General features: G+C 39.1%; 2 protein-coding genes across 4 annotated transcripts; one reads left to right on the top strand and one right to left on the bottom strand.

Moving 5' to 3' along the window:
• Window positions 1-29,847: 29,847 nt before the first annotated feature.
• Window positions 29,848-57,998, bottom strand: FBXO15 (F-box protein 15). Of its 2 annotated transcripts, XM_051611597.1 has the most exons (10): window positions 57,877-57,998; window positions 54,838-54,951; window positions 52,906-53,010; window positions 48,431-48,673; window positions 47,949-48,158; window positions 45,215-45,344; window positions 42,836-42,918; window positions 41,479-41,624; window positions 34,489-34,613; window positions 29,848-30,921 (listed from the first exon to the last, which is right to left on the bottom strand). In XM_051611597.1, exons 3-10 carry the CDS (start codon window positions 53,007-53,009, stop codon window positions 30,652-30,654), a joined length of 1,311 nt encoding a protein of 436 aa, XP_051467557.1. In that variant the 5' UTR covers window position 53,010; window positions 54,838-54,951; window positions 57,877-57,998; the 3' UTR covers window positions 29,848-30,651. The 2 variants fall into 2 exon arrangements, with proteins under 2 accessions (XP_051467557.1, XP_051467556.1); XM_051611596.1 differs by lacking the exons at window positions 54,838-54,951; window positions 57,877-57,998 and adding an exon at window positions 54,418-54,450.
• Window positions 57,999-61,572: 3,574 nt separating this feature from the next.
• Window positions 61,573-67,655, top strand: TIMM21 (translocase of inner mitochondrial membrane 21). Of its 2 annotated transcripts, none has more exons than XM_051611598.1 (6): window positions 61,573-62,096; window positions 63,340-63,402; window positions 63,500-63,597; window positions 64,893-64,966; window positions 66,963-67,068; window positions 67,163-67,655. In XM_051611598.1, the coding sequence occupies exons 1-6, from the start codon at window positions 61,790-61,792 to the stop codon at window positions 67,253-67,255; spliced, it is 741 nt and encodes a 246-aa protein (XP_051467558.1). In that variant the 5' UTR covers window positions 61,573-61,789; the 3' UTR covers window positions 67,256-67,655. The 2 variants fall into 2 exon arrangements, with proteins under 2 accessions (XP_051467558.1, XP_051467559.1); XM_051611599.1 differs by having other exon boundaries at window positions 67,141-67,256.
• Window positions 67,656-72,089: the final 4,434 nt, after the last annotated feature.

Raw genomic sequence — 72,089 nt, 5'->3', positions numbered from 1 at the left:
TTTTTCTGACAAAACCTGATATACAGTCAACAGAAGCTACATAAAAAGAGGGCTGAAATATTCCATAAGTCTGCTACAGATTTTTCCACAGTATCAAATACAGAACTCTATTGTCAAGCAGTCAATTAATGACTAAATCTCTGCAAGAAGGGAACAAGGAAAAGTAATACTGCCCAAGAAGGCATCCCAAGGCTGATTCAAACTAGCGTGGACTTCAAGGCTTAAGTCTGCAACAATGGATGTTGCACTGTGGAGAAATACATTAGAATACACAGAATATTATTCACCAATGAAATGATGTGCCATCTTTTCGAGCTGGACTCGATTAGCATTCTGCTACATTAACTTTCCTACAAGGAAGCAGATGAACCATGATTACATCCTGTCTCACTGGCTGTTATCACCCAAAACATCCCAGATGGATTCATCAGTATGTGCAGCACAGCAGCAAATTCTGTTATTTATAAGCTAAGTAGAAGCTTTTCTGAAGTCTTTCTTTCTCTAAAAGGAGGAAATTAATTTGAATTTATACTTGAGAAGAGCAAAAAGTACTGTGGAAGGACTGGATATGGTTGGAGTAGTCTGTGGTGTCCATCCTATAATTTTTTATTTTGAATGCTCTATGGAGCTCCTACAAATTGAGCTGAAACACCACAAGCTCTTAAATTAGAGCGTTAGTCAGAGCCCTAAGGTCAGACTGACAGAATCTGTCTGTATTGGAGTTTTGTTTTAATTGTAACTGTCACATCTCTAATGTTAAAATGGAATTGCTTAAATCATTTACAATATGGTAAGTGTGTGAAGTCTGTGATTAAGGAACTGATGCCAGAACATGAATGTAACTATTACTTACTGAAAAATCAATTTTTTTTCTTTTTAAAGTTGAAATCTCTGCGTATGTAGATTCAGCTATTACTTGAGCCAAATTAATGCCTGTATTCTACAGTTACAGTTAACAACCAAGAAAGACCAGCTCTAGTGACCAAATTATAATTGCAGAGAGCCCTACACTGAACCAGCTTCCATGGACTTCTACTAGCATACAGACACCTAGAGTCTTCTATCTAAAACAGAACACTGGAGTCCTTCTAAGATATTAACAGAGGACAGCATGTCCACTGGATTTGTGAATGGAAATGATGTGGCCTCAGAAAGGCTAGCATAACATTCATAACATTCCCTGGCAATTCTGTATATTAATAAGAAAGTAATATCAAGGATAAACCATTTGTGACCTGATCCCCCAAAGGCCATGAGGTGATATTGTATGTTTGATATATACATGAAGATAGGATCAGCTAGGCATATATCAATAATTCCTGGCTCTCTTTAGATTGTCAATAAAATTGGGATAAATAGCTGCTCCTTCTATTTTTGCTGAGTAAAATATACCAAAGCAAAGAGCAGCACACCCCACTGCTGTGCTGCCCTCATGGGGAGAGATGTACTCCTCACATACATTCTGAACCTCTTATTTGAAGTTTTTGCAAGTTGCCTTTCACCTTCTGCCTTTGCATGGCTGGTTGTTCTCGAAAACCTCCCTGCAAGCACAGAGGGCTGCTGCTAGGTGCCCCTGAAGCTGTCCCTGCTCCAGGCTGAAGCAGCCCTGGTCCCTCAGCCCCTCCACACAGGGCAAGAGCTCCCACCCTGACCATCCTGGGGACCTCTGCTGAATGTCTTTCATGCGTTGGGAAGGAGGGAGCTGTCCAAAGCTGTATGCAGTAGTCTATATATGGTCAAAGAAGTGATGAATAAAGAGGTATAATCACTGCCCTTGTTCTGCTGTTAATGCAGCTCGAGTGTACGTTTTGTGACCACAAGCACAGTTACTGTTCCTCCTGTTGTACTTTTTATACAGGTGTCTTTTGCCTGTTTCAACATTTCTGAGGTTTCTCTTCTAGCTGCCATTTTTTTCCTCATCTACAGTATCCTTACTTCCCATGTTGCTCCTTATTTAAGCTCTCCTCACCAGACTGGCTAGCCTGTTGGCAAAGATGCTCTTAACCCATTTAGTCAGGTAGATTCTCCTCTCTCTAGCAATCCTTTATTTTCAAAGAGGTTCCTGTAGCTGTAAAAACCAGTTTTCTTGTCTACAACACTAGCTCTATCTGGGTGTCTACAAAGGAATGTCAATCTATTTTCTATCTTTCCTGGTCCTACACAGATTGTACACAGGCCACCACATCTCCCTCCCCTGCCCCATTCCCAGCCCAACCACCAGGGCTCTGCTGAAGGCCCACATTCTGCCAGGGGAGATGCTGGAGCAGAGACCTTACCCTTCAGAGCAGCACTGCCCAACAAAAACCACTGAGCAGACCTGTACCATCTTCCACAGAGTTTGGCCAGTCTCTAACTGCTTAAAGGTTTACACTATTTTCTTAAAACAGATTCTTCCTCTAGAAATTACGAATATTTTTGCCCTCATATAGACAGACCCTGGAATAGATGGAGTTCACCCTGATCCAGCACAACAATCCCAAACACATTTTTTGTTATACCAAGGCTAATAACTAAATTAGAAAGGTCTCACCCCTTTATACTCTTGCGTCTTCAATAAATGTTCACTATTCAGGTTGTATTCTGCCCCTCACCATAACACCTTCTGTCCCTACCACTTTATGGCTTTTCAGTCTAAAAATACCTAATAAAAAGGGAAGCCCAAACAACTTGCAGGAGGCTTAGAACAGCCTCATGAGCAAGGAGACATAAACAGGGAACAGGTGTACAACAGTTGCACTTGTCATAACCACTGAGAGTAACCACTACATAAAATTATTGAAGAAGATCAAGCAAAAAATAGACTTCTTATAAAGTGAAATTTTTCACTCCTGGTGGTGACCATAAATACTGTTACAAGAGTTGTAACAGCCCCCAAGAGACAACAAATTTATAAAGGCATTTCTAATCATTGCAAAATGCTTATACTTTTTTCTGTCCCAAATCCTATTGAAAGGCCTTTTTCAGACATTGACTCTAACAGTCACATTCTCATATATTTTAGGCACAAACTGTTATTACATATTGACGCTAATACAATGACTGTTTGCTATCAAGAGGTTTTTTAGACAAAGCTTCCTGCAAAGTATTTCAAATTGAACTTGAATAAGCACTTCTCCACAGAAAAGTGCTCTACTGAGACTTTAAAAGCACCTTTGAATTCAATTTCTCTCATAACAAATCTGATGTTCTCTGCTCTCTGACTTTGCTCAGCTCACTTGTAGACATTTTGATTATTCTTGTTCCTGCACCTTTCACAAGCCCTACCAAAATCCATTCAAAATATCAGCATTGGGCAGAACTTGTAACAGAAAAACTGTTACCATTTTGGAGTTGTCAGTGCAAGGAAAAACAAGCTGCAGCCTTAATCTAAAGGAGTTTATTTTCCAGGTAAAACCTTTACTTGGTAATCCTGGCTGGAGAGTCTCTCCATGACCCAAAGTAGAAGCTCTCTCCCAGGTGCCTTCTGTGTTACCCAGGAAACTGAGAAGCCAGGCTGGGGGCCAGTAAGTGTGATCACAAGGACTGGCATGCTTGAATTTTTCCTTGAGGTTTCATGCTTTAGAACATCCAGGTAAAACTGACTTTATCTGGCTTTTATATGAAATCAAAACCTAGGATTCCTCAAAGCCAAAACTGAATTAATAAAAATAATTTGCGAATTGGAAAACCTTGCTATATGTAGCTTAAAATGAGAGACTATGAGACAAGGCCTTCTGCAATAAGGGAGTCCTGCCAGCAAGAAGAGGCAGGTGGTTCTTCCCCTCTACTCAGCATTGGTGAGGCTACACTTGAAGTGCTGAATCCAGTTCTGAGATCTCCTGTGCAAGAGAGGCAGGGACATACTGGAGAGGGTGCAGGAAAAGGCCACAGAGATGATGAAGAGACAGGAGCACCTCTCCTATGACGAAGGGCTGAGAGACCTGGGACTGTTCAGCCTGGAGAAGAGAAGGCTCAAGGGGGACCCAATCAATGTGTACAAATACCTGAAGAGAGGATGCAAAGAGGATGGAGCCACGGTCTTCTCAGAGGTACCCAGTGAGAAGTCAAGAGGCAATGGGCATGAAGTGAAACAGGTGCTGAGGCTTAGGAAACATTACTTTGCTGTGAGGGTGACTGGGCACTGGCATAGATTGCCCAGAGAAGTTGCAAGTCTCCATCTTTGAAGATATTCAAAAGCCATCTGGACACAGTCCTGAACAACTGGCTCTAGGTGGCCCTGCTTGAGCACGGTTAGTTGGACCAGATGACCTCCAGAGGTGCTTTCTTACCTCAACCGTTCTGTGACTCTGTACTTAAATGATGTTATCAAATAAAATCCTAACCCAGTAGGCATGTAAGGGAAGGGGGGGACAGTGAACGTTACCCACTTTTCTGCTCTATACAGCGGAAAGGCAGGCTTAGTCTTTGCAAGCAGTTTTTTGCCATTTTGTTTGCAGCATTGCCTTACTTAAAACAACAGAAGTCACATTAGCCTTTTCTATCTCATGATCTGCAAGAGCTCCACATTCCCACTCTATCTCTCCCCTCTAAAGAGAAAAAAAAATAAAAATGCAGGCTTTTACCTCTCTGACAAGATAGTGTACCTGATCTCTCCTGTGCTGTGCTGCACAGCAATGTTAGTTACTGATGGCCACAGAAAAACCTTTACAGATTCTCAGCACGAAGTCTCAGGTATTTGTCATGAAAATGACATTTTGAAAAGCCTAAAAAGGTACTCAGAACATAGGAAATCTCCCTTAAATTAAAAGTATTATTTAATTTTGCCCTTAAATCCTCAGTTCTGGCAGCTCTCCAAGAGCAGAAACCAAGCTAGCAGTTTGCAAGAGTGGGAATCATTCTGAATGATCATGGGTGAATTTCACATACAGACCTAACAAATCCCATTACAACTCAGTAAATGAGACTTATAGTTGATTCTTCCTAGAAAGTGAAAATTTGGTATTTCCAGAAATCATATTAGAATTTTCCATACTCATAAAATAATATTTACACCTAATTCCACTGATAAACACTATATAATCAAAGAAAATATGGATCCATTTTATTAGCCATGAAAAGCATTTAATTTTATGCTGGATACAAGAGCAAATGTAAACATTTTGAAACAGTGGGTTTTTTAATATTTACTCTAAACAAAGAACAGTAGCAAGCTGTGAAGATGTAATTCAATCAAAGTAACAGTATTCTATCCTGCTAATCTGGAAATAAAATTCACGTCCATAAAAAAAAAATAAATAAAAATAAAAATCTTTCCTTTAAAATACTTGCACTATGTATAATTTTCCTGGTACCTTTTTCCTTCATGATCCCACTGTTTTTCTATTTTAAGTCAAATTGGGTTTTTATGTCACAAAGAATGCAAAACCAAAAGCAAACAAAGAAAATCAAGAACAACATAAAAACCTACCAACAGTTCAGTGAGGTTTCTGAAGGATTTAAATTAAAGGACTGACAGAGATGAGTGTCATTTTTCAGCTGCTAATAATCCTTTAAAATTATGATGATCAGTCACACAGGATTTAAGAAGTCTGATACTTGATAGAAAAAAAACAAACAAACAACAACACAACACTGCAAGAGTGAATGTATTTTTTAAAAGGTGCCAAACAAAGAAAAGCAATGAAATATTCTGATACTTAAATTCATGCACTCAAGTTTGGATTTGAAGCTACAGAGAACAGTGTACCAAGAACAATAAATATTATATATTCCACCTGGGTATTTGTGGAAAAGCAGTCAAAACGAGTAAGAAAATCATACACATATCTGAAGATACAGACTACAGATAACAGTGTTTGGGAAACCTAATCTTACAGAAAGCTGAATTCCTAAAGCGTTTTCCCGATTTACTAGAAAAAAAAGTTTTTCCAACACATTCAATATGGAAACAGAAAAAAATAAAAATGGGGCTGCATCAATAAATCTTAGAGGCACATAAGGACACTAATTTGATATAGGCATGCTACAGTCAATGAAGACAAGCTCAATCTGAAGGCTATTAAGAGCTATGAGCCAGATTTTCAGCTCCTCTGTGCTGAGGATCTCGGTCATATACTTGCACAACCACTGTGTATAGGTGTTGCCTAACTGTGATGGTGCTATGTAGGAGTAATAAACATGGCTACTTGGAACTCTTAATTACAAACTATAAATCACTAGCTTGTTGCAGCATCAAAAGCCTCAAGATGTGATCCATCATGTCTACATCCTAAGAAATAAAACAATCCCTCTGTTCAGTTTAGCAGAAGACACAGATTTATTACATTTATTTATTAGCATGATACTATTGCAAGAAACCATTAGGGCCACGCTTGTCTTGAATATTGGTTTTGTCCGTTCTTCTGACATTGCCTATACTATTTTCCACTACTATTTGATACACATCCTATGTAAGCATAAAACAATACAAGGTGCAAGGCAATGGAGAAGCAAGTATTGTACCTTAATACAGTGAATTCCATAGGATATCTACTCACACAAAGAACCATCCTATTCATGAATTTTCACAAACTAAAAAAAAAATAAAGTCACAATATAATCCAGACATAGAAGATTGTTAAATGTTCACTGAAAAGCATCAACTACTTTTAGCTGTATCTGCAAATGTGCACAAATTCATTTTGTCCAAATGAGTAGCTACTGCAATCTAGGCAGAAGTAATTCATTAGGTGCTTGTTGTTGGGTGTTACAAACAATATAAAACACAAGCCTGGAAAGTTAACAGCCTCAAATGAAGAGTGACAATAACTCTTCTGTGTCAAATAAGAAGACAATCAGAATTTGACAGGGAAGAGCTATTGACAGTTGAAACCTGTCTAAATCCTGGGGTACTGAATAAGGGTCTCCCACAATTATTATATTTCATTGTCCTCTGGGGTCACCCATGTTGTTTTACAATATAAGTTTTAAAATTCAGTCATGCAGGTAGGGGATATTTAATGTAAGGAAAAACTGGCTGGGCTTTGGGGACTCTCTGCCAGTAACAACAGCAAGTGAACGTATTAGTAATCACCAACATGAAGCTATATGCTGTTACTGATGATACAAAAAAATAGACATTTGTAGTCCAGCTGAGCAGAAAAAGTTCATATTTTAGATGAAGACTACGCATATTAAAAAGGCAATTAAAAATGTTTTGCTCTTTTCTATGAAAAAGGTGTCCAATGCAAAGAATATTTGGGGGCAATATTGTCTCTCCGATTTCAGAAGGTTTTAATTGACAGTTATGTGTGCTGTTATTCCCAACAGCAGAGAGCTGTGGGTTCATGATAGGCCAAAAACCCTGCAAACAGAAGTAAGGATGTATTCTGGGTATTCTGGCATGTTAGCATTTTGACCAAAAGTAATCCTGCTTTTGACATAAAAACCCCACAAGTATTACATATCTGAACAAAGCTATCATAGCACATGACTACTGAGAAAAAAAGTCAATAATAACACAACAGCTGCTTAAAAACCAACCGACCAGAAACCATTCCAGTTTGTAACATGATGCATGTTCTTGCAAGAAACCTGATATTGCTACTAGTAATAGAGGATTTTCACTGAAAAGGATCAGTAGGATTATGCAATTTAGAAAAGTAATCCTCCATAAGGTTCCAGGAAGGGGTTGTGGTTTCTCATACATTTTGTGAAGAAATAAACTGATTAAAATGAGTTTATAATCACACACTAACTAAATTCTAAGGTGTAAATTAAGCTTTACAGCAATAAATTAAAAATTTCCAACACAAGGCTCAGGTCACTGCTGTCTTAAATCCAAGGCTGATGACAAAACTAAAACCAATTACAACAGTAGTAGCACTTACCCTCCCTCTCATCTCTCAGAGAACCTACTGGGAAGCTCAAAGGATAAATACTCACAGTGCTGCCCTAGCCACAATCCAGTTGCAGTAGACTTGCATTACCAGTTAAGGCTTGCCCCGTCCTGCATGAGGGCAGCAGCAGACCCACTCCCTCCCTTACTCACGTTCTTCCAGTTCTAAGTTGAGTGTTACAGAAGACACAAACACCTTTGTGTTGATCCTTGCAGTAAGGCAAGGAAGACTGGGGTGGATACAAGGCCTAATGCAATCTGCAAAAGTCATCAACAGCTTATCCACTGCATTAAACTCTGTGTAAGCAGCCAACATACTAAAAGCTGTTTTAAGTTTCCTCAAATTCTCTGCACAATTGATCCATAATCATCCGAGTGCTCACTGAAGCTTAGTATCCTACTTTTTTCTGTTTACTACAAATTGCCTGTTCAGTTCCCTAACCTGTGTTTCAGCCAGAATTGTGCTCAGTGGTAAAGGCTCTTTGGAGTGTCTAGCTATTCTAGAAACAATAATGAAATCACACACAGTGTGCTGGTTCTCTATTTTATTCCTTTGAGAGCTATCTTTGTTGTTTTCTCTCAACCCTTAGGGGGATATATAAATGGAAAGTTTAAATTGAGCCCATGTCATAGGTTCCCAAACATCTGTATGAGTTAGCAGGAGAGCTCAAAAACCTATTTGAAGCAAGATTGCTAAACTCACTACAATGAAATCCCCATGTAAAAGTGCTACCATCACAAAAATCATCACCAAACTCGGAAATAATTGGCAAATCAGCTGGCAAACTTGCTAAAGAATCTATAAACAAGAAGGACAAAGACATTTTTTCCTCCAGACAGTGGTAAGGCCAAAGACAGAGGTGGGTCATTGTGGAGAAATATATAACGGCCACCATGACCAAAGTCTGTGCTCCATTAATTCATTTCTAGGACTAATTAATTAATTCAATTTCTAGGCCTGCAAAACAGTTTTTCTCTAAAGGGCAAGAAAAATAGTCAGTGCAAGTTACTAATTCAAGTTCTGATGAAGAGCATATCCATGTAGAAAATAACAGAAGTCCTTTAAATTCATATTTAATCACAACTAATTTGCAAATATAAAGCTATGTTATCCTCTTAATGGTAATCAAGGAAAGAAACAATTGAGGTAAATATCAGATCTGTCTGAACTAAAATACTCATTTGAAACATTTAAACCGTGTTCTAAACAGAAAACAATAGTTCAAAATATACTTCTTTAAACAATCACAACAGTTTCAAGAAATATTTAATATCCATTCCATTGTCATTTCTTCCCCCAAATCAGTAAGCAAGTAAGCAGCTGTGTAGCCCTTGAGGTAGGGTTTTTAGTTGTTTTAGACAAAAAAAATCTAGTAACCATTAATTCTTCACAAGTAAGAGGTTTCAGGACACAGGGGTGATTACTTATTACTTTATATATGGGCCTAAACAAAAACTGGCCAGAATTCACTATGATGAACGCTGTTCTTTGGACTATTTGAACTCAAACTACTTTAAGTAAAATTTGCATGTTAATTTAAACAAATAAACACAGCCCTCTAACATGCCACCGATAATGAGAAAATCAACAAAGCCTAGTCTAAAAAAATAACTGATTCAGAAGGGGTTTTTGGCAGTTAGAAAGTGCATTGGTGCCTTGTATGTTCCCTACCAATTGCACTGATCTGCAGGATAATGAATTCAAGTGGAAAATGGCTCATTTATTTCTTGACTAGAAAATGCACGATTGTCTTGAGATCACACAAAATGGTTCTCAAAGGAAACCCCATTAAACTAGACCATATGTTAGTTGTTCTTATATTGTTTCTAGCAGAACAACAACATGAAATTCTGAGTTAAATTAAGCTTAAAAATACAATGCCATCTTTAAAACAATGTGCCTATATTCCTCATGCTTCTTTCCTCCATCTCTCACAGTTTGTTTTTAAGGCTCAGAAAACCCTATCCTCAGAGAAACCAGGAAACTTGTAAATTATTGCTAACTTATAAGTGAGGTTAACTACAACTGCTTTCAAAAGTTGCTAAGTACTTTTAAAATTCTCTCTCCTTCTACTTTAAACTTCTTGCAAGGAAGATTTCTTTTTTTGTTTAACCCTAATGATGCATAAGGCCTGCATCTGGCTGTACACAGATGCCAGATTGTGGCTGTCCCTCTCACCCCACAACACTTTCCTGGTTTCACTGAGGATTTAGGCTAGCATCTAACCCCCCTGCAAGAGCGTGCATGTAATTTCAGAGAATGAGAAGTGCCAGTAACTTTGAACAGACAGCCTGTGTCCTTAGACATAAACACACACATTTTAAAATCAGATCAGTAGTTATTATTATCACTTAAAAGTTTACAAGCATCCTCACAGAGTGAAGAATAAAATAATAAAAACTCACTGCAGTAGCAAACATGCTAATAGCACTTATTACTTAGAAAAAGCAATAGACTTCAGTATCCATGAAATTCATGTACCCATTCATCTTCTTAAAATAAAGCATTTTTGTCATTCTTTTACCTCCAGAAACAGATTTAAGTTCAGTAACTCAAGACAGGTTTCGTTCTCCTTGAAGATACGTACACTCTGTGCACCTAGTATTTCAACCTTGCTCTGTTTGCACATGCACATAATTACCTACTACAATAAAGAATGACAGAACATGAGCAGGATAGTCTACTGTGCTGCACACACTGCATAATTTGTTTCACTGTTCATTCACTGGAAAGATGCTTTTGAGCATGTTTATTGTTATCTCTTTCTTCTATTCCATTCATTGGTGCATGTACTGGTATCAGAGGACTTACAAGAGAGGCTTTAAATACCAGAAGAATTCAGGTCAGTGTCTTTTTCCTCAGACAAGCCCTGAAACCAGAGGTTGTGGGAAGTACCGCTTGAGCAATTACTCCCAGCAGAGACTCAAAGAAATCTGCAACAGAAGGCACAATGACAGTAGAATCTCCAGAGACATTTCCCTGACAACAAGATGATCCATTAAATGAATAAAAACCAAATTCAGCTTTAGAAGTCCTTCAGTGAAAGCTGTTCATGGGTGGGAGAACATTCTGTCAAATAACCATTACAGCCTTGTTCTAGCCTTCTGCTCTCCCCAAAGCTCACTCTCTTAGCCACTGTTGTTGGTTGAGGGGGGGAAGATTTCTCAAAGGCAGCCTGCTGAAAAAGACTTGAACTGTTGTCAAACAATTCCCCCCATGACCACCACCCTAACGTCTTTAAATTCACAATTAATTGTTATCATTTTTTTATTACCAGAAATCTTAACTTTTTTCTGGAATAAATGCTGTGCAGGAGTACAAATTCTGCTCTTTGTTGCCACCATCTAAGTAATTAGACTTGTGCCTTAAGTATAGTGGAACAAGTTTATTAAAAGAGAGAATGATACATTAGCTCAAAGAGTTTGCTACTACAATTTAACAGGTATCATAGTTAAAGCTGAGTAAACAAGTTACACTAGAACAGGATACATAACTGAACAGGAAAGGAATAAACCAAGAATGCAGTTCATGCAGATCTGACAGAAACCAGCAAACAGAAAGCATTTACAGGCTCCAAGTAGTACAAGCTCTAAACCTATTTATGGGCTCCAAGATCAGGTCAGACTCAGGCTAAACTAAGGTTTTGCAACCAGGTTCTGCAATCCCAAAGCCTGCTTTTATTAGTGAGAGAAGCTGACAGAGTCTCACTGACAACTGCATAAGTGACACTTCTGCAGTCCTCTTCCACCTCTGAAGGAAGTTCTACCATACTGTAAAACAAACTTCAGTGCTATCTGTCTGTCTACTTACACATCCCTTTCACTTTGATATTCTCTTCTATTTGAGCAGTACTTGAGGACTCTAAACGCAGCAGAAGTTCTGCCATCACAGACAGTATTTTACAAGGGTTGCAAGGAGGTAATGATTCAGGATATACAGAGCCATTAATTAATTATTTTACATTTGGCTCCAGTAGGCAATTGTAGCTACATGCTGAGCTATGGCAATTACTTTCCAAGCAAACACTTTCTGAACTGAATGCTCCGATCCTTTCAAAACAGCCTTGCTTCTTTTTAATAATCTTTACAAAGAAAAACAACTTAGCCTGCAGAAAATTGTTTCTTCTTTCAAACACTACTTCAAGCTGTGAGGATTTGACAGGAATTATAACTTCACTAGTACAGCCACGGCACACAAACCATCCCATTTATATTCTTTTCTTTTGTGTTATAAAATCTCTATTACTGGCTTCTCCCTAATTGCCTTACAACTTATCGCCTGCTCTCCTGTTTCCTAATACTAAAACAGATTCTTAAAAGAAATATTTTGTGCTATAAGAAAAACTTCACCTTGCTGGTACATCTAAGTCCAGCCTTCCCTTTGCAGGTCAGTAAGAGATAATTGCAGCAGGTGAGAATTTTTCAGAAGTTTTAATCAAAAAGCCCACATCCTGTAGGCTATTATTTTGTCTTTAAATCTAGCTTGATAATTTTGAAAATATTTCCCCAAGAAATCCCATTACTGACTTCTCATGAGAACTTGTGACAGATTTGCATTTTGAGACTTTGGAATCAACAAAGGATATAAATATTACATTTCCACCACCTCTTTATCTCCAGAATCCTGTCAAGCCCAAGTAAATTATAACTCAGAATGTCTTCACTTTTAATTCATTTTATTCTGAGGAAAAAAAAAAAAAAAAAAAAGGCAAGCAAAGCCAACTGAAAATCAACTGTTTAAGTTCACAGAAGAAAAACATGCAAGTCTAAGCACCCAGCATGTTGCTGGGCATGTAGAATTTTTTTTACATTTTTAAGGTTTCAAATAAACTTTTGTAACACTGGCCTTCACCTCATACAGAAAATTACAGAATTGTTGTACCTCTTAATTTTGTCAAATAGGTCTGGAAAGTTTCACCATTTTCTAATGCTCAAAAATGGGGACCTTCCCAATTACTGAGGAAAAATCAAAGTTTGTCATGTTCTTGTTACAAAGTATGAGCATAGTACAAGCCAAGTAATAAATTTAGGGCAACAAAGATGATTGAGGGATTGGAGCATCTCTCTTATGAGAAAAGACTGACAGAGCTGGGACTGTTTAGCCTGGAGAAGAGAAGGCTGAGGGGAGACCTTATTAATGCCTGTAAGTATCTCAAGGGTACAAGCAGGATGGAGCCAGACTCTTTCCAGTAGTTCACAGTGACAGGACAAGGAGCAATGGGCATAAGCTGGAACATAGGAAGTTCCATTTAAATATGAAGAAAATCTTCTTTACAGTGAAGGTGACAGAACCCTGGAACAGGTTGCCCAGGGGGGTTGTAGAGTCTCCTTCTCTGGAGATATTCAAGACCCACCTGGATGCAGTCCTGAGTAATGTGCTCTAGGGGATCCTGCTTTAGCAGGGGAGTTAGACTAGGTGATCTCCAGAGGTCCCTTCCAACTCTGACAATTCCACGATTCTGTGAACCCCTAGTTGCAACTACAGTGTATTGCTTTGATCAAAATTTCGTATAAAACAGGAAGTCTGTAAGAAAGCCTACATCTGGTATTTTTCCCATTAAAAAAAATTGAAGTTATTTCCAGTTTACTCAGAGTTAATCTTTGCATTTTCTTGAGGGTGCACAATGTTTGTTTCCTGCTCTAACTTTGTTAATTAACCTTACCTAGTAAGTCCAGAGAAGACAACTGTAGCTTCTATAGTATCAGCTGTGAATGGACCCTATTTTTTAAAGACCCTAATTCAGTAGGAATGTTGCAAGGACCACGGCATTGCAGAGCTAGGCTTCAGTACAGCTTTTTAAAAAATTCCACATAAGTGTTATTTGTGAGATTTCACATCAGCTCTTCTCTAAACTACAAAATCATCCTTCAAATGAGATCAAACACATTGTATTAGCAACCAAGAATAAAAGCAAGTACATGGACAAGCAGGTCTCCACACAAGGAGACACTTTGAAATGTGTTGTAACTGCAGATTAGAAGTAATGAACAGCAAATTAAGAAGGGTGGCAATATTCTTTCTATTCCAGCATTTTAATTAGGGAAGAAGGCAGGATATTGGAAAAGCGGTGTGGTTTTAACATTCAGTTTTAACTGAGTCTGTAGCTGAGCATTACCAGAAGAGGGCCTGGTCCAGAAGTGAGCTCACAATAAATGCTTACCTGACATTTCAGAAGCTATTTTGGTATTGCCTCCATGAGTCACTGAGTCAATAATGAATTAATCAGATTTTCTAAAAAGTGGATTTTCTATTTGTTCATGAGAATGGGAAGTTTTCTTATCTTCCCCTAAGCAAGCTGGGAAATACAAGCACTAAGGCCCTTGTTTCACTCACAGTGTAGCACCCACCACTTCGCTCTCCAACAACATAAACAACCCAAGAGGTAATAATTGTAGCATATAGTTCTCAAACTTTAATGCCTTGTCAAACTGTCTCTGTACCAGAAGAAAAGATTGAAATCATGCTCCAAATTTAAAAATGTCTTCCAAGCAAGATTCAGGAACTACAGACAAATAAACCTAACACCCGCAGTTTTTCAGAACAGCATTAGTGAGCAAATTAATCAGTATGACCTACTGAAGAAGAATCAGCACCTCACAGATTTCTACATTTGAGGAAATAATCAGGAAGCAGGTGGACAAAGAAGATCCATTTGGTACAGTCTACTCAGATCGCTGAAGGCCTTTCAGAAGAATCTGTAAAGAAAATGAACAGCCATGGGAAGAATTTCACATGGTTTAAATAAAGCTATTCACAAATAATCAACCTTCTCCACCACAAAGGCATGCTACTGACATGGTGAACTTACTCAACATTAAATGAGGAACATATAAAAAAAATTTTGCATACATAGTTATGAACTGCGAATCAATTATCACTCAGAAATAAAACAGTTTGTGGGAGGATCTGGGAGATGTTTATGAAATTGCAAGCAGAATGGACAGACTTTCTCCAACACAGCAATTATGGGCATTAAATGAAACTAGCAGAAGGTAACTGCAAAAACAAATAAAGGAGATACCACTTCACACATTGTGCAATTCAGCTGTGGAGAGCCTTGCCTTGAGCTATTATGAAAACTAAAAATTTTCAGTCAAAACCAAAGTAGACAAACTCATGAAGGAAGGGAAAAAGTATATCCAGATTGGACTACTAAGTACAAAGACATACACATTTGTCTCAAGATACCCGTAAGATAAAATCACTGGAGCTTAGAAGACTGCTGGGCAAAGAGTATCTTAATGTATTTTCCTTAGACTTACAAATCTTACATAGGTATCTGCAGTAAACTGTCTAAGATAGAACAGGACAGATGAAACTCTGGACTCATCTACAACATCTTACAAATAGATCTACCAGAGGTATCTTATGTAGGATCTTACACGATTTCTTAACCCAAATAGATCCTAGGAGAACCATATACAACTGGGATATGTTCCAGTTTTGTCAAATTTCATCCAGTTATTTATTAACACCTGAATTCTGAATAAGAAAGAACATGGAAAAATTGGGAAGGGACATTGTGAGGGGAGGACACAGACAAGAAAAAAAATATTCCAAATGTTCAGTGAAAAAAGCAGCTATAAAAGAAAGGTCTGAAACTGGGATTGGGAAACACTAACCTGTCCTCAGAGAGACCTTTTCAGTGCTAGAACAAAAACAGAGAAGGAAGCCAGGAAAGAAGGATGGGAGAGCCACCAAACAAGAGACAGAAAACTTGACATCAGACTAAAAGGAACAAAAATATGATAATGCTTTCCTTAGCTATCACATTTCTTAACTGAAATTGCAACAGTCCTGATTCAAATCCCTATTTGCATCCAAGAAAGCAACCAAGAAAGACAAGCCAAGCTGTTATAGCTGAGAGATATAAGACTGTGGGAAACAGTGCTCTCAGGAGAGAGATGTGTAGAGGGCTGAGGAAAGAGAGAGAAATCAAGCAGGGATAAGAGCAGCACAATACAAGGATCGTCACAGCATTTTTCTTCATTCTCTAGGTTCATGATTAACACGTCATTTTTCACAGACTGGGGCTTTGGTGAACTTTGAGTCCCACTTAAAGCCTTCAAATACTTACACAGAAGTGGCTGCAAAGAGAAGAACACAACATAGACAAACAGCTGTTTGAAGCACTCTTTCTATGAATGGTACAGGTTGTAGCTGTAACTTAAATCTGAAGGATAATTTAGTACACATACCATCAGCACCTTGATGCAGTATATGAACTCAAGAACTCAGTGATCTAAGCACTTCATTTCACTGATGCAGTGAGACAGCAGCAGATAGCATAACCTAAGACTTACTGATGGGAAAAGTCATGTTGCATAAATAACAAACCTGACCAGAAATCGCAGCTTCTAGAATTAGAGTAACAGATTTTGAGACTAAAATTCTGCTTTTATACTGGAAGAATTTGTGTCCTGAAGTATGGCAAGTTTATTTTTGTTTGCCTTGTTAAAGAGGTAACTTCAAGCAGACCTTCATGTCTCTGATACTTACCAAGAAACTTTGTTTGTTAAACATCAAAGCTTCTGTAGCTCTTGGTGGTATAAGTGAGCACGGTAGCATTATCAGAAATTGAAAGAACTGCAAAAAAACCAAACCAAGAACACAACAAACCCCAGTCCCTACTAAAAATACTGAAGGAAACTCAATTTGTATGTAGCAAGATAACACAGGGACACATTTCAATATTGAGAACAGACTTGTAATTCTGCAGGAAGGTTCTCCTGAAAACAATAACATGACAGAAAAGGTCAGAGAGCTAATGAAATAATAAGGCCTCAAGATGGAAATAATAAATAATACACAGTTTTATATTTTATTATGCAGTTTTGTACAATAAGGTACTTTGTAGTGTCATAATCAATCCTCCTACATGAGAAAGTGATAACCCATCAATCAAGCATCAAAATGACAGATTGTGATTTATTTTGAGAATATTCAGATATCAGCAACATAAACGTTCTGGGAAATGTAGTATAAAACATCCCTCAGCTAAAGTATTAATGCAGAGGTGAAAGTAATGGAAGTCATTCTGAAAATGTGAGTAATTGTCATAAAGAGCAAGAGCATTTGTACAACCTTTGCAGTTACTTCTAATATCTTTCCATTCTAAAAGGCATGACACACAAAACTGGTCTGAAACAAATAACTCTTAACAATGAGCTTTTCCACAAGTTCTTTCTTTCTCCTCAACAACTACAACATGAGAATGACAAACAGAATACATCTGCCACTTGCCTCTGTCAGTGTACCACTCCTGCAATCAGGTTCTAACTGCACGAGGTACTAAGAGAATCAATTTCAATTCAAAGACTTCACTCCCTGTCTCTGCTAAAATACTCATTTTAACTGGAGGGAAATATTGGCAATGCAAATAGAGGGTAACTAATACAAGCAGTAAGAAAAGATTTGTTGTGTTGATGTCATGTACACTGTGCTAGACACACATATGTCCTAGATTATTTTTTCCCCTCCAAGTCAGACTCAGAATCAGTTCATCTTACACTGGCAGTTTTTAACAGCTGAGCTATTTGAAAGCCTTAATTAAGTTGATCTACCTATATAAAGGTATTTTTCTGTTCTGTCTACCCACACTTTATGGCTTTATATGCTACAGATTTTCAAAAAGTCAGAAGTACCTGCTTGACAATGGCTTTCTTTTTTTGGATGGGTGAGGGAACTATTATTTTAGTCATTTTCTTTTAAAGCACCTTGCAAAACCAAAAAGGCAGGATAAAAATGTTAAATGAAATTCTGCAAGATAAACTTCTGTCTTGACATTTCAGAACATGGTAAATTTACAAAAGTGGCAACCACCACCAACTACTACTCTTTACAAAGCTACCCATTTGAAAGATTTATGATAACTTGGTATTTTATGTGAGAACACCAGAACATCTTGAAGGCATCAGCATCAGAAGCACTTTAATGCAGGAAGAGTTAAGCCTACAACAGACCTCGGCCTCTTGACACAGAGATCAGATCTAATCAGTGCAGTTATCAGAGCCTTGAACCAGCTGCTTTCCATAACCATGGATAACTACCTTCTTATATGTTGACTTCAGATCGGCTATCACAAAATAATTTTCAGGCATCTCCAGCTTCATCATTCCTTTTAAAGAGATCCTTTCTTCCCATGGGTTCCAGAACAGACATAGAACACAGGCAAGGGGCAAAAAGAGGTATTACCTGTATTCAACATGGACATAACAGTACTCTCCACTACTCTCTTAGAGGTAAACATTACTAAACACAGCTACTTACAGAAAGAAAGCCTTCCAAGAAGTGGGAATGGGATATTATTAGACTAAATAAGAAAGCAGTTCCTCTTCCCCTCCCTAGTTTTTTGCCAGGTGAGGGAAAGACAACAAAGGACACAGAGGAACACACACGATGCATTCACATTCTAAAGAAACACAGAGACTGCAGAAGAGATTTACATTAAATTACCTCCTCTATAGCAGTCTTTTTGATTGACAGACTATTATATTTCCATTGAGTCATCCCCCTGTCTCTGATGCAATTTTTTTGTTCTCTGCAAATACTCCTTTTCCCTGTTGGACAAAGACAGTCTGCTTTGTGCTGCAGTTTTACCTTTTACCTTTCCCATGTGCTACAATGCCTGACAACAGGGTTCTGAGACAATATCATTCCCGTTATCTCATGTAGGGCAGATAATTCTGAATTTGCATAAGCCTCAGTTGGCCATAGCTATCTGTTTATTCAAATACAGACCAAAACCAGTAGGGTGCACTAAAGATAGCCAACTGAGTCCACAATAAAAACATTATTCTACCTCTCCTAGAAGGAACATCTACTGCTGTGAACAATTTAAAGCCTTTAAATACCATCAGCATGTAAGAAAATGGAAAATTACATATCAATGTATACCACAAACTCAAGTGCATTTCCCAGCTGCTTAAATAAATTACTCTCACATGCACAACAGAAAACATTTGAAACAAATCATGTAATGCAAATTCCTGATTAAAACCATCTCCACTGAGTGTAGCACACAGCATGCAATGAGTCCCTAACTGTAGAACATCAAATGTGTCATCCTTTGGCAACCATTGATGTCAAAGAATTACCATAATTTCTAATAGTGAAGTTTAGAAGCTGTTCAGCAACCACATTTCCCGTAGCACCATAATGAGTTATCCACCGTTTCCATCTTATTAGAAGCTTGCTCGTATGATGAACATCTTGCTTCTTGTCTCAGAAAAGTATGCATTTCTTGCTACCTGCTAGAATCATCTTTCAGCTGTCACTGTGGCAGTGCACACTACTTACAATCAATCTATTTACTGAAAAAAACACCCACTTGCCATATGATTTGGCTTCAACACAAGCTGAACTATCCTTGTCTATCAGGTATAAGAAAAATTGTACAGTTGTGTCTCATTTAACTTCATCATATACATAATAGACTGGCTCCTGGCTACCTTCAGATGCTGCACATCAATTCCAGAAGCAGGGCAGCTGGTAGATTTTCTAATTTTATTTTTTTTCTTTATTTTTATTTTAATCAGGAGAGTAACTAATAACTGAGAATGCTTACAGTTTCTCAGCCTCAGGAGTGCTTTTCTAAAAAAAAACAAAAATCAAATCATTTAACTTTTTGTTGCATGTTGTGCAGAAAAATTCAGAAAAATACCCAAACTAATACTGTTCTTCCTGTTCCAGAAGTCTATCACCACAGTCCTATATGAACACATTAACCCACAGCTATACTATTCTTTGAACCTGCACAGAGATCTAAAAATGTCTTTGAGCAGTGGAGTTTCACTGTCTCAGAGTCATCTTTTGCATCCTACAAGCAGCAGTGCATCACACGCTTCTAGCACATCTTAGGTCAGATATCTTTATCCGCTGCATTGTTACAACACAGAAATGGTGAATAAAGAATGCAACTATGATGAAAGATGTAGACCAGAGTTATTCATATTAAACACCTAAATACCACTTTACCAATGTTTTTACATTTTTGCACAAGCAGGAAACAGAACAATTGCATGGATGGAAGCACCAACCTCGGACTCTGTCATTCCTTAGGGTACTATTTCTTCTTGCAAAGACCTGTGTGGGGTAGTTTTGGTTTGTTTTACCAACTGCCTGATGAACAAATGCAGTCAAGTAAGAACACATTGAATGCTGGGGTTTTTTTCAGTTTTTAAAGCTTGACACTTCAGTAGCTTCTACCCATTACTTCATCATCATTAATAAGAAATCATGGTAGATTTTTCTAAGATGGTCCTATTTGTAGTACCAGCCTTCTGACTTTTAATAGGTAACAGAAATTCCAGGTCAATTTTTAGGTATAAAAGAAACAACATAATCAACCCAAAATTTAAGCACACAAATTGACTCTAACACTGATACCACAGTATCTCAATAAGGTGTAATAGGGTTTGGAAATTAACTGGGAAAACAGAACAAAACTGCAACAGCCACTTTTAAATAGGATCATACAGCTGTATTAACACACTGACACTACTACTATTTATGACTTAGCTATATTCTTCACATTTAACAACAGATAAACAGTATAAAAACTCCTCAAATACGCACTGTCACTTATTTCCATGTGAGAGCTTAGGATATGGGGGAATGTTGCTTGTCTGGTGTATGCTAGCTGATGACCCATGTCCTGATTTAGTTGCAAATCAAATTTTGCCACTCAGGAATAGGCAATTCAACATAAAGCCCTGGCTCAATATAACAGTCTTCAATAATGTATTATTTCACACACTTGGTAATTTTTCTGTGATATGCAAGTCTTCAAGATTCAAGTCTTACTCTCATGCCTGCTTTCACTGTCATGCAGTCAGACATGTGGGCAAGGCAAGGGGACAGTAAGGAACCACATTGTCAGAAGTTGCACTGCCAAAGGCATAATAGAAATGGCAAGATCTTCCAAACCCTATATAAGAAATAAATAAATAAATAAATAACAACAACAAAAAAATACATAGGATTACTCCTTAAAAAGGTCGCTTTTTGAGGTTTTAAGAAAAATGGAACATTTTATTAATCTATCCAACTTCATGCTGTAAACAGAGCAGTTCTAAGTGAGCACTAGACAAAAAACATTATTATGATACCAAAGACAAATACAGGAATCATTTACAGAGCATGGGCAGTGAGAGATTGTAAATTTATACAAGCTGTTGATTCTTGGTTCACAGATCAAAGATATGCTAGCATAAAAAACATTTCAAAGCAATCCCTTGTTTCAGCTTAGATGATTACTTATGTTTTAACCATACAAAATAACTAAAAAGAAGTGAAAGATCACCCATTTTCATGCAAACCTTAGTTGCAAAGTCCAACTCTAACCCCCTTTTCACATTTCACAAAGGAACAATCCTGACTCTTCCAACCAAGGAGAGTGACCGTACATGTACTATAGACATTAATGCAGCAGGATATAGAAATACTGGGATTGACCCAGGCATAATTAAAAAAAGGAGCCTGGAACAGAATTCACTGAGGAGACAGGAACTGCTAGATGGTAGCTAGAATGCTACTGAAAAAAAAAAAAAAATGTAAGACAAAGTGTGCAGAAGTCCAAAGGTCACAATGAGTATGAACAAGAACTGCACACTCAGTAACTAGCTCTTCAATGAATGACTCTAGGGCAGTGATAAACAAGCACATATAACCAAATTAATCCTGACCTACAAACTAAAGATTGCTCATCAGTGTAACCCCAAGAGGAGAGGAGCTACTTGGAAAGGATATTTGCATGACCACCCCTGGATTTACAGCTGCAGTTTACGATACTCTGGCTGGAAGGGGAGAAAGGTAAAGGACATGAACTTCACTTTGCTCAGAAAGCCCAGCAAAACTGCCCCCAGCTACTTCTATAAATCTTTTCAAGCATTCATCTCCAATCATTGGCCTTCACTCCCCAGAAAGAAAATTGGGGTTTTTGAAGAGAGACCTTACAAAAGTATCTTTCTCACAGTAACCTGATCAGGAACCATTACAAGGAGACACATTGTACCATTACGTTATGTGACTGCAGATCTTTCAACACAGGAACAGTTCTTCCTATGTAATGCTGGAAAGACAGAAAGAAATTTTCCAATGAGCGTGGGAATAAATCTCATAAAGGCAACTAGGGAAATGTGAATTCAAAAAGGAAACTACGTACTGACAGAACATTAGATTTGTCAAATATAGGCTCATACGTTTAACTATGCTTATCACATAAGACCTACCCTTTCGTACAGATATGTTTCTGTCAATATTCTCACTGAAAAAAATCTGGGACTATGGGAGAAACAGGTGGTGATTTTATTCCCCCAAACCAAACTAGATGTCTGCACAGATACTCAAACTGAGATTTTGTAGTAGATGGTACCTTTCAAGTCACCAGTTAAAATCCAGTTAAAGAAATTCCACATAGCTTTCTTTCATTTTCAGATAGGATGTTTTATCTTATAGTTATTTCAAGGCAGTATAATAAGATCAGCTTCATAACTGAAGAGCATGTAACACAGATCCTCATACAGAAATTCCATCTTGCAATAGTATAAACCTGCAGTTCGCTTACAGTCTTCAGTTAGCTGTGTTAAATCGCTGCATGACCTTTAGTAGCTATAGAGGTAGCAAAGCTGAAAGGACAAGACTGCTAAGTTACTTACATATGTCCAGAGGCAAAATTCCCAAGGTGAAGTTGCTGATGAACCCTAGTGCCATGTATACTGTACCATTTTTGATCCACTTAAGAACATTTCTGCCTGAAGGAAGCACTTTCCACAGCCTTAAATTCACTTAAAATGCAAACTAGGGAAAGCCTAGTCTATAATATCAACAGGAGATTTTTTTAAAACCAACTAATAGGATTAACCAATTTCAGTGGAAATTACAAATTTTTTTTCAGTTTAAACTAACTCATCAAACTCCCTTACATGGTAACTTTCTTAAGGCTAAATTTCTTCTACTGAATCAGTAAGCTGGAACAGAAGTTAAGCTAAACATTTTCACAAAGGGACCCTCTCTTTACCCGACTCCTTATTTCCCAGCTTGAAAAATCTACTAGCTGAGGCAAATCTCACATGCCTGTGTGACTTCTCTTGCTGTCTGTCACAAAGTTATAGGAGTGAAAAGAAACATTAGTGGAAGTAGAAGGGAAAAGTGCTGGTTTATGATTTATGTCCTTTACAGAACAGATAGCTAGAAAGTTCACCAAGTCCCTGTTGCCAGATTGCAGCTACTATACATATTGAATCCATGCTTCAGTTCACATTTTCCTTTCAAATGGCTGAAATCTGTTCTATAAACAGTGCAATTCTGCCACTAGCAGTAAGCAGCTGCTACCAATGTGACATATTCAGTATGAACTTTGCTGTTTTACAAGTATATACTATACTGGAATCTTCTGTCTCTCAATCACTTTAATCCACTGGGCACTGGGCACTGCCGTTTTCATCAAGGGCATCAGGAATCGCCCCACACCTTTATAAGATATTCAGTTCCATACTTCTAGGAGGAGATCAAACAAGATTTTTTGTAGTCACTTTGTGACTATTTGCCTAGCACTGAGGAAATTAAAAAAGGTCCTGGCAGCTCTCAGCAGCAAATCTGCCAAATATTCAGCACATGAAGGAACAAGAGACATCCCCCTGATACCCTCTGTGGATACCACCTGGATTAAGATAAGACAGAGGCAGTATCTGATGTAAAAAGTATGGGAATAAACAGATAAAGAAGCATATGTAGTAAGGAAAAAAAAAAAAAAAAAAGGTAGAGGTCAAAGCTTGAAGTACATAACTTTTTTCAACCTTCAGCTGCAACTCTTATACATGCCATTACATACAGTGACCTTTTTCTTGAAGTCTCTTACTGCAGTTTTCCAGGAGAAGCTGCAAAGATTACATTTTGTTGGATATATTTGGTACACCAACCTTACTTTGCACTTCCTGCATCCTCAACAGTGATTCATAGCACAGGAGACTGGTATCATCAGTAACGCAATTAAATCTACATTGACTTTCTGCCTTCACCCAAGTTCCATCTCTCTTTTAGGACTCATCTCATGATAAGCTCTTTGTTCTGCCTTGGTGCAGGACAGTTCATGTACTCAAATGTCTTAGATTTATCTCACCTGCCTCTATGCACCTTAGCAAGTTACTCAGAGTAGGAAACCTGTAGCTGTAGTCTTTCACTACCTTCATGAAAAGGAAAGAGGTACCTGGGGGGACCTGAGGTGAGAAAGCATGCATTTTCCTCCAAGACAGCAGAACTCGGTGCTGCTCTCCAGTTCAAGTCCTAGGTTGCTACAAGGGAAACACTGGGTAGCAATGAGTGCCTTAAAGTTTTAAGTCATTGCCTGTCCTATATCTCTTAGTAGTAAATAAGTTCCTTGCTTCCACATACAAACACCTTTACAAGAAAGACATACAGCAGGAAAGCGAAGGAGAAAGCTGCTAAGTTATATGAAAGAGAATCAGTGAAAACAGATGAAAGAGAGACCACCAGCTATTTTGATGCCTTGAGAAGAAGCACCTCAATGGTACAAAAAATGAATGCTTAACTGCAGATGGCCTTGCACAGATGCCAGCTGCTGCCCATGTGAAAAACAGAGTGAACTGTCATGGGCCATTCTCTATGAACAAGTTACTGCGTGTTTTTTTATATATCACATTGAAACAAGAAAAGGAAATGAAAGAAATGAGATTGCTCCACACAGGAGCTGCCTGGAATGCCAAATGTGCAACAGGGTTTGTAAAAGGTGGTGGGTTCTTCCAAAGGGCTAGGAAAAAAAACAGTAAAAAGTAAAATGAGACAGTGGCCTGTCCAAAATCTGCTGCAGTGAAAAACAAACAAACAAAAACCAAACAATAAGGAAAAAAAACCCAAAACAACAACAAACAAAACACAAAAACACAAACAAACAAAAACACAAAAAAACCACCAAAAACACCACAACACGAAAAAAAAAAAAAAAACAAAACACGAGAATAAAAAAGAGGAGGGAGGAGGGGAGAAACCAGAGAGAGATATCCAGTGTCTTAAAACCATCTCTGGGTCTTGAAAAACCACTTTCCAAAACCTCAGTCCGTGGAAAAAGATTGAAATTGCAGTTTTACAGGAGGCAGGAAATTATTAAGAGCTAGAAAATGTATTATGATTACCTGGAGTTATAAATAAGTTTTCACACATAGAAACAAGTGTATTCTATAACTAAGTATGAGAACATAAATGCAATGAAAGCTCAGCAAAAAACATTAATGAAGGACAAAAGGGATAAAACAATTTCTGTTATTCTTGTCTCTAAAAAAGAAGTTACTTTTTCAGAGAAGAGTCTCAGAGGAACAAGTAGCTGATACAACACTCAAACAGTGTGCATTATTTTCAGTTGGATCAAGCAGTCAGCAGATCCAATTTGGGGCAGTCAGCTACTATCTGAGAATTAGTTTCTACATAGATTCTGGAGGGGAAAAAAAACCACAAGAATTGAGACTGGTTTTGTTCTAATACCAAAGTATTAGATGGAAATGGGTCATTTACTTAAATCAGACTTCTAATAGTCAAGGCAAACTATCAACATAAATCAGAAAACTTAAATCTTCTTCCTCTTACTGAATGTAATTCTGTCCAGTTTCACTGCTAGTTAATTTTGGCTCTCACAGAGAGAGATTATAAAGGACATCTACACTGGAAAACCTTACTGCTGAATGAGGAGGAATAAACATAAAGAGCTGAGCTAAAGTACTGAAACTTCAAATTTAATAAATCCTGGAATAAATCAATTACTTCTACTGCTTACTAAAGATAGTTCTGTCTTTCCTCACACGCAAATATTCCACCCTTACAAACCTACTTCTACAACTGAATTAGCATTAATACAAAGTAACATTACTCCTTTTTCATGGACATTTCAAAAGACGCACAGAATGAGGAAGACTCCTAAATAGTTTAAAATCTGAAGTAAAACCAGAATAAGCAACACTGATATTCAGTACAATCAACCTTCCTCACCACACACAACTCAGTAGTTATCCTCGTTGTCACCATTTCACATTTTGATTTATGGTGGAAGAAAGAGACAGGAAACGATGAGAGAATTTAACTTTTCACATTAAGGGCCTTCCAACCTACTACCCACAAACTGGGATTAAAACCCATTGCTTGTTCTCATTTTAGTGTCACAAAACTCTGTTTTATCTCTGCAGTTTCTAATGCAATTACACTTGAGCTCAGATTCATTTATCACAACTTAGTGAGCAACTGTGTATCAGCTAAGCTGTTGTAATATGCCAGATAGGCAGAAGAGCAAATGCTTCTTCCTAAATCTTCTTGTTGTTTGAATGTGTTGGAACACCTAGAAAACACAAGGTAGGCTACTACATGTATGTTGCTCGACAGTAACTCCTTAAGATATACTTAAGATACACAACTTGATCACTTGTCTAGATTCTTAATCTGAAATCTATTTCAGCTCATGGCATCATTATTATATTACAAATATATTTTTGCATTTTGTATTGTTACCAGCATCAGATAGCCATGTAGTTGAATTTATTAAAAAAAAAACAACAAACAGACAACGCTTGTCTAAACCAACTCTATACCTAAATATCTAACAGATGAATGCATATCAAAAAAAATCAAAACATGCCTGCTAAATAGGGAGCAAGAGGCCAGGCAGGGAAAAAAAATATCTGTGATGAGGCCATCCACCATGTAACAGATTTCTGTATTCAATCACGTGTAAGAAAAGTGCATGAACAGAAATGCAATATGAAACCTGAGCTGGTTCACTAACAGCAATTGCAAAGAGATGGGAGGAAAAACCAAAGCAATTGAAAAGCCAGTTTGAAGAAAAATACCACGGTTGCTAGTTTACAGTACCAAGACTTTGGAAATACATAACTGCTATTAGTTCTTCACTCAAAGGAGTCAACTGCAGTAAAGAGAAATGACTCCAGAGTGACAGTGTTAAAATTAAAGCAAATTCTTCAGGTTATATAAACCAACACAGTTCCAGCTTGTATCAACTGAAGATTACATTTAGTTGCCAAGAATATTACTGAATTGTTCATTGAAGACGTTTTCCATTTACAACTACCTCTTCCAAAAAATAAAAATAAAAAATCAAGAACATAGAACATGGCAGAATTTAGGTATGCAGCAGACGTCTAGTAAAGCAATGACAAATGGTAGGATTAACATTTATATGTAGTTCTATTAAAAAGACAATTCCTTCACTGTTGGAATAATCTCATAAAAGCCCTCTCATTAAATCACTCTTTCATACTGATTCCTTTTCAATCCAATTTAAACTCATTATGTTAAATGATCACTACTATATTTGCAATAAAAAACTGTAAGTACTGTTTTTATGCTTGCCTACCAGGTAAATTGCCCTTTTAAAAATATTACTTTTGTAGAGTACTTAAACATTTAAAGGTCTTTGGTGGTTACTCTCTTTCTCATGCAATCAGAATGGTTTGGGTTGGAAAGCACCTTAAGATCATCTAGTTCCAACCGTCCTGCCACAGGGCAGGGACACCTCCCACTCGACCAGGTTGCGCAGAGCCCCATCCAACCTGGCCTTCAACACTTCCAGGGAATGGGCAGCCACAGCTTCCCTGGGCAACCTGCTTCAGTGTCTCATACCACCTTCACAGGAATTTCTTCCTAATCTAATCTACCCTCTTTCAGCTTGAAACCATTCCTCCTCTTCCTCTCACTACATGCCCTTGTAAGAAGTCCCCTCCCAGCTTTCCTGAAGGTCCCCTTCAGGTACTGGAAGGCCACACTTAGGTCTTCCTGGAGTCTATTCTTTTCCAGATTGAACAACCCCCAAGTCTCATCCTGTCTTTGCAGGAGACATGCTCTAGCCCTCTGTCATTTTTGTGGCTCTTCTCTGGACTTGCTTCTACAGCTCCATATCCTTCTTCTGATGGAGGCTGCAGAACTGGACACAGTCACAGTACAGGTGGGCTCTCATGAAAATGGAGTAGAGGGGCAGAATCACTTCCCTTCTCCTGCTGCCCATGTTTACTTTGATGCAATCCCAGATACAGTCAGCTTTCTGGACTGCGAGTGCACATTGCCAGCTCACATTGAGCTTTTCAGCAACCCTCAAGCCCTTCTCCTCAGGGCTGTTCTCAAACCATTCTCCCCACAGCCTATAATTGTGCTTGGGATTGTCCCAACCCATGTGCAGAACTTTGTACTTGGCCTTGTTGAGCTTCATCTGGCTTGCACAGGCCAATCCTCTCAAGTGTGTCGGAGTCCCTCTGGATGGTATCCCTTCCTTCCAGTGTGTCAACCACACCACTCAGCATGATGTCATTGGCAAACTTGATGAAGGTGCACTCAATCCCACTGTCCATGTTGCTAAAATGGACAAATGCTAAACAGCGCTAGTCCCAATACCAGTCCCTGAGGAATGCCTTTCATCAATGCTCCCCACTTGGACATTGAGCCATTTACTGCAATGCTTTGGGCGCAACCATCCAGCCAATTCCTTATCAACTGAGTGGTCCACTCATCAAGTCCATGGCTCTCCAATTTAGAAAAAAGGATGTCATGCGGGACGGTGTCAAATGCTTTGAACAAGTCCAGGCAAAATGCATCAGTTGCTCTTCCCTTATCCACCAGTGCTGTAACCCCATCACAAGTCACCAACCTTGTCAGGCATGATTTGCTCCTGGTGAAGTCTTGCTGTCTGTCACCAATCACCCCCTTATTTTCCATATGCCTTAGCACAGTTTCCAGAAGAATCATCTCCGTGATCTCGCCAGGCACAGATGTGAGACTGATGGGACTTCCTTGCTAAAGATGGTGCTTATAAGTCTAACTTCAGGCAAAATAAAATCTTTACTGGACACTTGTCTGTGCAGCATGAAATTCAATTTTTGTTGTTCTGGTGCCACGGTTCAACTCAGGATCAGCAATTAAACCAGTGACAACAATGCTCACGATCCCCTCCCTCTCCCACACAGGTAGGGAAAGGAGAGAGAGAATAAGGAGAGAGACTGCAGATTGAAAACTAGACAGCATTAAATACTAATAATGAAAGAAAATACATACAAATATATACAAGTATGTCCAGGAATGTGCAAAACCCTTATCACTTCCCCCCACCCCCAGCAACTCCCCTGGCATCTCCTGAGCTGTGAGCAGTTCTGAAACACCCCGGAGCTGCTGGAGAGAGTGGCAGAGCAGACAGGAGCTGGGGGAAGAGTTGTGAGGGTCAGGAATGCACAGGCCCAGGGATCAACAGTGATGGATAATGGAGTCCTCCCTGGATGCCAGGCACGGACATAAAAAAAGCAAAAGAAGAAGAAGAGAGTTGACTTCCGTGATTCCTGGATTTATATGGAGACCTACAGAGATATATGGATGGAATACTTTGGTTTGCTGATTTTGCCATCTGTCTAGTCTGCTTCTCCCTTTAAGAGGGTTGTAGATAAGACTCTTCTGCTCCTTTAGTGTCCGAAGTGACAAATCCAACAAGCAGAGAAAAGTGTCCTTGGTCTCTTGACAGTATCTATAAACATTTGGCCATTATCTGTCCACTATTTGGAAAACTTGCTGCTAGTTTCAGTAAGTGTGCTGCTTAAAAGAGAGTTCACTGAAGAAAAAAACAAAACAGTAAAAAGAAAATTGGCTTCAACCTGGCTCAAACCAGGACATCTGGCATCCAGTCCACTCGTTAAAACAATTATATTATTGTTTCAAGTGATCCCAGTCATCAGCAGCAGTCAAAAAGAGACTGAATGCAGCTGACCATGGCTGTTACACTGGCTAACCACCAAACACACTACCTACCATAAAGTCACAGAACTCAAAAATTGTGTTTTTTTCTTAACAGAGTAGGACTACATAAATTTGCTGTGGTTTGTAACACACAATGTAATAACACCGGAGTCCAAATATCACAATTATTATTATTTTTTTTATATACAGGGAGTAAAAGACTTGGTCTTAAAGTAACTTCAAGGAATCTGAAGGATTAGGCACTTACATAAATATTTTTTTTATTATTACTTTTTGTTAGATAAATGGTACCAGATATGCATTGTTTCCAAATGAATTGAATGTTACATACATTCAATAAGAGCATACACAGGCTCAGATATGTTGATAATTAGGACATTTATTCATAGGACCACACATGAGGCAAGGATCTAGCCTCAAATCAGACAGAAGGTTAGAACACAGGAAAACAGAACAAAGAGGAATTTAAAGAAATTTCAGTATGGGTATTATATGCAACTTTCTTAATAAATACATTAACTGCCATACTGCGATTTACTGTTTACCTTTTAAATCCTCTACTTGAGTACATTTAACTGAAGTATTTTTCTGGGGAAAAAAAGAATATTTGCCTTCAACAAAACTGTCAAAACCTGTTATTTATCAATGACACTCAAGAATCTGAAGGAAACAGCACACATGCTGTTTTACTATTAGGCATAAAAGTCAATGTTCTCAAGAACAGTGTAGCTCATGTAAGGTAAGGCATCTTCACAGTATGGCTCTCACCAGAAGCAAGTAATTAACAACAGTAACAGCTATCTATAAAGAAAAAAATATTTCTAAAAATATACCCAGTACCAGAAACAGACTAAACATGTAATGTTCAACAGAGAAGTAAAACATTCATTTACATCAACATGTCTCTGTAATCCCTCCAACGCCAATTTAAAAAAATTATGCAATTGCATTTGTTACTGAAAAACTTGCAGGAACAGTGTTGCTCGCATCAAAAGTTTTGTGCAGTTTCTAGTGTTTTTTGGTTTTTTTGTTGTTTTGTTGGGGTTTTTTGGGGTAAAGCAAGAAAATTAGTTACCTAATTAGGTCAGTAATTTGTTCCAAACCAGTTATTTACCTTTTTGGTGCTTATGTAAAGCACCAAACTGACAATAAAATATTCCTTGGTTTCTTCCAACCATTCCAACTCAATACAGACTTTACCCTCTGAATCTGCATAGTCTGTGGTATAGACTTGACCCATGTAGTCATAAAGGCTGGATCCCTTGGAAGACAGTTCCATGTTGACTGGAGCACTGAAACACCAGAAGGGCTTTCCAGTTTCCTCCAAGAGAGTAACATCCATCATGTAGCAGTCCTACAAACACAAGCAGAAGTAATTGTTTCCCTATGCCATGGCACAGTAAGTAGATCTGTCCCTGATTTTAGGAGAAATAGGAAGGGTGCAGAGAGCAATTATTGGTATGAAGGCTAAAAACTCTAAATGTAATTGATAGTGTTTCACTGACAACTGCAAAGCAATAAATATGTATTTAGAGGTTTCCTACAGAAATCAGAATTGCAACCTACAGACAAACTGCACTACAGAAGGCAGCGCTGCCAACCTAAATCAGACAATTTCTGAATTTAAAGCTTTTGTCATCAAATAATTATAGTCCTTTCAATATGAGGAAAAAAATGAAGTTTAAGCTCAGGTGTTAAACTTAGTGGATGCAGGAATGTTAGTAAAGATGCTCAAAGAGACCACTCCCCAGGCCCATATACACACAGAATTACCTTTATAAGCCAGCTATAAATGAAAGGTATAAAGAACTTTTTGAATGGCTGCAAGCCTTAGTTCCCAGAAAGGCAGTATTGCTGTATCTTTCTATCCTCCAAATAATTCTTCCTTTTAAAAGTTTTTGAAAACAGTTCTATATAACACCACACAATTGCATCATTTTATAATGCTAAAGTCAGGGTGCCAATTCTTGGGCACTTCAAACTCACGGTTTCACATGTGCCTTAAAAGCATATGGGTTCCCTGTCACAGTAAATATTAGCTGTTAACTATTCTCATGAGCTCTGAATCACCAAATTAATCAGATTATCTTATTTATGCTATAAATATACACATTACTTCCAGGAGCATCATATGCTCCAAAAGCATAAACAAACCAATATCACATATTCCATGCCAAAAAACTAACTTGGAATGCTTTATTTCACTCTTCTAGGTAGTTGTGCTTCCATTGCTTTAACATTTCTTTCACTATTACTGTACTTTGATCAAACAATACAGAACAGATGGCACAAATAAGAGAGGTCATGTGATATATACAGTTTTCCTACATTTGTTACTGCAGATTATGCTGCAAACAAAATTCAGACTGAATCTGATGATCTTTTAGTAACTTATACAACCTATAAATTTACCTAAAACAAGAAAGAATTGCTATTTTCTGGTCTGAAGTCTTGTATATCAAAGGTCGATTAGGAAAAGTAAAGCAGGATGGCCTTGAGTATTGGGTTTTTTTTTTCTTTCCCATCCATTTCCCACTTCAAGACCTCAACACCCAATGTTTTATAAAAAATAAGATTAAATGCCAAAAAAACCTTTTCTTTTTTTCCCTAGACTACTGGATAAAATTTAAATAATTTCAAAGTAGTAGGATGTTCTACTGCTATGGCTGATATTGTTTGGCCTTCACATACTTTAAGAGTCTGAGAGATTTATGTTTAAGCCAAATTGAATTCTATCCACAGCTATGTGTTGACATGTGCAATCTCTCACCACAAAATGACGGGTTTAAAATAAAAAAGGGTAATTATTTTTTCCTAGAAACAAATATTCAGTATAACTTAAATGCTGTAAGCACATAAGACAGAGCTATACTAAAGGTTACAGCCATAGCTCTCCATTTCCTCTGACAGTTAATTTCCCAGATTTTTATGTGCCACTGATCATTATTTTAATGGAAGAAAAAATTCTGCAAAGCAACTGTAAATCATATTGAATCATAGAACAGTTTGGGTTGGATGGGACCCTTGAAGATCATTCAGTCCAACCTCCCTGCTGTGGAAAAGGACACCTTCCACTAGACCAAGTTGCTCAAAGCCCCATCCAATCTGGCCTTGAACACTTCCAGGGAGTGGATGCCCACAGCTTCTCCAGGCAATCTGCTCCAGCGTCTCACCACCCTCATCATAAAATAAGAAAAAAAAAATATTCCTAATGTCCAATTTTAATCTACCCTCTTTCAGTTTCAAACCATGGTCCCTTGTCCTGTCACCACAAGCCTTCATAAAAAGTTTCCGTAAGTCCTTCTCATAAGCCCCCTTTATATATTGAAAGGCCACTATAAGGTCTGCCTGGAGCCTTAATTTTCTGATATCTGCCCAACAAGACAGCAACATTTCTTACCTCCCATCATATGCTTTTCAAGCAAATGAAGCATATTCTATAATTCTATAATGTGCTAAGATCCCACTAACTTTAAGCATGCAAATAGTTCTGTAACAAAATTAATGGGATACACAATAAAAATAAACTAAACTAATTCAAGTCTTAAAGTTTTCAAAAGCCTCAAAAAAGCACCTATTCTGCATTATGGTTCTCAATGAACATTTATGGCAATTAAAGAAAGACGGCAAACATTTGCCGTCCAAGTTCTTTCTTATTAGCTTGAATCCCTTCAAATTACCAACATACAATAGTGTTATTAAAACACAGAGGGGAAACATTTGTTGCTCTTCTGAAATCAAATACCCAACTCAAAAAAGTTTAGTACAAACTGAGAAAAAATGCAAGTGAACCAACTTGTCACTATGCAAACAAGGCATTTGCAGAAGAAAAAAAAAAGCTGTGAGCAATTAGACAAGGAGGACTGAATGGAAATCTGTAATCCAAAGTCAACTGTAGTTGTTCCAAACAAATACTAGTAGATTATTTGATTTGCAAATTATAAAGCAAGTATGTGAATGTCTAGGAGTAAAATGTTATCAAACAGTATACCATTCCACACTTATGCAGGATTAGTAGAAACTACAAGTTTGTTTGGTTTTTTTTTTTTCAACCTATGTGCCAAAATTGAAATCAAGTGTTAAATCAGGTAATTTTTCAGTAGTGCTCCAGTTACATCCATCAGAATTTTTGGTTCTTCTGGAATATTCATGCAGCTGAAGTACATTTAAAAGTACATGCCTTCACCACAACTGCAAACTCTAAACTTATCGCAAACACTCTTTAATATTGTTCTTTTAGGCATTTTATACAAGAGAATGAGTGAGAAATCCTCTAAAATACAAACAATTAATCCAGCTGACCCACATACATGACTCAAGGGGCTTAGGTGCTGACTGCATGAATATGGACTGCAGCTTTTGCCTGTGTCCATCAGCATTTTAACATTCTGCAACTGCTTCTAACTTTCGTTTCACAGACATGCTACAACAGAACTGCAAAGTATTTCATCAGGGGTTCAAGGCTTATTGCCCTGCTAAAAAACAACAACCCCCTCCAAAAAAAAACCCACAACCAAACAAACAACAAATCACAAAGCCCAACCAACCAACAACCATAAAACAAACAAACAAACAAAAAACAGACACAAAAGGCCCCACAAAAAGCACATCCACCATAATCTTTTGTCCAGCATTTCCAAGCAGTGCTGGAAGTTACAGTGTCTTTGCTGAGTGGAAAGTACCAGAGTCATGAAACGTGCACAATGGGTCTATCATCCAATGTAGACTCTTAAGACAGAAAGGATGAAACTTTTTCCTAAAATTCACATGACTTTTGCAATATTTGAAATTAGGGTTTTTTTCTAGTTACAGACACCTTCCACAAATAAAACAATTTTTTTTATTAGCATATTTAGGATACATAAACAGAATTGTGTTTTGAGATAAGCATTTCCAGAAACAAAAAGTATTTCTTACTGACCTTTACACTGCCTTTAAACACATCTGTTTCCCAGGATAAGCCAACTGTGCCAATAAGAGGTGAGTGCTTCATACTGTCCTTTAAGCTTACGACCGTGAGCCTCAAATATCCATTTGCAATGTCACCTGAAAATATGGATATGTAACATTATACTACTACAAATCAAACTAATCCCAAGTATACTGTAAATGTTCTCTCTGCTTCTCTCCATGTCCTTAAGTTTCCTCCCACTCACAAATAAGGAACCCTGACACACACCTACAGCTAGATATCAAGCACATTATAGAAAATTTAAGTCACAGTTTCAGAGCTTTGATCCTATGATCCACAGCAGAAGCAGCAGCTAAAAAAAAAAAAAAAAAAAAGAGTTGTAAATTTGAGTATAAAAATCTGAATATCACCCAAAGGATTTACACAAGGATGCAGAGAGCAAATTCCATGTTCAACATTTCAATTTCTTGCCACCCGAAAAGTCAAGCTCAATCCATAACATATGAAATAAATTATGCGGTACCTCCAACCTTTCTCTCTCTCTCTCTCTCTCAACCCTCTACAACAAGGTGTACAGATAATTACCCAACTTCCCTGGAAAGGACTGTTTACACTGACAAGCAATATGCCTTGATTTGAATTAAGTTTTTGAATTGCAGAGTTGTTCATTTTTTATATAGCTTTCCAAAGGCTCACTTTCATTTTTGATAGAATTACTATGATTTCTTTGTGATTGTTTTTATTAATTTTATTGCTATAAATAACCATAGTTCCATCACAAACGAGATCTCTGATTTTTAAAAAAGCCCATTTTTGGTAGGACATCCCTTAAACAAATGTCCTTGAACAAAGAGATATTCTTTTAAAGGAGCAAATGAAAGCAAAGAATGGAACTAAGTATCTAGCACTTGCATGAGACAGATAGGAAGGGAGAGAAAGAATTCAGAGGAAAAAAAATGCTTGTTGGAATCCAGTAGCAGGCCCTGGATGACAAGATGATAATTGACGGGGATTGTAGAGGTTTAAGATGCAAGTAGCAAAAGAGAAAAACACAATAAGTGTTTTGCCTGTGGTTCTTCAATCAAGCCCAAGTAGCATCATGAGGCTGAACACAGAAGAAGCAATATCATAAAGGCTGGCTTTGAGTTAAAGCACTAAAACCTGTGTGAAGGAGTAGCAAAAGTCTTTCCCTGGTGACTGCTGAATGCAGACAGCTGGAAGCAAAATAACAGAGAGCCAGCCCACAGTTTAGCACAGAAGCCAGAAACTTCTCTAAATTAGTACTGTAGGGCCAAGCACTTTCCAAGAGATGCTTGACCACACACCAATGCTGGGAAAACACCATTCACAAGCAGGGAGTCCAAAGAACTTACTGGGTGGACAAAGCAGACCAACACATGACAGAGGACAGAAGCAGTAAGTTTTTCAGTACAGACATTCCCTGGAATAGCAGTGTGAATACAGTGAAACCAACATGACTATGTCCACGAAGTATTTTGTATGGTTGAAGGGAAAAGCATCACTCCAGACAGTGATACCCACTGTCTTTACAGTGAAGTCCCAGAGAATTCTGTGAGGAAAATGTAAGCAAAATTCACTTTCAGGTTCTAGCTCAAAGTAAAAAAAAGCTATTAAATTTAATATCCACCTAAACGGTTCCATTCCAAACCTCAGTAACCAAATCCAATAACAAGATTTAATTCAAGAAGAAATTATTTTCAATAAATAATCAAGCTTTACTGAGTAATCTAATGCTGAGTTTTATACAATAGACTTTAAACAACATCAGTAAACAAGCAGTTTTTCCGAACGATTATTAAGTTACTGCAATTCAGATTTGAATGGAAGCGACTATTCCTCATTCAGAACAAATGGAAATTTTAATGGAATAAAAACAGATTGAAAAAAGGCATATTACTAATAAATTAATGAAGCCCAGGACATCACTACTATTGTATGCACTAATAACATGAACTTCTGTGTTGCTAGATGGGTCACCTGGCTAAGGTATAAGTTATAGATCCCCTATTGCAGTTACTTTTCAACTTTAAGCCAGAATGGAAACAGGCAACACAGATCAGGAATATCAAGGCTAATTATTCAAGGGTTAATTAATACAGTCTTTATAAATATCTTGTTTTTTAAGAAAAATATAAAAGATCCCTTGCAGTCCTCATATCCAGAAAAAAGAGGAAGTATAACTAGAAATTAGCAAGAAGTTTAAATGCTATGTCTTGAAAACTCCCTCATCCCAGGTACATGAGAGAAGGAAACAGAAGGGCAGAGCAAGCTATCTTAAATATTTCAAGGGAAACCCAGAGGAAGCAAATTGGACAGACTTCCCTCACCTTGATCCAGAATTTGTTTAATTGTCCCCTTATAAAATCTACAACCCAGAGTTTATGCAAGACATACAGCAGCAGAGCAGCCCTTTAATCAGTATAGGCTATAGGGAGCAAATATTTCCAAATACAGAGAACACATACCATATTGACAGACACCCAGGGAAAAAAAACAAGCAGCCCAACAGTTCAAAGGCATTTATTTTACCTAAAATCCAAGTAAGTTTGTTCTCCTAATCAAGCTGTTGTTGCAAGTTGTAATTTGGTTGTTATTTTCAAAGGGAGAGCTGTGCTTAACACTAATTCTGGTAGCAACAACCAGCCTTACCGTGGTCATTTAATCTTGTAAATCAGTCTTCAAGGTCAAGAGAAAACATTTCAAATACATTATGTGATATCTTACAAACAAATCTTAAAAGCTCTTTAAACACAAAAATTACCCCATTGCATTTTGCAAGCACAACACACCAATTTAAACCAAGAAAGAACAGAACTGAAAAGCCAAAGCTTAGACTTCCATATGGCTACAAAGCTGTGCTTAAAAAGTTGAAAACCTAAGTAAATACATTTCAAGAATGTTTATTAAAAAGCTAGCTATAGTATTCATAGCTTCTGTGAGTCATATGAAAAGCCTGTCAGAGGTTCCTGAAAATAAGTAAAGTTTCTTAATACTTTCAATTCAATTTGAAAGTGTTTAGCATAGTCAACCTACACTATCTGTCAACAAGACTATATTACCTATTTTGTTTAAAGGGAAGGAAGCAAAAAATAAAATGCTAAAAACAAGCCAAAACACAGTGGCAATTAGCCAGCTACTGCAGTGCAAGTATTAACAGAAAAAAAGATTTAAAGCCACATACACTCCAACCACTTGGTTCAGTGATGTGTGATGCAACTTTTTAATTTAATGTTAAGAATTTTGCAGAAAGAATTGAAAACAGAGCAGCAAAATGAAGTACAGCATTAATGAACACTAAAAAAGCAGACAAAAATAAACCTAAATATGAACTAAATGAATCAGTTACTCTGGAGAATAATGAATAGGTATTCCCTGATATCTAGGAATGCCTACAGCTTCCTAATGGAAACAAATAAACAAGTGACACCCATGCATAATAGCTGACAATTGATCCATGTCCAAACTTGTGGAAACTTCCATTGGCATGTCACATCCAGATTTTAAATTAAGTCTGGATTGTGTAGAGAATTTTTAAGAAATAGCAAGATTTCTCAGTATGTCAGAGACATGCTTCAGAGCCCTTCCAGAGAATGGGACAAGGAGTATCATTAGAATGGAGCTTAAAAACAAAACAGAAACCTTTGACGAAAAAGTAAAGTCTTCAGAGGGTGGAAGCAGGGAAGGGGTAGCCTGGGAGAAATACAAAGAAGTTGTCCAAGAAGCCAGGGATCAGGTTAGGAAATATATAGGCCAGATAGAGTTAAAACTGTTTAGGGACACCAAAGGCAGTAAGAAGGGTTTCTACAAGTACATCAGTGACAAAAGGCAGAACAGGGAAAATGTGGGCCCCCTGCAGAAGGAAAACAGGAGACCTTGTCACACAGGATGCGGAGAAGGCTGAGGTACTGAACAACCTTTCTGCCTCACTCTTCACTGGCAAGGGCTCTGGCCACACTGTCACTATCCAAGCCACAGATAGCAGATACAGGGACTAGAAAAAGGAAGATACAGCCACTGTAGGAGAAGGGCAGACTTAAGACCATCTAAAAAACCTGAAAATGCTTAAGCCCATGGGACCTAACAAGATCTATCCACAGCTGCTAAGGGAGTTGGAAGATGACACTGTCCTCCATGATATCCTGGCTTCAAAATTGGAAGGATATGGATTTGATGGATGGACCACTTGGTGGATAAGGAATTGGCTGGATGGTCGCACTCAGAAAGTAGTGATCAATGGCTCAATGTCCAGATGGAGACCAGTGATGAGTGGCATTCCTCAGGGGTCGGTACTGGGAGCAGCGCTGTTTAACATCTTTGTCAGCGACATGGACAGTGGCATTGAGTGCACCCTCAGCAAGTGCTGATGACACCGAGCTGAGTGGTGTGGCTGACACACTGGAGGGAAGGGATGACATCCAAAGGGACCTTGACAGGCTTGAGAGGTAGGCCCATGCCAACCTCATGAAGTTCAACAAGGGCAAGTGCAAGGTCTGCACCTGGATTGGGGCAAATCCAAGCACAAATACAGGTTGGGCAGAGAATGGATTGAGAAAAGCCTTGAGGAGAAGGACCTAGGAGTGCTGGTTGATGAAAAGCTCAACGTGAGCCAGCAATGTGTGCTTGCAACCCAGAAAGCAAACTACGTCCAGGGCTGCATCACAAGAAGCATGGCCAGTAGGTTGAAGGGGATAATTCTGCCCCTCTACTCCGCACTTGTGAGACCTCACCTGGAGTATTGTGTCCAGTTCTGGAGCCCTCAACAAAGGAAGGGCATAGAGTTCTTGGAATGAGTCCAGAGAAGGGCCACAAAGATGATTCAAGGGCTGGAGCACCTCTCCTACAAAGACAGGCTGAGAGAATTGGGGCTCTTCAGCCTGGAGAAGAGAAGGCTCCAAGGAGACCTTACAGTGGTCTTCCAGTATCCAAAGGAGCTAAAGGAGCAGGAGCAGGGGATGGACTTTTTATCAGGGTGTGTAATGATAGGACAAGGGGTAATGGTTTTAAGATGGAAGAGGGTAGATTTAGGTTAGACATTAGGAAGAAAGTATTTAGTGTAAGGGTGGTGAGACACTGGAACAGGTTGCCCAGGGAAGTTGTGGATGCTCTCTCTCTGTAAGTGTTCAAGGGCAGGTTGGATGGGGCTTTGAGCAACCTGGTCTAGTGGGAGGTGTCCCTGTCCATGCAGGGAGGCTGGAACTAGATGATCGTTAAGGTCCCTTCCAACCCAAACCATTCTAAAATTCTATGAAATACAGCAGCTTGGACAATCCTACACTGTTGGCCACATTCAGAAACACCATGTTTACCAAAAAGAGCAAAGTGAACAACAAGTTACCATGCAGATAAGTAGCAGTAGAAAGACATAAGCTGCCTCACTACATAATTTCTGAAGAAAAATTAGGAGGAAATCAAGCTTTTTCCAAAGGGAATTATTGTGCAACTACATGGAAGGGACCAGATGACAAATGAGCTTACTGTCTGCAGAACCATGCCTTCAGCTGCCTGATGTCCTGTGAGAGTAGAATCTAATGGCTGCCACTCAGCTAAAGGACACAAAACCAAAACACTGGTGATCATAAAACAGATTCTCTAACTAGGAAAGTGAGATGGCATCACAATGGTAGCTCCTGGACATTTGCTACAACTTGCATAAACACCAGCTTAATCTCTAGCACAAGCTTCTAAGCGGCAAAAAAGGGGTACCAATAAACAAAGTGTGCCACATACTGCTTTCTCCTGTACAGCTGTATTGCTATGAGCATAAAATTTTAATGTAGAAAACAAAATATGACATTCACCTAAAAACAAACAAAACAAACTAAACAAAACAAAACAAACACACAACACCAAAAAGCCAAACCCAGAACCAAAAATCTAACACTCAGGCCAACTTACAGAAGAATTTTTTTTTAGAGAGTATAAAGAGGATTCCTAGAACGAATGATACCTCAGGAGTGATTTCTATTGCTACATGGATAAAATTTCACTCAGTTGTTACCCTTTTAAGTATTCTTCTATTTCAAGCTTGGAGCTTTTCATTAATCTGGAAATACGTATGTTTCAAATTCAAAAGATTACAACACTCCACTCTGTGCATGAGGCTACAGTTTAAATAACAGTTCTCAGAGTCATCAAATATGAATTTAAAGAAAAAAGTCATGGGGAAATGTCTTCTAACACTGTAAAAGTACTCAAGCCTGGTAACAGTGCCCTCTACTGTCTTAATCAAAACCAGTATTTTCTGAAATCAACAGAAGGCTCATTACTACTGTTATCAGAAAAATACTGGAAAGCAATAATAAAACTACCATGTTTAATTTTAATTGCTTAATTTTATGTTTAAGATTTTAATCTCTCTCTACTGACAGAAAAACAGCTGTGTAGCCATAAGCAGGTTTGTGTTAAGTCAAGAGACAACCCATACATTTGGCAAAACCCAATTAGAATTATTAATTTGGGCTGTACATGAACAACAAGCATGGCCAATCATGTATCATTAAACGAAATGCTAGGAAATGAAAAAAAAAACAAAACAGTACAGTTAAAAAAAAATACTTAATTGTTTGTTACATAATGAAAACGTCAGAATAGGCGACATTAAATTGACCTAAATAAAAGTTATAAATCTTCAAGTTCACAGTATCTTCTACAAATACATTTAAATAATTAATTTGTTATTTTAATTAGTAACTCAGCACAGAACCAAACAAAAATATCCTGGCAATATGCAGAGCTTGTATCTCAGGCCTGACACTATGCCAATAGAAAAGCAGGCAGCCTTCATACAGAGCAAGCTTACCACACCACAAAATGCACCATGCGGATATAAAGAAATCGCACAAGAAACAAGAAAAGATAGCTTACTCTTAAAAATCCACTTCAGTTTCTCCCTTTAAAACAGAGGTATAGGATATAAGAGGAAAAACATAACAGTAGGGATAAGTTTAAAAAAAGGCATTACTATTCTGTTAGCTCTACCTTTTCTGCAGAAGAGGCTCTTAAATGTTCCACACAGATAGGTACAGCTTCCACCGTGCATATCGAGATGTAGACTATAGTCGTGCAGTCCATACTCTGGGTCAATATCATCCAATACAGGTTCATTAGGTGGAAAGGCATATGGACTTTAAAAAAACATTAATAGTAGAATTAAGCAAGAGGGTTTGACTTAATAGAAAGAAATACAGTAAATAAATAGCCGTGCACTAAGACTACCATCTTAGGAGAGGTTATAAGAGGGGAAAAATATTAGAATATAGAACTCTTTTTTTATTCATGCTTTTGAAAATCAAACATCTCTAGTTCATCATACTTCCTTCAAATTGTCTGATACTTTTTATCAGCTGTCTAGCCTAGCCAAAGGCAGAAAATATGGCAGTCAACTTTAAAGGTACATCTGTTGAACTCAAAATATGCACTCTTTTAATGAAAAAAAAAATAATTAAAAAATGCATCAACTGAACTACAAATCTAAAAGCCAAGTAGCTACACACTTCCCTGGAATAGCAGTTATTGAATACTTTTGCCTGTGTCTAACATAAGAGAGAAACTACAGCAGACAAACAACCAGAAGAGCCCAAATCCCAGAGGCAACTGGGCAGCTCCTACATAGGATCCTATTTGGTAGTAGGAGAGATGGTGTTAAGTCTCACTTTCTGTGTGAAAAGAGCCATACTAAGTCATAGTGGGCACATAAGACTACGAGTAGATACAAAAATACCTGAGCAGAAAACTGAGGCAGTGGGCTGGGGTGGGGAAATAAATCCCAAAAATAATTCTCTAAAGCTAAAGAAACTCCATCTTTTTAAAGAGTTTACAGTGTTTAAACAGGTATTATATATTATATACACTGCAGTATACACACATACACAAATACATGACAGGAAAGAAAGCCAGCTAGTTTTTCAACAGGACTGAAAGATAAATGTAGGCACCTCACCAGTTCACTAGATTTTTTTTTTCCCCTTTTACACAGCTGAAGATTATTTTCCTGCTTCCTACAATGTCTCTCTTTTCTATATCTTTCAGAAAGGTAGAGGGAATAAAAAGACTGCTTGTGAAAAGGGAGAAATTACAAGCAGTGTATTTCTAAAATTGTCAATACAGCAAGTACTAGTACACTCATATGACTAAATTTTCTCCTTAATAGCATAACAATGGCACCTCTTTAGCATGAAAATATTCCTACAGCTTTGTATACAGTTACCATAACAGTCATATTAAGACAGGGAAGAATAGTTAATTACTGCATAAATATAAACCTCTTAACTATAAAATTCAAAGCTTTATTCAAAAGGTTATCTTTACTATCCACAAAGGTGAAACCAAAACTTACCCAGTAGCAGAACCCAAAGTGCTTCTCTCAAGAAGCTGATGATAATGAAGACTTGCCATAACAAAAGCAATTTCATTTTTCCCCTAAAAAGTTAATTAAAGTAGATGTATTTTCATCTGGAAATATTTTTTTTCACAAGGCCTTCCTGAGCATTAAAATTCATAGATAAATGCTGCTGCTTCTTACCCTGCCAGTTACTGCAATAATGTTAATAATGGCTTACTTTAATGCTTGGACTCCTGTAACTGCTATTGTCTTTTCACAAAGTACAGAATGTATGTAAAAGATCACACCTTTTCTGTGTTTTGGGTAAAGGCAGGGAAACTAGCTATGCCAAGGCAAAAGTTATCAGTGGCAATTCATGAACCCATGAATTTACTTACCACTTTAAAACAGATACCTAAATAGAGTAAAACAGGCCTTACTAAATACAGAAGCATCAAGCTTATTTTCATATGTAAGAAAATATTTGCAGACTGCTAACATCAATGAGAAATACTGAGCTACCCAATAGAAATACCTAATTTCAAAGTAAAACCCCATGTATACACCAGATTACATACTCCTGGTAAAATATCTAGGCCTATATAGCTCAAAGAAAACTTCAGAGCTCTAATGTGAGAACTAAAAAGAGCCCAAGGTATCTATTTACTTCAAGATCACAGAATCCTAGAATTGCAGCGTTTGTCCTACATTTGCAAACACATAAATCAGAAGCAAAATTATTCATTGCCAGCATTTTATTCCTGTCCTGAAAAGTGGGCAGCTATTGTTTTCATCTCTCTGGGTTACCAAACAGAAAATGCCATTCCTTACTTCAACTATTTTTTTAGCTCCTCCTGTACTTCTGTAGTGCAAGATTACAGCTATAAAATATATAATGGCAGAGATTTATTAATCAGAGAGTCACTCACAGCCTTTCTCTCTCCAAATACCAGAAGGCCCACATAAGCCATCCTTGGCTGACACAACTGCTAGCATCAACTATTTCTGTTACGCAGCTAAGCTAAGAGTAAAAAAAAAATAAGATGTGTGGCATTTACAATTATTACACCCATCTACAGTTAACTGCCTAATGTTACTCTGCCCACATAAGAAGTAAGAACAGCTGTTCAAAAAAGTAAGCAGGAAAAATATACTAGAGTGAGGCACTTGATGCTTAACAATTTTGTGGAACTTAGTTATGATTGAACCATTTTCAGGTAAAGATTTTCTTTCCAAGCATGGCAAGGGGTTACACACTAGCAAGGACAGCAACACAGGGACACCAATATAATAAACTTTGGAAGATACAAAAGAAATGGTAGTTCACTTATTGGAGCTTTTAAAATTGAGACAACCCGTAATAGGCTCATGCAGGTCAGCCAGTCTCAAGTCTCCTAGGAAATGGACACCTTTAAGAAAAAGTGAAACATACATTTCTTCTGTGGTTTTAAGCAACCCCTCTGGTGATTGTGCACATTTGAGGTAGCAAGTTTCCAGCTGAAAATGAGACACAGCTTTGAACAACTGTTCACAACCTCCCAGAGGGAAGCTCCTTGCCAGTGCCAAATAACTTAAGTCTGTGTCATTAACACAGCAGAGGGAGGAAAAAAGGGCTGACACCTCGGAATTCAGAGTAAGAGCAGAACACCTGAGATAGGCTTCCATAGCACCTAACTGTATGCAACTTCAGGCAGACACCTAGGTCCCAGAATACTCAGTGCAAAGACAGATTCCTTTAGAGTAAAACTCTACTTTAGATGTTCTGCAGTGCTTTTTAAAGACATCCATCTCTACACACAGCCTACAAAGACTAACCTGTTAACTTAGACACTTAATACCAAGAACTGAATAACCCGCAAAGGGTTTTTTACTGTGTTCCTACTGCTGGAACAGGATACAACTACCTGGTGATGCAGATTAAACGAAACAACTAGCAAAGCTGCCTTGTGTGATTTCATCACTTTTGAGTGACGGCGACAGCACAAGGCATGAGTCGGGGAAGAAGTACATCTCTCCTCAAACTGTTCTATTTAAAATGTCATGAGGATATAAAAATTTGGCATGAGAAGACTGCAAAATAAATACAACTGAACACAGAAAAAAGATCGGTTCAGTATCTAGTATACGATGATTCATAACTGTACTTTTAATTAGTGTTTTTTTGAAAAATTCAGATAATCCTGTGACAGCTCTTTAGAATACAATAAATCACCAACTAGGTGTCCCTACCTATATTTTCTTGTAAGTTTAGACAAGGTCTTCCAAAATTCAAAGAAAAAAGGAATATTAAAAAAACTAACAAAGCCCAACAAAAAAAGCCTAAATCTCAAACTACAAGGCAAAAGAATCTGTTTATTCAAGTCATAGTAAAGTATTGAAACAAAATCTTCTTACCTTCCAAAGTCCTATTAAGAGTCCTGGATTCAGACGGAAAAGCTGGACAAGCCTGTCAGCACCAACTGCTACACCACTTTCAGTCAGGTTAGCAAGATGGTATTCAGCAATTAAGCAACGTCGACGAGGTCTTTGAAAAAAGCACACAGAAGGTAGCAACAAGACTATGTCTTGTCATTTATGCAAAAGTTCAGTGCAATTCCATTTTTAAATTCTGAAATCTGACAAATAGAATGGGATGAAAACAGTTCTGAAAGCACTCGGCATCCACAGCCATAAACTTCACTTATGTTGGGAGCCCCCAACATAGGAAGGACATAGAACTCCTCAAGCATGTCCAGAGGAGAGCCATGAAGATGATCAGAGGGCTGGAGCACCTCCCCTGTGAAGACAGGCTGAGGAAGCTGGATTATTCAGCCTAGAGAAGAGAAGGCTCTGTGGTGACTCATAGCAACTTTCCAATATCTGAAGGGGACCTACAAGAAAGCTGGGGTAGGGCTTTTACACAGGTGAGAGGACAAGGGGCAATGGTCTGAAGCTACAGAGGGGAGATTCAGGCTGGATATTACAAAAAAGTTCTTTCCTGTGAGGCTGGCGAGATGCTGGAACAAGCTGCCCAGGGAGGTTGTGGATGCCCCCTCCCTGGAGATCTTCACGTCCAGGTTGGATGGGGCTTTGAGCAACCTGATCTAGCAGGAGGTGTCACTGCCCATGCAGGGGGTTGGAACTAGATGATCTGTAAGGTCCCTTCCAATCCAAACCATTCTATGATTCCATGATTCTACAATATTTCTGGATGAAGGGACACAGCTCTAATGGAAATCACTTTTACTGCTTTGTGAAAATCTGACAATATACATAAGAAAATGAAGGCAAAGAAGCAGGAGAAGTAATTTACCTTTACCTGAGCTTTAGATACATGGTGTCCCTGCCCATGCAGGGGGTACAGAGCTAGATGATCTTTAAGGTCCCTTCCAACCCAAACCATTCTATGAATAACTACAGCATGCCAGCAGGATCTCGACACCCAATAAGAAACAAAAGCCACCACCAGATGGCCTAAAACACCACTTAGAAAAGAATAAAAACTCCTGTGCTTGCCCACTGTTGCAAAATAGCCACAGAACTACTCTATAATTTGTTTTTAATATTATGTTGGTACTAGATTGTCAGTATGAAACAAGCTACTAAAAAGTTATTTTTTTCTTGCACAGAAGCAAAATTCCAAGGAAAGGATCAAATTGCAGATAAACTAAAAGCTTCTGTTAGAGGGAGCTTTTCTTTTTAAAAAATATATTTCTAGATTTTGCCTGTAATTAAAACAATTTAGCTCCCTAATCCCTTTTAACTGAAGTTCATACTTCACAGGCATCCTTATTGGCTAATGATGCATAAAAAGGGCAGAAAGCAGAGTCTGCATTACCTGTTAAGAATGGAGAAGTAATTCTAAAAAAGGGCAGAAAGCAGAGTCTGCATTACCTGTTAAGAATGGAGAAGTAATTCTAAAACCCTTTACAGACTTAGGCTCATATTATATTCAAAACCGTACTTATTTTTCCCCAAAGTATCACAGCAGCATCGCCTACCACTACACACTGCTAGGAAGACAGCAGCCCTCAGGAACTTTGTCACATCACTTTGAACCATAAGATTTGGACCAGGGATGGGACATCAGCCCTTCCCATCTTTAAGTCCCTGGACTAGGTCCTCATAGTCTTGCCATTATTAGTAACAGTCTGATACTTGTGAAATCATTACCTTCATGTGCATTCACAAGCTCTGAAAACTTATGATTCTGTGAAATAAATACACCAACTGCCTGCAAGTTTCTTTTACTATATTCCCTACATATGAATCAACAACTTGGTAAACCAAGTACATTTCCCAAATAATTTGACTGCAAGACTTCACACAAAAGGTTTCTCTTGATTTTATTGTTTTAGGCAAATACTTTGCTTCTGCTTGAGGAACCACATTTTTTTGTAGGTAAACAACAATTCTCTCCTTTCAGGTCTCTGTTGCTAGGGATTTTTTGTAAGAAGCATATAGCTGATACTGCATATACTAAAACCACACATAAGACACAGATGTGAAAAATTCTTTGACAGCCACCAAATACATGCATACGTCAAATACAGACCTTTAATATAAACACTTTTTCTCAGAATATAATGCCAGGAAACATTTTGTAGACACTTAAGTCACAAAACAACAGCTATCCCACATGGTCCTGTGGACTATTTTTTTTTTATATGCATGTACTTATACTGTACATGCAGCCAAAGTTCCCTAAACTCACATACACACCTATCAGAAAAAAAAAAAACACGTTAGTAACATAGACTACGTGGTTGTAGTCACACAAATATCAACGGGCTCTTCTAATCTAAGTGCTTCACATTAAATTCTCCTAGATTTACATGTTGGGTTCACGCTTACTTGTATCTATGCCCTAGATTCAGCTTTCCAAGGCAGGACCTATCAGTTTGTATCCTGCATGTCAGTAGCCACATTAACATAAAAATTACTGTCATAGCTTCCTGGATTATATCTATTTCTTGCTAAAAAGTTCTACCAATGAACACAAAGACATAGCTCTTTCTTATGAAGCCTCTTTGTAGTATTTCTTCCAAAGTCTAACTTCTTGAGTCAAACCAAGGCCAGGTATCTCCCACAGACACATTATAAACTAGCTACATCAAAAAAAACTCAAAAATCCTATGTTAAAACTCACCCATTCTTGCTTGGAGCTCTGCTTTTGTCAGGAAGCAACGGCATAACTCCAAATAGTTTTAGGGTTGACAAGACGTCCAAGCATGGCCAATTCGTACCGTACCAAAGTATAGTAACAGACGTATGCTTAAATGATAGGCTTCTCTTCTCCATTACATGTTCTTTTCCACTTTTGTCCTTTAGAACAATTATCCAGCTCAAGCCATAGGCTCTGTTATTTAGGGGGAAAAAATAACCAAAAATAAAAATAAAAAAGATTCTCAAAGTGACAAAGATAATCTATGCTTCCAACAGAATTTATAAATTTCTGGTAACTGCTATTTATGTTTCTCAGGTTAGGTCATTTATAGGCTGTCATTGTAACTTCCGATTATTATACATATTTTACAGCTGTATTTCCATACCCCCCCAGTATTTCCAAAGCCATTAATATTCTGTACATAGTTCTCCAGTAAACATCTTCTGTGACAAGGCATTGCTTACTTCATAGCTTCTTTGTTTTTACATGGAAGACCTGTATAAGGATCTACACGCTTAACAAGCTGCATTACTCTAGTTTTGACAGCAGCTATTTGCTTGAAGATGTATTCTTTCTTCCAGTACCCAGGCTCTCTATCAAGAAGACCAGCACAGCCCAAGGAAACAGTTTCTGTTTGTTCATGTTTCATTTTCCAAATTGTCCTTTTTGGTTGAAAACAACTGGAATAGATTTTCAGCCAGATTCCACTGAAAATAAAATAGAAGAGAAAAATCACATACATTTAAAGAACAATTACTTAATTATTTTTATATGCAGGCCTCAGCTACCACTGAGCACAATGTTGGCAGAAAAATATAAAATCTTAAATTATCAGTGAACTGGATTTGATTAAGTTTATAAAAGACCAGAAACTATAGCCTCCTAAGTACTACTCAAGAAAATGCAAAGGCACAGTTATACGCTCCTCCCCATTTTCATTCTCCAATAGCTCATAGTAAGTCAAGTTTCCCTGCTGCAAACATGAAGGCTCAGAAACCAAAAGATGCTAGATTTCTCATGGGTTTATTAGGTTATCTCAAATAAATATGGAATCTCTGAACACATTTCTTGTTCTGGATTATACATATCGAATGAGCTCCACTTATGATTTTCTGCTCTACCCTGTGGTGGGGGGAGGAGCAGGTGTGGAAAAAAAAAAAAGTTATTCAGTTAGTTTTTACAATAGGCCAGTAAAGTTGATAAACACCTCAAATACATATACAGAAAATGTTTGACTAGTGTTCTAGGAAGTAGAATGATCTTTTGTGGGATGATCTGTGGCAACTCCCCACTGTTTTACACCTCTCAACAGCACACTAGAGTATGTGATTTTTAAAAAGCTTTCCTTCCCCTTACGCTGCTACTTCCTTCACAGACGCTCACCGAAGCAAATTTAAAAACATAAAAACAATAAAATGATACATATCTGAGAGAAAGCTATCATAAGGAAATAAAGAAACATTAGGTCTTATTTGTCTTTCTCAAAATATAGGACCCAGGATGAAGCTCAGAGACAGTACAGCCAAACTCAGTGACTTAAATGAAAACTGATTAAAGTTAAGCAGTTACTTTTGAAAAGTCCACCACAAAACAATGATGTATTCTCTTCACACAACATCAGCCAGGGTAAAAAACGTTCTAACGCTTCTTAACATCTGGACCCCTCAAGTTTCTTACACAGATCCAGCTGAAGGAGGGGTGGATAAGGACAAGTAGAATTAGTTATGTTCGGTTGTACTGCCACAGTCATGTCAGTCATCTCTGCACTCTCTTTTGAAAATCTCAGAGAAGAATTGTCTTCTGAAGAGATCAAAGAAACATACAACAGGAATGATGGGTTCACTCCTTTCCTGTTAGGAAAAATATGATGTCACATTTCCACCCCTCACACCCCAGGTATCTCTAGGGCAGTTCAGGGAATATTGAGTACAAGAAGATCCAAGAATTCAAACAACAATCTGCGAATAAAGGTTCCAAACAAGTTATCTAATTTTTAAGTGCTAGCTTACTGCACTAAAGAAAATTAATAGCAACACAATCAAATTCTCAAGATAGTTTCTCTACTACTTATCAGCTAGATTACCCTTACCAGTCCTCACTTATCCCCAGGCAAACTTGGTAATGCATTTTCCCCTCTTTAAAGCATTCAAGAACTGAATCCATCCCACAATGCCTCCTACCCATGAAAACCACTCTCACTTCCATCAACTGCTAAGAACAAGTCTCCAAATGCCTGGAGTCAAGCTCTTTGTCATTGATGCAAACATACTCAGGTAGTAAAAAACTTCCAGCTTGCTGTTCTGCAGATACACAAACTATATCCAACTGCCATTTTTTGAGTCAAAGCTGTTTAAAACACACATATCTGTAAGTTTCTATGACTGGTAAAGGGCAGTTCACAGTCAACATGAGCTTCCCTCTTTCGTTTCACCAAAATGGGGGGGGGGAAATGAAAAATAATACCATAAGTAAAAGAAAGATTCAAGATACTTTGAGACTAGAAAAATACAACCCAGTTATCAGAGAGTATAAAACATTTCTGATGGAGGGAGGAAACTCTTATTTAACTCCAAAGCAGCTAAGAATTGTGGGATGATAAAAATAGAGATATCCTTGACACACCATCATCAGGGGAAACAACCGTGAATCATCAAACTGGTCTTATTCAGCCTAAAAAGTCCTGCAACACGTCTCCTATAATGCTCTCCTCCTAACTAGAAACCCCTTCGCAGAATATACATTCTTTCTTTCATAGGGAGGGATACTCAATGTCTTGCTGCTAGATGCTGAAAGGACAGAGTTTAGTACTAGGTATTTCCTGCATTTTGAAGGAACAGTCTCAGGCAATTTAAGTTGAATTGAGACAGACTTGTCATCAATACCTACCACCCTTCTCCTCACTCTCAGTTACATAACTGCTCCTTCCTTTCCCAAAAGTGCAAGCAGATGAGAAATCTGCTCAGAAATTCTGTGAGAAATGAGGCAGAGGGAAAGAAAAAAAAAAAAAGAAAAAAAAAAGAAGGGAGGGACTTGCGTTCACAAGTCTTTAGGGAGTTATCACTGTCCCTTCACCCTCAATTTCTGAAGAATTCAGGGCAGACTAATCAAAAAGGCATCCAACAGGGAAGTATGAATTTGCCTCTTTTACAGCAGAATACGTGCCACTTTTGCCTTAAGGTATTAAAGTATATTAATCTCAAGGCCTCTTACCGGACATTTTTACAAGTCAACCCAACTTCTTACTGCTAAATCAAATGCAAGAATCAGAGAGGTATCACTGACAGTCACCACTTGATCCCAATAGCAAAAAGATCTGAGCAATGCAAAAAGATCTTCCCCTGTTCTCTGGCTTCTCGCTTACTCTTAGACAATCACTTTCTGCTGGTGATCAAAACCCTCAGGCTTTCAGACAGACCATTTATGTGAGCTTCCCACACTGCGTAACAGGAAAGCTGGAATAATACAACATGCTGGGGCAAGACGGATGCAGAAAGAGGGGTCAGAAACATTTCCTTGCCTTCAGCAATTATATTGAAGACATCAGTGCCAAGGAACTGTTAAAGTGCAGACATTTGAAGAGACCAAAGACAAAGCACTGCATTAGGCAGCACAGGTGTATCATGATTGTCCTGTTGCATTGAGGATGGTGTCCTGTACATCCAGAACTGCAGAAATAACCTCAAAGAGATACTCCGCTTAAAAAAGCAAATCTGATTTGTCACAGAGATATGCAGGGACTTAAATTAAAACTCCTGTTAATTCACCAGAAGATTCAAGGATGCAAGAAGGTCCAAGGAAATCTAGCAGGAAGAGGTGACCTGGCCCCACTGAACCAGTCAGTCTCCAAGATAAGGGAAAGTCTCTCTTCCTCAAATCCCATTTGTGCACATACAGTAATCTTTGTTGAGATTAGAAAATGGAAGCAGACATGGTTGAGATGGAGACAGATGAATCAGCTTCCCTTGAACAGCCACAATGATTTTATCCTACCTTACTAACCTGAAGTAGAAAACGCATATTAAGATATATAATTTGTGTCAACTAAACAATTTTTATCTACAGGCACCTGCTGACAGCCTCAAAAAATAAATCTGGATTATGGCATTCCCTTTAAGTTCATCAGTTCTAAAGGTGTCAGCGCCAATGTTAACCAATTCACTGTCCAAGTCCTGGCAAATTAAGTGAGAAATGGATTGCTATCAGATGCAGCAACTTCCTATAAAGGAAGATACCTGCTCATTTATAAAACACTAACACAGCAGAATTCTAGGGGGAAAAAAAGGACACTCAGATGCCCTAGTTATCATCTATCAACCAGGGTCTCTCTTCTTGATTCTTTCACAAAATTATCATTATACTGGTAGAAATAATTTGTGAACTCTGTGTAAGCAACCTCTTACAAAAAGTGTGCCAGTACTTATCTTCACCCCTTTTGTTTTCATTTATGTCACAAAAAAATTTGACAGGAAGAGCAACAAACAAAATCCATTAGTGAATCATGTGACTAAATCAAACACTCTGCAAAAACCTGATGAAAGAGCTAAATAACCAGGACTTCAAAAATTATGAAAGCTATGGTGATTCTACAAAGCTACTGGCTACACACAACTAAGGATTGCCTGATCCAAAATGTTTGTGCAGGTGCATGTGTACAAAAACAAATTTTACAACAAAATAAATGCTAACAGCAGCATTTCAAAACACTGCATTTAGTTTTCATCTCATACCTCCCATTAAACTTACAAGAGTTTGCAGAGCTACAATTCTATACAACACATTGTACTGTGAGCTATGCAGTACATTTTCAGCAGAGGAACTGCCAATATGTACATGCATCAGTGCTCTGGCGGCAGTGAAACTAAATTAGAAAGACTCATAACACAGGTGAAGTCAACTGCTGCACAATTAAGACTAGCACTTAGGTTCCCCTCTTCCTTACTTGTCATTGGCCAGATGATAGAATTGCCTATTCACACAACCAACAGACAACAGGGACACAGCATCCAAATAGGAAAATATCTTTATCAGCATTTCTGATGGCATGCTGGAAAAGAGAGAAACAGAAATACCATTAGATCGCCTGCAAAACCCAGAAATGACAATAGCAAAGAATTTTAATTTCAAAACAGAACAAAACAAGAAATGGGAACTATCAGCTTGTAAATACACAAATTAAAACTCACCTGAAGAGTTAATTTGCAGAGTTTGAGTTCTGATAGAAGACATTTGCTTAAAATAATCCACCACAACATATTCAAGTGGCTCAGCACAACTGCACGAGCAGTAACAAGTGCATTTTCATTAAACTTGCTTAACTTTAACCTGGTTTGACATGAAACTACCTCACTCAACTTCAGTTTTTCACTGCTTGTATGATGATTTTAACATTTGGTCCACAACCACCAGCATTTTCCACAACTGCATATACTTCTCTCCTGACTGTGGTGTCAGGTCTCAGGATGCAACAGAACAGAAATGTCCAAGTCAAACAGTGAGGTCACGCTCTACCTTAGGGGTCTGGTACAGTTTTCATTTATGTCAACAGATCAGAACTTCAAAATAAGAACTCAGTGGCATCTTGAGAACATGAATGTTTCTGAGCACCTGTAAGGCTACCTGAAATGCAGGTGCCAGCCTCAGTAAAACAAGCACAATGTCACCTAGACATAAGCCACGATGATTTTGTATTACCAGACAGAAGCCTCATACCCTTCAAGTAGTATCTGGTAACTGCACAGAGTACAAAAAAATGCATTTTATGTTCTAAATTTTTGGAGCACGGTAATAGGGTAACATCAAAATCACCACTAAAAATGCAAGTTGCTGTAAAGTCAACACTTCAGCTGTGCCTCTGTCCATTTACCACTCTGTCATCCATGACACGTGCTCATTTATAATAATTTATTCCAGGAGTAAGTAGCTTTCAAGCATAGAATGATGATAATGTCAATACTCCAAGGTTTGTATTAAAATATCAGAATCTTAGTTGCATTAACAGAGAGGCAACCAAGCCAAAACTTGCATGTTTATTATGTGAAGTAACTCAAACACTGTAAGCCTAAAGCAATGAGTGCATTTATTTCAAGGAGAATTTAGAAATGATCCCTTAGAAAGCTGCAAATTAGCTAAAATACTTAAGCCACAATTCTCAACAGTAGTTTTTACAACCATATTATTTTTCTTCGCAAGAATCTGAGAGAATTGGTTTTTTTTCTTTTTTCTCATTTTTCACACCAAACTAACAGCACAAGGGTCTGAACTGGCCATCCAGTGGAAAACAAAGAAACAACTACACAGGAAACTACAAAATATAACAAAGAAAATTGATTAATATTTTTTATAATATATTCTTGGAAGTTTTCTATAGAAATTTAACTTATTCTCAAACAGAAAATAACTCATTATTGTATTGAAAGTGCCCTTTCACTGTCAAACAAATGGAAACATTTACCTTGAAGTAAATAGGCAGCAGCCACTCCACCATCCTAAGCCTCCCTATACAAAACAGTGAGGATTAAGAGAAACATCTGAAGTTTAACTCCAAACTGGCTTTTACTGAAGCAGTACAGTAATACTTTTTGTTATTGTTACTATCCAGGAAAAACACAGGCCATGATTTGCAAAGGAGTTGCTGAAGGCTTCCTATGACTTGAAAAACCTGCATTCTTCATGTAAAGAAAAGTAGGTTAGGAAAACAGAAGGTCAACATGGGATCACAGACTAGACCAGAAAAGCAAATTTTTTATTTCTGACTCAGAACATCTGACATAGAAATCTCCAAGGTGTGAACATAATAACTAAGCAGTCCAAAGACAGTTTTAGCCTGCAAGGGATCTTCCATTCTTACTACTAAAACTAAATACATACTCACCTCTCAATGCACAAATTAGATTTTGGTTTTAAGGAAGGTGCCAAAGCCAGACTTTTAATTCCAGCTTTCACAGTTTCAAAACATTTCCCAGTCCTGACAGCACAGCTCCTTGACCTATTTCTCAAAAAGAAAAGCTGTTAGGAGTCACATCATTACACAACAAAGAAATATGCATATAGTGCACACCTAGACACCGTATCTCAACTGACACAGGAATCAGGGAATACATCAACTGATAACTCATTATTATGAGTTCACAAATTTGAATAATGATCACCAAGCTAAAATAAACTCAGCTATGATTAATCTCTTACAGGAGTCGGAAGGGAATAATGTTGCACCACCAAATCAGTTTGAATCCCGTAAAGACCTATTAAGATTAGACAGCTACACCACTGTGGCCACCACAACCAAGCACCAGACAGGCCCCTGCAGTCAGCCAAAGTCACCGATTAATCTTTGTGTTTTACAACACTACTCTGGAGATGGTTTTGAGCCATCCAACTTTAATAAGCCATTAAAAGATACCAAATAAAACACTACCTTGAAACTTTCTGAAAAAGTAACAAGGCTCAAAAAGAATATCCTTGACTATGAAACAGAATCATTTGAAACAAACTTAGTCCCACTTCAGATTTTCCCCCTGGTAAAATAGTAGCAACTCTGCAGGTAAGTTTTAGCTCAACAGGCAAGATGGGTAGCAATGTTTTTATTGCTCATTCACACAGAACAATTTCGTCAGAAATTACTTTCTCTTATCAAAGAACATAACTTTGCATATTTCTAACACAAATAAATTCTTACAATCCAACTGGTCACATGTTTTTTTCCAAGTTTTCTGATAGTAAGAACTTTGTAACCTGTAGTTACGTATACTAATATTAAACCACACAGAAATATTCAGATGGAGTTTCAGTCTTAATCAAATCCTTAGACTTCATACCCACTGATGGCACGGAGCAGGGAGACCTCCCCATACACTATATTAGTGATGTTTTGTGTTGCCAGCTGACTTTCTGACACATGGTCAATCCAACTCTAAACAACTGTTGTTGGGAGAAAAGAAATAAAATCTAATTTTGAAGTACACAGGTGGTACTACATACATTTAATGCACACTGTTCTTGATTTAAGACTGCCTTATGCTCAAAGAAAAATAAAAATCAGAAGAAAATAACAACCCTGCCTTACATGGTCAACTGTGCTGCGTACAAAAAATCCCAGATTTTTTTACTGGGAATTATTATCAGCATAACAGAAAAAGACACACACATTTCAGCTTGGGTGTCAGTCACTGACAGAATAATTAAATTATCAACTGCAAAAAATGCAATAATGTATCAAATATGACCTCAAGATCAAGCAAATGTTTTACCCATGTATTGATATCAAGAAGTACACTTACATGAGGAGGTTGTAACAAACCACATTTTTCAAAAGCCATGAAAGGGATTTAGAGACACAAGTCATATTCAACAGCAGCAAAACTACCACTTCTGTATCCCTCTGGGCAGCACATCCCAGGCTATTCTGTCCTGTGTCTATGCTGAAAACACAAAGATAGCCAGTTTGGGCGTACAGTGACATACCTACACAGGCTGCAGGCACAGAAGTAACTTCTACCAGGATCCTAGATTTTATAATACACTTAATCCTGGTAGAAGCATAACCTGCGTTGTCTGTATTCAGTCATTCTTGGTCTCTTTCTTAACCACTCCTTGCATCCCCCACTTCTTCACCCCAGGAAGGAATTTCTCAAGAGAAACTTTCCCTACACATGCTTTGAAAACTTCGACACAGTCTCTATCACTTTTGTAAGCTTCAATTCAAAAAACCTACTTAATTTTTTGCATCTTTCAAAACAGCAGTATTTTCAAGGTGTGAAGAAAGCACAAGAAATCCCTATTTTACACAAATTATTTTTCAAGCATCTGTGAAGATTTGACACTAGTATTAACAGAATGTTTTTACAATGCATTGAGAAAGCTTGTCTGCCCAAGTTAAAAACTGATGACAGCTGTTACTCCCCCTACTTAGAGACTTCTAGTAACAACTGTGGTACTCTTGCTTAGAGGCACAACAATCTCAATTGGTACTTCATTAGCTTTCAATTTGTGAGACTCGGCTTTGAACCACTATTTTTACCTTCATACCCTGGAGTACTTGCAATATGATTATTTTTTTTTTTGCTGGTCAGGGAACAAATCCATTTCAAATAATGTAAAGAAAGTTGTAAGCAGTGATAAAACCTGTCTCCTCCAATTGTTAAAGCATACCTGGGGATAACAAGGAATGAGAGCAATGTTTTGACATCTGTTGTTTGGCTTTTTTTTTCTCTCAGCTAAATGCTTCCAACGTTTTCTAAAAAGGTGGGCATTATCCATTCCATGTATAGGTTAACAAAATGGGGGGCAATGAAACAGCTATGAAATCCAAGGTTACACAAATAGGTCAGCAGGAAAACCTGCTTTTTAAACTTTACTTCTAAAATTGGTGCTTTACATTTCAGGAAAATTTTTGAATTTTTGAACCTGTACTATATGACGCTTACCACACCGTGAAAATCCTCTCACTTACGACAAAGGCCTAACTACCCTGAACATATACATAACATTAGCCACTGTCTACTTCGTAGACAGGCTACTGCTCATCACACTAACCCCAAGTCTAAGAAGCCCCACTACCCAGACAGTAAACAGCAGACTAAATCTAGGCCTTCTGTACACCTGGAGATGGCTGTGCTCGTTATCGCAAGGCGTGTCAGGTCTACCAAGACATCCCCTCCGTGAGGCCCGGGTGGGGGAGAGAACTCCGCGGCCGCGGGCGATCAGGCCCGAGCTGCGGCAAGTTTACAGGTGGAAACCAGAGCCGTGAGACAGGTAGTAGTTTTCCAGACCAACAACGAGAGTTAAGGGAAAAAAAAAACAAACCGCCCCCCACGGACAAGGCGAAAAAAGGATGCGCGGGCAGCTCTGGGGCAGCGCAGCCCCACCCTCCCCCCGCCGGCCTCTCCTCGGGCCGTTCAAAGCAGACAGTTACCTGGGCCCGACGGCACGGCCGGGCCGAGCGGCAGCGACAGCCGCAGCAGGGGTAAAATGCCGCAGGGGGCGGGCGGCGGCGGCCCCGGGGGGAGCTGCCTGGGGAGCTGCCTGGGGAGCCGCCGGGGGAGCCGCCTGCCCGGCGCCCAGGCCGCAGCGCCCCAGGGCCCCGCCGGGCCCCGCCGCCGCCATGGCAACGGCCTCGCGCCGGGCCGGAGGGAGGGGAGGGGGCGCCGCCGCCTCCCACGTGACGCCGCCCCGCCCCCCAGCCCGGCCCGGCTCGGGGAGACGCGTCCCGCGGGAATCTTGTCCTCGCCCCTAAGAAACACGGCGGGAAGAGGCGTCGCCTCCCGGAGAGCTGAGTCCGACAGCGCCGCAGCCCCCCCAAAACGGGGTTGGGCTCCCCAGGGTGCGGTAACCCAACCCGCACGCAGAGCCCCCAGCGCTTGGCTGGTCCGGTTCTGCGCAGACAAGGTGCTAGCTCGGTGGGTCTGCCGTCTAGCGCCCCTGCACCCTGGCGTGTTCACAGAATCACAGAATCCTAGGGATTGGAAGGGACCTCGAAAGATCCTCGAATGACCCCTGCCAGAGCAGGGTCACCTAGAGCACATCACACAGGAATGTGTCCAGGTGGGTCTCGAATGTCTCCAGTGAAGGAGACTCCCACAACTTCTCTGGGCAGCCTGTTCCAGTGCTCTGTCACTCTTACAGGAAAGAAGATTTTTCCTGATATTCACATTGAACCTCCTATGCTCCAGTTTGCAGTCCTATCACTAGACATCACTGAAAAAAGCTTAACTCCATCTTCTTGACACTCACCTTTTACGTATTTGTAAACATTGATGAGGTCACCCCTCAGTCTCCTTTTCTCCAAACTAAAGAGACCCAGCTCCCTCAGCCTTTCCTCATAAGGGAGATGTTCCACTCCCTTCATCATCTTTGTGGCTCTGCGCTGGACTCTTTCCAGCAGTTCCCTGTCCTTCCTGAACTGAGGGGCCCAGAACTGGACACAATACTCCAGATGCGGCCTCACCAATGCAGAATAAAGAGGTAGGAGAACCTCTCTTGACCAACTAACCACACCCTTTCTAATGCACCCCAGGATGCCGTTGGCCTTCTTAGCCACAAGGGCACATTGCTGGCTCATGGTCATCCTCCTGTCTACCAGGACCCCCAGGTACCTTTCCCCTACACTGCTCTCCAGCAGGTCAGCCCCCAGTCTATACTGGTACATTATGTTTTTCTTCCCTAAATGCAAAACTCTACACTTGCCCTGGTTGAACTTCATCAGGTTTCTCCCTGCCCAACTCTCCAGCCTGTCTAGGTCTCATCCAATGGCAGCACAGCCTTCTGGTGTGTCAGCCACTCCTCCCAGTTTAATGTCATCAGCAAACTTGCTGAGGGCACACTCTGTACCCTCATCCAGGTTGTTGATGAAGATGTTGAATAACACTGGTCCCAGTACCGACCCCTGAGGGACTCCACTAGTCACAGGCCTCCAACTGGATTCTGCCCCATTGACTACAACTCTCTGACTTCTTCCTTTCAACCAGTTCTTGATCCACCTCACTGCCTGATCACCAAACCCATACTTGATCAATTTATCTACAAGGATGCTGTGGGAGACCGTGTCAAATGCTTTACTGAAATCAAAATAAACCACATCTACCACTCTACCATCATCAATCCACCTAGTAATTTCCTCATAGAAGGCTATAAGGTTGGTCAAACATGACTTACCCTTGGTAAAACCATGTTGACTGCTCTTGATGATTCCCTCATCCTTGATATGCCTGGAGATAGTGACAAGAACAAGTTGTTCCATCACCTTTCCAGGCATGGAGGTGAGGCTGACTGGTCCATAGTTACCCGAGTCCTCCTTCTTGCCCTTCTTGTAGACTGGAGTGACATTTGCTATCCTCCAGTCCTCAGGCACCTCTCCTGTTACCCAAGACTTACCGAAGATGATGGAGAGTGGCCTAGCAATGACCTCCGCCAGCTCCCTCAGCACCCTTGGATGCATTTCATCCGGACCCATTGATTTATGGATGTCCAGATTACTCAACTGATCCCTAACCCAATCCTTATCTACCATGGCAAACTCCTCCTTTATCTTGACTTCTTCTGGGGCTATAGAACCTGGGTCTCCTGGGGAAAGCCTCTACGTAGCTGAACTCATTTTTCGCTTCTGCTAAAAATCCCCTTTACTTTTCAAATGCGCCGAGGGTGGGGAGTTTCTGTGAGCAGAGGGTCCTTCCAGCCTGAGAGGGAGGGAATTTTAGTATGTTAATGAGGTAAGTTCATACGAGGTTTAATTAGTCATCTTTTTCTATTATTTGTTTTACTTGGTGCTCAGAGAAAAAAAAGAGGTGCCTATGTTTGGTGTCCCTCTTCCTTCCAGTATCTCCCAGACCAACCTCTGGATAAACACAACCTGCTAAAATACTACTGGGAAAATATGTCCAAGAGGGAAAACATGAGAGAGACTTAAATTATTGAAAGCTTATATATATTTTAGTTTTGTAGGGAGGAATTTATGTCAGTTATTAATTGAAATAAGTAAAATTCATGGAAAAATATGACATTTGGGGGGAAATCACATAAAAGAGAACGTAAGGGACATGCAGAATAAAAACCAGGCCTAAATAACAGCGAAACCGTAAGAATTAGACAAAAAACAGATTCCAGTTGGAGAAAAACATGTTCCAAGGAGTCCACAGCCCAGCCCAGCCCAGCCCAGCCTTGAGACAGCCCTGCAAGACAGATGAAAGGGATGGAAAGGCCCACTCCCCACAAATTCCCCCAGTTACAGCCTTGAGCACTGGGTGAAAAAACACTGAGTAATTGAAATTACCTAATTAACATTAATGAGACATTAGCATACTAAAATACCCGCTCTTGGGCTAGACGGACCCCTACTAACAACAAGCTCCCCACTCTTTGACCACGTATAGTGAAGCTCTTGAGCATTGCCAGTTTAAACAGAAGCAAGGAATTAGTTGACCAATTGTGTGTGCGAGTGATAGGAAGAAGAATGTTAAAGTTCTTTCTCACGTTTTTGGCTATAAAAGTAACACTTGCATTTTGGGACCCTGAGCTTGCTTTGCAGAATACCAGCCTGCTCCCTTTCCTGCACACAACTGGATATGAAAGCAAATATCTCAACTCTGTGCATGGATTGGCTTCTTGCACACCGGGTGATGGACCCCACTTTCGGGACCCCAGGAGCTTAAAGCTCCTCTAATTCCAACCCCACGGACATGAGCAGGGGCATCTCCCACCAGACCAGTTTGCTCAAGCTCCAACCAACCTGGCCCTGGAACACTTCCAGGAAGCCAGGGCGGTGTTCTCAGGTGTCCTGGCATCGCTGTCAATTGCATCGCTTTTACGCGCGCATGTGTGCAAGAACAGAAAAAAAACCACCCAACAATTTGAAAACAAGCAAACAAAACGAAAACACAGATTAAGAAGGGTGGCGACGCCAGCAGCCCCCCTGGGCCGCCAGGAGCCCCCCTTTCCCGCTCGCCTGCCCCTGGCTCCTCGGCCGCCGGGTGCCCGCCCGCTCGGGGCGCTGGGCAGGGCGGTCGCTGTAGTGCCCGTGCCGGAGCCGCAGGCAGCGGCGGGCGCCAGAGGGGGCCGGCTCAAACTACCGCTCCCAGGGCCCGCTGCTGCTTCCCGCCCCTCCGCCGCTCCCGTTTCCGCCGGGGCCGCGGCGAGCGGCGGCTGTCGGCGGGCAAAGGCTAATGGGGGCTCCTGGGCCGGAGCGGCGGCCGCAGAGCCGCGCTTCGGGCCGGAGGCTGCCTTGAGTCTTCCCCGAGGGGGTCTCCCGGAGGAAAGGGGTCGGTGGGGAGCGGCAGAAACTCCCCGTTCAGCTCGGCTGCCTCCGTCAGCGCGGCTGGGAGCCGTGCCCCGACATGCTGCCCGCCTCCCTTGGGCGGGCGGGGCAGCGCGGCGGGCGGCTGCGGGCCTCCCTGGGGGGCTGGCTGCTTGCTCCCCCCGGCTGGACGCTGCCGGGGCCGGGGCCGGGGCCCTGCCCCTGCCTGAGGTGGTGGCACCAGCCCCCGGGCCGCAGGGAGCCCGCTGCGCTCCTCCGGCTCGCCCGGCAGAGGATCGGGACGCAGGCGGGGGGGCTTGGAGCTGAGAAACCTGGCGATGGTAGCAAACAGGTGTCCGTGCAGAGGGGCCGGAAAGAAGAAACTCTGCTGTCGGCTGCTCAGAAAGGTAAGACGTAGTCACTCGTGAGTGGGATACATACCGAGCGGGCACGGAGATGAGTGCTGCAGCTGGGATTTTGGAGCCTGGAAACTCAGGAACCGAAGAAACCTCCCACTTCTCAAAAAACCAACAAGCCCGTTTCTTTACACATCGTGGTGCTCGCAGCAGTTGATACATTTCAGCGTATGTCTTGCACAAGCAGAACAAAACTTCTGTGGCTTCTTCTAAACAGCTTGCTGATAGAGTGTTGAAGGCACACGAGAGATAAAGAGCCCTAGCCTCACATTTCCCTTTTCAAAAGGAAAACCCGGCACACACAACGTGTCTCAATGCTGTTAAAACAAGTTTATTTCCAGAGGAATTAAAGCTGTACATGTGGCACTATGTTCTTCATAGGGCAGCTGTCACGTTGGTTGGTCTCAACTTCACTGGGGAGTGATTTACTACATAATTGGCCTCAGAAATTCTAAGTGCTTTGAGAAGTTTTATGAGAAACATATTCAACTGATTAGAAGGCTGAAGGAAAAAGAGTTACTAAAGTTTCCTCGGGAACTCATACTTCACTGAAAGGTGCACCTTATCACTTAAGCAGATCAGCAGTCTCTTTCTGAGTTCTCAGAAATAGCCTGTAATAGAATATCATATGACCTTTTTTTGAAGTGTATACTGACACTTTTCCATCAAATCAAAACTAATGGATAAAAACTTACCTGCTAACCTGCAGTTGATGATCTCAATAAACAAAATGCATATTTTGGTCTAATATCCCTCCTTTTTATTGTTCACTTGATTGAAAATTCATAAATTCATATATTTTTAATCAGTGTGTGCAATATATAAGATTATACTTTTTTATTTCTACTTCTCCCTTTCTCTGCACAAGGATTGCAATGATTGGGAGTTTATATGGCAGCTTAAGCACTGCATTGCTAAATATGTCATTAGTTATATGAAAATTAATTAAAAGTTTTATTCTGGGACTTGAAAGCACCTGGTACAAAAGCAGAAAATAAGGAGGGTTAATACTGAAATATAAACACACTCTGCACAACATAAGAGACATTCTGTGGTCTCTCTTAGCAAAGAGGCGATTATGGATGCTGTTACTGGATTTTTTTCTTCTGCCAAAATGCTGTTTGAGCTGCAGAGTAGTACAAAATCATGTATATAAGAAAGATATGCAGCTTGTAACTATCTGTAAGTTAATAGTCAAGGTTGTAACTCCTGCGTTGTTTTCTGTCTATTTCAGTGAAAGAAGCTGGAAGAGACTTTACCTACTTTATTGTGGTGCTTGTTGGAATTGGTGTTACAGGTTATTTTTTAAAAAATTTTATCTTTATCAGAATATGTTTTTCATTAATTCCATCTGATTTGATCACTTTTAATTCCATTTACTGTTTCTGTTACAGGTGGTTTGTTCTATGTGATTTTTAAAGAGCTATTCTCTTCTTCTAGTCCAAGTAAAATCTATGGAGATGCCTTGGAGAAATGCAGATCTCATCCTGAGGTTGGATTTTGGACCTTAGTACTAAGTTTATATGTCTCAATAGTTTCTCTCTTTGAGTCAAAAGTTTGCACAATGTATCTCACAAGCAAAGCTACAGAAAGACCCCTGTGGTGCTTAGCAGGCAAACACGGGTGGATCTTTCTGTGCTCTGGCCAGAGGTGGGTCAGCTCCAATTTGGAGCCTATATTAGACCGAGTTAATGCAAGCACTGAACCTGAGCGAATTAGCCTGCTAAAAGCCAAGTTAAGTGAGTGTACCAGGGCACAACAACTGATGCAAATACAGTGTCTGCCCCTTCAGAGCACGTGCATCTGTCTCCATGAAGAAAGTCTTACACTTACCTGAGCACCTGCTAAATGTAGTACATAAGAAGTTCTTCAGATCAGGGAGGAAACTGGGCCCACTTACATTTTGTAGCTCTAATCTGTTGCCTTTCCTCAGCACAGTTATATATTCTGTTGTGGCACTTCAGTAGGGTTCTGTTATTCTGCAGAGCCATAAGTATCTAGGAATGTAAACTTTTCATTTGAAACACGGTTAGCATTCCTGTGGCTACAGAAAAAGAACAGTCATTTGGTCACACAGTCACATAAGATAGAGATAAACAAAAATCAGTCTAAAGCTAGATTCTAAAACCCACTACTTCAGGCAAAAAAAAAATAAATGCATGGAATAGCTTTCAAACAAGGTTCCCACAGATGCCACTGAAAACCTAGAAAGGAAGTGACAAGTTGTTGCTAGAATAAAAATTAAGACTGCTCTGGAACAAGTTTGTAGAACTGAAACTTATCTCCAGTACTTATACAGTAAAAATCACCCTCCCTTTCTAGCCAACTTTAAAGCAAGTTTAAAACTAGGTTAATTTAGTCTGGCTTTATAGATCAGGGGAAAAAAAAAGTTGAATTTCTTAAACAGTAGCGGTTTTTAGATAACACAAAAACTGTGAAACAGATTCTCTTGGAAGACACATGAGCAAATATTCCATGATTTTTTTTCCCTTTTCATACAAAATATCTGTGAAGTATAAAATACACAGAAAAGAGATTAAAATGTCATAATCTCAAAGGATGATACAAATGGAAGGTATCAGTAGGATTTATTTTAAAAATTTAATATGTGACTGTAAAGTAAAGCACTGAAATAGAGAGTAATTTTCCTTGCACTGTTTTCTTTCATAAACTCTTCTATTTTTGACATAACCAAATCAGAAGGGGCATTTCATTGAAAGAAAGCACATTCATAGCAGGGCTGTGAGCTGATACTTTCTGACAACTCAAACCTTTTTTCTCTTGTAGATCATGGCTGTTTTTGGTGAATCTATTAAAGGTTATGGGGAGGCCACAAGAAGAGGAAGACGACAGTTTGTCAGGTGCCCTTTGGTATTTGCGCCATACAGACACTAGTTTTTGCACAGCAAAGACGTTTTGGGTCACATCATAGCAAGTTAGATCTAGATTAATGAAGTGTATGTGACGTACCTTGTGACTTTTGAATGAAAATTTAAGTTTTTTGCAGTACCTCTTGTGTGGCACATGTCGCTAAATACAGTGCCCATACCAAATAAAGTCCCAGTTCTGATTGTCTCAGAAACAAGCAACGGTCAGCACAGTAAACACAGAGCTGGTCTCTCCACTAAATAGGACAGAGTCTGAAGAGAGCAATACAGAAGCCTAGGCATGCTTTTGTGGGGCAGGTATCTGACTGAAGTTTACAGTCTGAAACCCTCAAATAAAGTTAAATTGTTCTCTGAAAAATTGTTCTTTGAGAGATTTTCTCCTTTTGAAGCAGTAGTCCTTATCAGGCCAGAAAGAGGAGGTACTACCTTTCAGGCTTTAAAGAATCCGGTTTGCTCTGTTTAAACCTAGGCTGGGGCTGACTGTACAGATTGTAGTCACTGCAGTGACTATATTGTCCCAAGCTGATACGCAGTATTGACTGCCCCTTTCTTATATTGATTTTTGGTACTTGAGGCCACATCTCTACTGTGTATTTAATAGAACATCTCTCACCTAAACCTTACACGAGTGTGTGTATTCTCCTTTTGAGGGAAAAAGCACAACTCAAATGTAAAGCCTCCATTGCACTGTAATCCATTAGGGGCTTTAGCTTTACTAGGTTCTTTGAATTTATTCAAGGAGGTTTCATATAAGATTGGGATACGTAAGCCCAGATACACAAATTGAACCATGAAATTGAGATTTTTATTTTTTTATCCAGAGGCAGGTGATTTACAGACTCGTTGAAAAAGAGTTTAAAGTAGAAGCTGCTAAACAGAAAGGATATGCACAAACGTTTTAAGCATCTATCTGTAAAACAAAGTGTGTAAATAAAAAAATGTACTATCAGCTTTCCTAGTATTTTATTCCCATAATTTTGAAAGTCTTAACACTTTAAATACATTTTTAAGGTGAGGACTTTTGTAAGATTGTAGCATTTCTGTCTGCAGTATAAGGAAGACCTTAAATGTCTCAAAAAATGTACACATTTTTTGTGTGTATGAACACTTTGAATGTGAATTTACTGCACTAAGGCTCTTCATTTGTCTTTGTTCTCTGTAACCCATCATGTTACCTTAAACTGTAGCGGAAGTTTAATTCACAGTGTGTATCTGGGCATGACTGATAGAAATAAGAGCTTGGTAATATGCAGCAGGTAGTAATTTCAGTAGGAAACACAAACTGGCACCAGAACTTTAATTTGACCATTAGTTTCTGGGAGTGCCTTGAAAGTGCTGTGACCTTTCTATTTATCTAATACTTGAGCGTAAAGTAGTAGTATAGTTTACATCACTTGGGTTGGAGGTATAATGTCACTGCCAAAGTTACACAATTCAGTAGAACAAAATTCTGGCCAAAATAAGTAAAGCAAATTGTAAACATTGTTTTGATGTGATTTAACCAACCTGATGAGTTGATACAATGTTCCTCGTTTGGTGTGGTTTGGCTTGGTAATGTTGTTTAAGTGCCTAAAAAAAAACCCGGCAGTCTTGGTGATGTGGGTGATCTTTTCTAAGTGTTATACTCTGAGTCCTTTAGAACGAACACAAAGAAATCCCAGAATCTTCCGCCATTCGCTTGCTGTTGAGTTTTGAGGGGAGGAGTGGGATAAAGATATTTAAGCACTTCATCTGTCAGTCCTCAACTGCTAATTAGTTCTTCTAACTCTCCTTGTACGCTCACAGTAAAGCTTGGAAAGAACACTAGAGAGGAAGCCATGGTAGCATAAGGACTACCTTGGAATACACTTTCTCTCAAAATATTTAAGCAGCTTTTCTGAATAAGAAGTTTAAATTTTAAGTTTAACTAACATATAATACATATCCTTGCTGCATGTATGGTTTTGTTTGTTTGTTTTGCTGGTTTTAGTCACTTTGAATACGTAAAGGATGGACTGAAACATATGCGTTTGAAGTTCTATATTGAAGGCACTGAATCAGGGAAACGGGGAACAGTCCATGTGGAAGTCAAAGAGGTATGTACAAAATTGCTTGATTCACCTGCCAGGCTTAATCTTGAACTTAAACTACCAAAGGGAAAAAAAAAGCCTGAAATTGTTTTCCTTACAGAATCCTGAGAGAGGAAGATTTGAGGTCCGCTACATAATTGTGGACATTGACACCTATCCTAGAAGAACCATTGTCGTAGAAGACAACAGATAGCCAATCATCAAAGCTTGCACCTCAACTCATTGAGTATTGGATGACACTGGTGTAGCCAGTTTACACATGAATTATTGGGTGTTCTTGAGCGCATCTTGCAGCTTTGGGATTGTCTTACAGGATACAGCCTCTCGGGGCCTCCGTTAAGGTCTTTGATAATAACAGATACAGGATTTGAAATTAAGCCAATGAAAAATAGCAGAGCCATCACTTATGGCATATACTTTTGACATGGGAGAATAATGGCTCATGATAAAGGGTTTAATGCTGGATAATACTTCTATGCACTCAAACCCCGCGTCTTCCAAGATTTTAGAATTGGACGGGGAGTTTTTTTATCTTCCTTTGCTTGGATTTCCAACTAAGACTTCAATAAAGTGGTATTTTAAGTGTAGACAAACTCACTGTTTTCTTTCTGGATGCGTTTGTGTAGATAAGAAGGTAAAACAATAACGTGTATCAGTGATGAAAAGGAGATCTAGCCCACAGGCATGTAAGAATATGGATTGTGGAGAGACACATCCTTGACAAATGACTGAAGATAAAGGCTTCAATATTGGTATCTTCTAAATAGATCAACAGCACACAGAACAGCAATACTGTCTGCTCCTCCCAATGTTTGCCATGCTGCTCCGCTAACTGACAGTGGTGTAGCTGCTGGTAAACAGATTCATGTAGGTTTACCCAAACTCAAAAGCTCAACTGATGACCAGATTTCCAACTGGGTTTCTTCCTTAGCATAACGTGGCAGATAGCAAGCATAACCCTGTGTGTTAATAATCAGACTCAGTCATATCCATCTGTCAAACGGCACCAACTAAAAAAAATTCAAGCTTTAGCTTCCTATATTTGACCATTTTCTTAAGTGTTTTTTTCTGTTGTTACCTTGCGTATGTTATGAGCTTTTTAGTTCACTAGTTAATTATCCCTACATTAAGCATACACTGATGCTCTGTTATCAGCCCTTAGTATAAGTTCATTTCATATTACATTTGAACTGTTCTAAAGTTCATATAATATTCCCTCATACAGTGCCACAAATATCATATGAAGTACCTTTAGTAATACTTTACTGGACTTTAGCCATCCTGTTTTTCTCATTTGCACAATCATAATAACAATCATAACAAAAGCAATAGACTCAATAACTCAGTAACTCAATAACTCAACTGGCTTACGACTTACGCTTACGACTCTTCCAATTCCTAGCATTACACGTGCCTTAACTCTTTTGAGAATAAGTTTACAAACCAACTTAATTGATTTAGAACCCAGTAAAAAAAATCAATGTCTGAGGCCTTCATTGTTTCATTGCAACCTGCTGCAGTGCTGTCTGATACCATTACATCACACATTTACCTGGCACTGGTTATGTCCAGTTGATAATATGCATATGTCATACCACAATGATTACTGAAAACCACCTCTGGAAGAGTGTTGTCACAAACGCAAGCCAGAGGATGTTTGTCAGAGCCCATTGGAAATACTGCAGGCTATGTACATTTATAATCTCATAGTAAGATTATTAGCCTTAAAACCATCATCTAATACCTCAATAAAAATGAAACCATTCTTTACTTTTTACAAAGCAAAACTATAAAAATACACAGTTTAAGCTAGAAATGTAATACTGTTTTTGCCCTTGATGACTTTCTGTGATACCAAGCTGCCTGAAAGCCTTTGTAAACCTCCATGTGAACAACAGAACTGAAGCTAGGTTTTTATTCTAACTGCATCCAGCTTTGCTTTCTTACTAATCCAGCTGTGACTTGTTTTGAGTGAGCTTTGCTGCTAGAGAAAAGAGTACTTCCTAGAACAAGATGTTAAAAACCCTTTTTTTTACTAAAGTGTATAGGTACAGCAAAGATATGCCAGCCATTAGGTTTACTTTTGTCTTGATTTAGAGCCTTGTTGGCACTGAAGAAAGCAACTGTCAGACTAGAAACTTCCTGGGAAGGAAAAGATGCTGACCTCACATAATTATGTTTTTCCAGCAGTGCAGGTATGTGAAATTCTTTTTCAGGCTTGTGGTAAAATAGCAAGAATTGGCCATTGGGTTAGTGAGTAAGTTTGGCTTCAGCTTGAGAAGACAGACTAAGAACCTGATTATTTGCAACCAGATTTATTTACAGTCTTTTCAGTACTTCCTAATGTATACAGAAATATAATGTATATCAGGGGTTGTCTGAGAAAAGTGCCTATTTGGAAATGAGATCCCGTGTTGGTTGGTCCCTTTAAGACATTGCAATAGAAGGGTTTTAAGTTCTCTGTAAAGCTGTCAGTAGCATAGTTCTTGCCCTTGTCATACTTTGGCGTTTGTGTCAGGCCTCAGTATCTTGCTCCCTAGCTGGGAATAAATGCTACAATTACAGGTGTCAGAAGAAGTCTTAACAAAGTCAACATAATCATTCTGTCTGGCCCTTTGGCAGCTAGTGCAGACCCATATGACAAAAATGGAGACAGACTAAAACTGGCAATAAAGAAGAGAGATGAGTATAATTTAAAAGACACAGATAGATGTGGAGTTGTCCACATGGCAATTGACCTTCACAGTTTGTGTCTAAAGACAAATATGAACCTCGGGTTTTTGCACTGCGTTTCAAGAAATTGGAGAATCCAGAGGAACAACTCAGGGGATTCATGCCAAGGTTATTTTGGTTAGGGTAAACCAAATACAAAAGGGTTAAAATAAAATATTTCTCATCATGTACTTACATGGAGTGCACTCTTGTCAGTCTCACAACTCATCTTTCCCTTGTGGGGTTGCAAGAAAGCAGGTGAGTGAACACGCTTGCTCAAAGCAGCAGGATCAGCAGGATGCACAGCCATAGTGGCACCCCCAGTGCACCTCAAAACAAATCAAACATAAAATGCTTAGGGTTGGAAGGGATCTTAAAGATCATCTAGTTCCAGCCCCCCTGCATGGGCAGGAACACCGCACCCTACACCAGGTTGCTCAAAGCCCCATCCCACCTGTGCTTGAACACCCCCAGCGATGGGGCCTCCACAGCTTCTTTTTTTTTTTTTCCTTTCTCTGCCTCCAGTGATCTTCTGGGCAGATGTCTGAAAAGGGTAAGAACTTCTCCATGGACACCTGCTGGAAGGCTCCAATTCAGGAGCTGCCTGTGATTCTTCCAACAAAATGGGAGAGCTCTTCTTGAAACAGGTAAGCAAGAGCTTGCAAAAGCGGTGAGAAGCTTTGTCCTTCATGCTAGTAAATAGAGCCATGGTGCACCTTGGACTGAACCCAACCCTCCTTCCACGCCTCAGGGACTTCCCTTGGTGGCCTCTGAGAGGCTCCCTGAGTCGCAGTAGAACAGTGGCCCACAGGATGCCAGGACCCCTCCTCCCCTGTCCCCCGTGGCCCTGTGCAGAAGAGATGGCACCTCCTCAAAGCAAGGTTCATGTTGGTCCCAGCACAACTCTTTCTTGGTTAAGCTGTGCTGGGTTTTCAGTGGTGTTACATTGCCCAAAGTCCTTTTTCATGTCATCATCTGTCATTTACTGCTCTTTACTTAGCTTCTAAGAAAATGGAAAAATGCAATTGCCGTTATAAATGTAAAACTATAATTATCTCCAGGAACTACTAACTACTCTTTTCTAATTAAAGCTTAACCTGCTTTTGTCTTCTTGGCGACCAAGTAACATAGCAAGTCAGTCAGTCTTTTCCCTGGTAGAAATGGGTACAGATCCTTTTCAGAGTGCCTTCAGTCATCTTCTTTGCTGAAGCTGCATTTCACACCCTATCATGGTTAGGTTTAAAATATTGTCACAAACTAGGGGACCTATAACACTTGCATCTCTATCTAACCATCTCCTTTCCTCTTGGCCACCTTCTTCAACATCATGTGTCCTCAGTCCAATAAAGTGCTTCTTGTGATTTATTTTATATATATATGTAACTCTCATTATTGCCTTGATAGCTAAACAGATCTACAAAGGTATTCTTTCTTTTTTAGGTTGGACATTAGGAAAAAGTTCTTTCCTGTGAGGCTGGTGAGGTTCTGGAACAGGTTGCCCAGGGAGGTTGTGGATGCCCCCTCCCTGGAGGTCTTAACGTCCAGGTTGGATGGGGCTTTGAGCAACCTGATCTAGCAGGAGGTGTCACTGCCCATGTAGAGGGGTTGGAACTAGATGATCTGTAAGGTCCCTTCCAATCCAAACCATTCTATGATTCCATGATTCTACAATATTTCTGGAATGAAGGGACACAGCTCTAATGGAAATCACTTTTACTGCTTTGTGAAAATCTGACAATATACATAAGAAAACAAAGGCAAAGAAGTAGGAGAAGTAATTTACCTTTACCTGAGCTTTAGATACATTAGCATTCTTAATTTGCCCAAATGATTAATACAAGGCTCAAATGCTTTCAAATCTCACTGGAGGAAATCTTTTGGAAATCCTTTTTTAGTACAATGTCTTGAGTGAAGAAAAAAAAAAAGAGGAACTTCATAGCTTGATTTATCATCATCCTTCTCCTCGCCAGATATTTATCACCAGTGAGATTATTTGAGCCTCATGAGATTTCAAGAGTATTAATGTTTTATATGTAGTTTGGCTGAAAAAAAAAAAAAAAAAAAAAAAAAAGATTCGTGCTAACATAAAAATCTTTCAGAAACTATTTACTTCTTTCCATATTCCTTGTAAGGCTGAAGTTCTCTTGGTCCATGTGGACAATGCTGAGGTCCCTGTTTAAAAAATTGTTTTCTCAAATGCTGTTTAAAGCAAGCAAATAAATGGGGAAACCTTCATCAAAGTCAGGTGAAGAAAATTAGTCCAGCAAGACATGCAGTTTAGAAAACACTGATCTCTTCTGCAGTACCACTTTACC

This window comes from Apus apus, chromosome 2 (genome assembly GCF_020740795.1).
Source record: "Apus apus isolate bApuApu2 chromosome 2, bApuApu2.pri.cur, whole genome shotgun sequence".
In the NCBI taxonomy this organism is placed as follows: domain Eukaryota; kingdom Metazoa; phylum Chordata; class Aves; order Apodiformes; family Apodidae; genus Apus; species Apus apus.
This window is presented reverse-complemented; position numbering and strand designations above follow the sequence as displayed.

Coding starts and splice junctions, on each gene's coding strand:
- FBXO15 (XM_051611597.1), bottom strand. CDS start 53,009: ATGCCATCAGAAATGCTGATAAAGATATTTTCCTATTTGGATGCTGTG. Junction 45,345..47,948: donor AGAGCTCCAAGCAAGAATGG/GTGAGTTTTAAC, acceptor CTTTTTTCAAAG/ACCTCGTCGACGTTGCTTAA. Junction 34,614..41,478: donor GAGCCTCTTCTGCAGAAAAG/GTAGAGCTAACA, acceptor CCATATTTTCAG/GTGACATTGCAAATGGATAT.
- TIMM21 (XM_051611598.1), top strand. CDS start 61,790: ATGCTGCCCGCCTCCCTTGGGCGGGCGGGGCAGCGCGGCGGGCGGCTG. Junction 63,403..63,499: donor TGTTGGAATTGGTGTTACAG/GTTATTTTTTAA, acceptor TTTCTGTTACAG/GTGGTTTGTTCTATGTGATT. Junction 67,069..67,162: donor TCCATGTGGAAGTCAAAGAG/GTATGTACAAAA, acceptor TTTTCCTTACAG/AATCCTGAGAGAGGAAGATT.